Below are 72089 nucleotides of genomic sequence, written 5' to 3'. Positions count from 1 at the left end.
GGTCCTCTCCAGCACGCCATCTCTCAGTTACTGGAGTCCCACTTCCAGGCTCATTCCCTGGTCTCATCCCCCTCCCCCTTCACATAAAGTTTAAAGCTCTATTTAAGAGCCTAGCTAGATTTTTAATAAGGACTTTAGTCCCCCTTAGGAGACAAGTGTGTCCCATCCCTAGTAAGAAAGCCTGGGGGTGGGTGGGTCACCCCATGATCAAAGAACCCAAAGCCTTTCTCCTCACAATAGAATCATAGAATCACTAGAAAATGAATGCTGTCATTGAACAAGCATGGCAAGACCAGCACCACTCATGGAGACTCTCGATGTTGCCTGTGTACTGTGAGACGGAGCAGGCTACAAAAGCTACCCATGTAAGTGCTGCCTGATTCCAGTCAAAGACCTGTTAGCTGGGCAGCTGTATCAGTCCACACCTGCCTTATCAAAAGCTTACTAGCTTTCCTGAGAATTGTGCAAGCATCTTCAGAGCCTAGGGTCTCTGACATGATATCGAGTTTTATTTTATAGAAGTGTCTCTCGTCCTTCAACTTGGCCACTAGACAACCCTGATTCAGAAAGTATATGCAGAGGTGTTTTACTTGATATGGGCTTAGCAGCTTAGGACTCATTGCTGCCTTCTTTTATACTGAGAATTGCACTATCATACCACAACTGCAGGAGACAGTGAGACACTTCCAGTATTGCCAATATCAAATACAAAAAAAACGCCCTAAAACAACAGGTGGTAGACTCCGCTAATTTTCCTGAAAAACATAGGATGGATGCCTCTTGAGGTTTTAAAATTTGTTGTGGTATCTTTGAGGAGCTGAAGTAGACGCCATATATTTCAGCTTCTTTCTGGTTAGAGGCTTACTTTTACTCATCTGAAAACTGAGATTCCTAAGTGGTTGCTTGATTCTGGAAGCTGCAGACTTCGTAAGAAGGTGAAAAGTTTGATACTACAAATTACAGGAATTGGTGATCTGCACTTATGTTTACACTCGTTTTGGTACTTTTCCATAAAATATTTCTGCTGCATTGCTGGGCTATGAAAGATTGAAAGTAAAACTTCTTGAGCAGCTGAGAATAAGAAATAAAATAGCTGCCTGTGAAATGAAGCAATGTTACACCACGTCTGTACATGCACATACCACACTTCCCCCAGAAATCCTGATTCTTTGTGCTCCATTTAGACATGCAGTTATGTTTATAGTCAATTCTGTCCTGAAAATTACCAGCTATGTTATGCTAGATTTAACTGGCCCAGGAGATATTAAAGGAATACCATAACAAAATTGCCAGATTGAGCAACTCCAGTGTTGAATAGGAAAATTAAGCCATTATGTCAGTGGAAGCACATTTTGAAACTCAGTTGTTAGCTTTAAATGCAGTGCTTAAATTAAGTTTAGTTGATCGTTTTAAAAACTGTCGGGATTCCCACAGGGGACTGGGATTTGGGTCTTCCTGTTTGAATGGTCGTAAGTATTTCTGTTTTCCTTCTCTTTCACCCGCCTCTGAACTTCGGGTATAGTTTAAATGAGCTTTGCTGGAAAAAAATCTCCTATTCTGAACCCTTTCTTGTGTGTGAATTCACTTAATCTACAAGCTGAACAACAGTAGTTACGGTAGAGAAATTTACTCTGTTTTGATCTATAAAATTTATCTTGACTGAGGACAAAAAACTGTTAACAGTGTCATTAAAAAGTAAGTGCAGAATGTTAATTTTGTAAGATTTGTTTCCATCTCAACCATACAATGAAATGGAGGTTGCAAGTTGTGTACTTTAAGTTCTGCAGACCAGATTTTGTTCGGACAAGCGCATGAAACTTGAGATGTTCTCTTGAAATATATCCAAACCTCTCAATTCCTCAAAATTTTTCTCACAGTATCGCTATCACAGGCTTTGCTTGCTAGATTTTGGTAATTTTTTTTCTGCTTAAGTTGGAAGTTCAGTCTTTTACACTGTATTTTCTCACATCTTATAATTCTAGAGAAGAAAGAAAGGAACCCAAGAAAACTTACTAGAATTGCAAGGATTTGGATTCTCAATATTTTTCCACCCAAATATTTTTCCACCCAAATATTTTCCTTAACATCTCCTTCCTTCTGTCCATGACATTCTAGCTCTGCCTTCATCCTCTGATGTTTTGCTGCTAGATGTAAGTTAAAAACCTAGTTGATCTGACCTAGTTTGATGATTATTACAGCTGCTTCTTCACCATTGTCTTCACTCCTGTACCATGTTTCTCTAAGGAAAATGTTACTCTGAGTTGCTACTAAGCATGATGAGGTCCTACACACCAGGACAAGATGTCATCCAGAGGGACCTGGACAGACTGGAGAAGTGGGCCTCTGAGGACTTCACGATGTTCAACAAGGCCAAGTGTAAGGTCCTGCACTTGGGTTGGAGCAATCCATGTTTTCAGTACATGATGGGGGGTGACGTGATTGGGAGCAGCCCTGCAGAGAACTTGGGGGTGCTGGTCAATAAGAAGCTCAACATGAGCTGGCAATGTGTGCTCACAGCCCAGAAGGCCAACCGTATCCTGGGCTGCATCAAAAGAAGCATGGCCAGCAGGTTGAGGGAAGTGATTCTGCCTCTCTATTCCACTCTTGTGAGACCTCATCTGGAGTACTGTGTCCAGTTCTGGAATCCTCAGTGTAAGAAGGATATGAAGCTGTTGTAATGAGTCTAGAGGAGAGCTACAAAGATGATTGGAGGGCTGAAGCAACTTCCCTATGAGGACAGGCTGAGAGAGTTGGGCTTGTTAAGCCTGGCGAAGAGAAGGCTCAGAGAAGATCTTATAACGACCTTCTAGTACCTGAAGGGGGCCTACAGGAAAGCTGGAGAGGGGCTATTCATAAAGGGGCTTGTGGGGATAGGATGAAGGGGAATGGGTATAAATTGGAGAGGGGCAGATTTAGACTGGACATTAGGAAGAATTTCTTCACTATGACAGTGGTGAGACACTGGAACAGGTTGCCCAGGGAAGTTGTGAATGCCCCATCCCTGGAGGTGTTCAAGGCCAGGTTGGATGGGGTCTTGGACAGCCTGATCTAGTGGGATGTCCCTGATCATGGCAGAGGGGTTGGAACTAGATGATCTTTAAGGTCCCTTCCAATCTTAACTATTTTATGACTCTATGAACCCAGGCTGCTCGGTCCGGGCAGCTCGGTCCCACACAGACACAATGAATATTTCCTGCATATGAAATCATGTTTCATACCTTCTGGAATTAAAAGTAAATAATAAAGACTTGAAATAACAGAGCAAAATGGTGAACTAGACAATTTTTTTATATCTTCTTTTCCTAGTTTGACTGTATTTTCTGATAATGGACATTCCATCCATATCAGCCTCTATCAAGTTCTTTGTCAGCAAAATGTAATACCATAGACTCAAACATGCAGGCTGTGTCATGTCAGAGGGAGATGACCCATTTTTCTTTAAACAGAAAGTATTCTAGGCCTGAGCAAAAGTATAAGGGTTTTTTTATGAAAAAAAGAAAAGAAAAAGGAAAAAGTTGAAAGGTTGAAAGCACCCTGCTTTTAACCCTCCTCTTCCTCCACTATGCACAAATCCTCTGAGATTTCTATCATCCTTAGCTTTACTGTTTGTATAACATGAGTCAGTTAGTCTGCTGAAGTCTGTCTCCATTGACAATGAATGGATGGGAATATGGGAGCTGTCAAGCTTGCTATGATTCCCCAAATCCTCAGCTGATGAAAGGAGTCATCAGCCTGGTTAAGTTCCTTTCACCTTCCTGCAACAACGTCTACAAAGAAGCTGTGATTGGATGTGGTATTATAGCTATAGCAATAAGATCTCAACTTGGCCTCCTGTTCTCCAGACTAAACAATCCCTATTCCCTCAGCCACTCCTCTTAAGACTTGTTCTCCAGCCCCTTCACCAGTTTCTTTGCCTTTTCTAGGCAGTGCCTCAATGTCCTTCTTCATCTGACCCAAAACCAAACGCAATACTCCAGGTGTGGCCTCACCAGTGCTGAGTACAGGGGCACAGTCACATCCTTAGTCCTGTTGGTCACACCATTTCTTATACAAGCCATCATGCTTTTGGCCTTGCCAAATCAGCACACTGCTCTTGTTCAGTAAGCTTTTGACCCTAGGACCTTTTCCACCAAGCATCTTTCCAGCCCCTCTTCCCCAAGCCTGTAGTGTGCATGGGTTGTGACTGAGTGAAACTATTCCTAAGATGTATTTTCATAGCATATTTTAAAATACTTACAATCTTAGGCATTATTTGTTGTAATAGGTGAGGCTATTAAGGAGCTATGATTCCTCCTGATGAAAATTTTCTCATAGCCTTTTGATTTAGCTCTAAAACAAAGATTGTTTGAACTAATTTAATTGAAGAAACCAAAGCGTACAAACTTGTGTCAGTAACTGTATTTTTGGTCAGCAGTATTGACTAGGAAAACCTACCGGAACAGAACACCTTCTTTCCAGTTGTAATGACTGTTTCAGCAGTCAGCCACGGAATTAGTTACTGGATGTGTTTAATTACACATTTCTTAATGTCACTGCAGACAGCACATTTACCTAACTGCAAGATCTGAGTTCTGTAATCTGGAAGCAAATAGGGCATTTAGAGTAATTCAGAAAGTAACAGAGATATCAGGGAAAACCCCTCTGATTTTGGTTTCTAGGCAAGATGTGAGTTCCCATTTCTTTGTGGATTTGAGTAATACTTCTGTGCACACAAAAAACAATTGTACCTGCACTTCAGCTGATACTATCCTACACTGGCTGTGGACATGGAGAAGTAAAAGAAGCTCTTTGAATGCTTACTGTCATTGCATTTAAAGACATAACACTTTCAGCTTGTGTCAATGTAAGTGATGGTCTACCTGCACACTTTGCCAATGAGTAGTTACTGAAATCGTTGGAGAACACATGCAAATCTATCTGGAAATTACTATCACTACTGCCTCATGCTTATATGCTTGTACCCATAGCTCGTTTACAGGATGCACTCTGGTTTTATGGTTTCAGCATACATTACTTTCATTTCAGGGCAGAGTCCAGCTGTAGTGCTTGCTGAAATAAATGTGCAGGTTTGGCATAAGGACACTTATTTGGCTGTTCTTTCTGGTTTATCACTGAGGATAGTAAACTATTTTTAAAATTATCTGCTAAGTTTATTAAGAAACTGCCTTGTCCTGAGCTCCTATGGAGTACTGATGCTTACTTTGCCTGGTGGTATGCTACGATTAAATGATAGCTTAAGACAGTACTGCTTGCAATTCAAGGAAAATTCCACTCTTATTGCACAGTCTAGGTTCTGGCTTTTGCTTGTCCCATGTGTTTGCCATGCCTTCTTTTGTTATGTCACAGTCCAATTTTCTGTTCACTCTATTAGTCTTAACCAGTTTTCAACTTCCAACATAAGAGAAGCTGCTTGTGGAGAAAAGTGATATCCATCACGTGAAACAGGAACTGAATCTGAGCCTTTGACTGAAAATTTGTCTGTGCATTTATTTCTCTATAGTGAAGTTTACAGATTGTATGCAGCTGACTAAATCAAACTATCCAGAATAAACGATAATAAGGTCAGTTTTCAGCAAGATAGTTTCCAGAAGTGATGTGTTTAGAAATGCTAATTCTGTTTCTATGCATAGTAACACCAAATAGTTTTGAAATGAGATGTTTAAAAAAAAAAAAGAGATGCAACCTTCTCCTTGGAAATGTACGTCAGTGGCTGAAGTGATTAGCTAAATCAGAAGAAAGATGTTCTTTAACGTGATGGAAAACAAACTGAGGACACAGTAATGTAGGTACTGAGGCATTGCATATCACATGGTCTATCCTGTAATTTTGTTCTTGTGGTTTGGTCATGGGATGTAAACTGTTCTATAATTTGTACCTTGTTCTTCACATCTTGTGCTGTGAAAAACCTGTACATGTAAGTAAGCTGTTTCTCAAAGACACTCTTTTAGGAATTGAAGTGCATGTGTCAGGGCTGATGTCTGCTTCAAGTGTAATAAATAATGGTCTGTTGTTGGCCATAATAAAAATATAGAGAAATTATATATGTGTATTATATATATATATTAAAAGTATTGTGCACTTGAATCTTAAAGTAGTGAACAAGCTTAAGCAACAATTCTTAGCCAGCTTGCAGCTAGAAAGTGTGTGACTGTTTGTACTTAACTAGGCAGATAACAGGCAGGAAATTGGATAAAAAAAAAAAAGTAGAAAAGCAGTTGGAAGTCCCTGCTATTTAGAAGACCTTGAAGCAGAGTCCAAGGAGTAGGAGTAGCCAGGAAAGGTGAGAACATGGCTTGGTGTCAAAATTGCTGTTAGCGTGGAACAGATAACAAGTTGGCTCTCAGTCCGCTCATGTGCTGGCCACGTGAGGGGTGGGTGATGCTGCTAATCCTTTTTGAAATCCCTCAGAGGAGCATAAAAAGAGCTGGGCTGGACAGGTCAGGTCAAGAAGGAATACGTGCATGTCTTGTTAACATATCAACTCTGACCATCTGAGAACCACGCTCCATCTCCTTCTCAGTGATTGACATCAATTCATGAGTCAGTAGGTTCATAGGTTATAATGTAGGTGTATTAGGTATAATAGTGTGTTTGAACAATAAAGAATATTTGATTTAACCGTCATTGAGTGGTCCTGTCTTTGCACACTGGTATCTATAAACAAACCTAATACAATGTCTCAGTTTAACCTCCAAACTTGAGAACAAAACCTGGGACTTCAGCTGCTTAAAAATTACCATGAATTAATTTGATATACCTTTTTAAAAATAAGTCCAAATCCACTACTTACACTGATGTTGGAGCAGAAGGGGCAGCTATGAGTCCCATACTCACAAACTTGAAGTTGCTGCTTGTAGTAGTTGGCTTCCTCATGGACAAAGCAGTACTAAAAGGTGCTTTTGTTCTGATTTTGCACCCCTACTAGTTTTGATGACCATCCAGCTTTGTTGCCCTTCTCTGGATGTGTTCCAGGACCTCAATGTCTTTGTTGTAGTGAGGGTCCCAAAAATGAACACAGTATTCGAGGTGTGGCCTCACCAGTGCTGAGTACAGAGGCACAACCACACCTCTAGTCCTGCTGGCCACACTGTTTCTGATACAATATATTATGTTACGTTATGTTACGTTACGTTATGTTGTGTCGTGTTGTATCATATCATATCATATCATATCATATCATATCATATCATATCATATCATATCATATCATATGAATTGCTTCTGCTACGAGGACAGGCTTAGAGAGCTGGGATTGTTCAAGCTGGTGAAGAGAAGGCTCCAGGGAAACCTTATAGCAGCCTTCCAGTACCTAAAGGGGGCATATGAGAAAGCTGGGGAAGGACTTTTTACAAGGGCATGGAGTGATAGGACAAGGGGGAATGACTTTATACTGGAAGTGGGAATATTTAGATTACACATAAAGGAGAAATTCTTCATGATGAGGATGGTGAGGCACTAGCACATGTTGCCCAGGGAAGTTGTGTATGCCCTCTCCTTGGAAGTGTTGAAGGCCAGGTTGGATGGGCCTTTGAGCAGCCTGGTCTAGTGGGACCCTCATATTAGGGGTCTTGGAACTAGATGATCTTTAAGGTCCCTTCCAACCCAACCCATTCTAAGATTTTATGATGTATTAGACTGAGAGATGTTCAAGTCTGAAGTGTGGAGGATCATATTGATTTCCAGTTTGATTAGAAGCCACTCAGGTAGGTTGGAAAATAGAAGTTTGTTTTGTGTTTTGGGTTTTCTAGGTATAAAAAAGGTTAAGTGGGCTTAAGGTAAGATCATCTTGCAAAAATCCCCAAATACCTCTGCATGGAGGTAAGAAAACTGTCTGTGAAAGTATTACTACAAAGTTGACCTTCATGTACTCTTAAGGTACATTGAGATCATAGCTGAAATTTATGTTGCCATGTCCCCATTTGAAGGATAACTTTTTAATTTAATGCCTGAGTTCAACCAAATTAGTTTTACCTCAGTAGAACAGGGCAGAAAAGAAACAGCACCCACTTTCTTTGTTTATACACCACACTTAGCAGTGTTCTTTTTCAAGAGCTTTAGTTGCCTGAGTGTAATCAAAAAAAAAAAAAAAAAAGAAATGTCAGAATGGGAATAGTTTCCATAGAGTAGTATCATCTGAGTGTTCTGCTGGAATAAGTATTTGATTTGACTAAATTATGACCCAGTAAAAACTGTTCTTTGTGCATGTGCAGCAAATTCATAACAAAGGCATTGCACACTTGTTGATAATAAAGGCCATTCAGTGATTTTGGCCAGCTTAGTGTTATATCCTACTGAAAAATCTCAAATAGTGCATTTTTTTATGCCCTACAAGCAATGTAGTGTTTATTTTAGAGGCAAAATTTTGTTATATCCTGCTTCTCATCCTTGAAGCACTAATGTTCTTGTAATATGCTTGCATTTGAAGACATAAAGTCTCTCAAATAGATGGTGAACCAAGCAAGCTATGCGTTGCATTTTGACAGTATTCAGTATTTCAAAGCAGAAATACCATTGATGAAATCAAGGTGAACATGAATTGTGAGGATGAATAGATTTATAAGGTAGAAGAAATGGATTTTATTGAGACTACAGAAGATCAAATTAGTAGTTTTTGGAACAAATAAAATGATGCAGTATGCTTAGCACCGGTTTTCAAGTTACGTATGTTTATTTTATGTGCTTGAACCCTTAACAAATTCCTGAAGGGGACTCTAGCTGAGAACTTATGTGATGAAGAAATCTAGAAAAGGGAAGAAGAAAAAGAGTAAGAAGTGCTGTCTATGGGAATTGATACTTATGCCTTAATCTTCCATGATAAACTATCCCCTAGCTGCCTTTTTCTTATCATCCATAGGGAAATGAATATACATTTCATCCAAGAGAGTGCCAACTTTTGTCATAAACCAGAAAGAAGAACATTGATAATACTAGTGACAGAAATCTTTCAGGCAAAGAAAGGTATATGTTCAAGAGCACCTAATGCAGCGTGCAAGCACATTCTGTCATGCACACTAAACATGGGTGACAAAACAAAAGACTGACCTCTCCCAAAATTTGTGGGTTAAGTATGATATCCTTAATCGTTTGAGTGATTTTAGTGGAAATACTCTTGATGCACAATGGAGTAAGATGAAAGAAGAACCAATCCAATGGCTTAGCACCTTTCTTGCGCATTTTGCCCTGTGTGTATACAGCTTCAGTAGATTTGTGGGCCGTATCCTGGATTCTATGGTAACTCTTTGTGCAAGTCTCGGCTGGTAGAGGCCTCTGAAATCCCTATGCGACAGTAAAAGGAGAGGTACTGGCAGAGGAGAGCAGGAGCCTTGACTCTAGAAGGAAGCCCTCTGTAAAAATCCCAGCAGCACAACAGGAGTAACATATTCAGTGTCTGCTGTGGAGAGGACAAAGTAGGATGTGCACGTCTGAAAGAAGGGCTCGGGTGCAAACTGCGAGGCAGTATACAGAAGCTAAACATGGAGTGCAGGACTGGATGACCCTTGAACAGGAAGCTTTGTGATATGGTTAAATGAAGCAGAAAAAGGACTGAGGTAGAACAGTCTTCAATCTAATAAGCAGTTGCCGCTGAGGAAGTTGTAATATGGCGTGTTTATGTCTAATACTACACCTGCTGAAACCAGGTTTCATCCTTCTGACGGACGCACCCTGCATACTCAGAAAACTGGGGTCTGCTGGATTCATGTTTTTGTCTACCAGAGTAGTAGTGCTGCATATTTGTGGCACTTGAAATAAGATACTGTTGCTGTTACTCAACACAGACACCACCAGGCTTAGTAAACGGAAGCAGCTGCCAACTGCAGTGAACAGACATTAAAAAGTTTATAACTGCAGTATCTATAAGGAAGGATATACCTACTGCTTTTACAGAGGCGTATGCAAAGTAATTTCATCATGTGCTTCAAAGAAAACCACTGAAATGGACCAACTTTTGTCTAACAGTTTACATCTCTATAGTAAGAAGCAACTTCTGAGTACTCCCACCATGAACTCAAGACCTGCATCTGTGATCAGGCTTTTGGCCTTCATCCTTGCCTGACCTATGTTGTCAAAGATTTGTTCAAGGTCATATGTTGCCATGTGTGAAAGTAGTATTCGTATTTAACTAATGTCAACCTCTGTGGATCAGGAAAACTTTATAAAACATTACTTTTGTGGTTTTTTTTTTTTTCTTTTTCAGTTAAGGGAATTTGGCTGAACCTTCAAGAATGCATATTTAACAAATAATTACAGAAAACACAGAAAATATATTTGTGCAGATGAACTACTTCTAGCTTTCCTTGGGGCTAAGATATCTTAAATTTTATAGGCAAGGATAGTATACTACTAGTGAGGATGTAAGATTTATGAAGGACTTCTTTGTAGCAGAAGTACATCTTAACTACACATGAAGAGTTTGAGCTGTTGCACTTACTGTGCATTGGCTGAGGGTGCACTTACTGCCAATGAAATACAGAGTTGGGATTCACTAAGCACTTTCACTCTTTGAAACTGGAGCCTGGGGCAATGTACTGTTGACTTAAGATAGCAATTATGTGGGCTGTAAAAGACTCATCTGATCTCTCTGTATCTGGACTCGGCAGAATAGTGGACACTAACTTTTTTTCTTCCATGGGGTTTTGGAGTTGTGTACAATCAAATGAAATCTTCGTACATAAATAATGTATCCAATCTTTTCTATTCAATGACATTGGTAGTTCTTCTGCCTATGAACATTAAAGGTATCCCATAGACTGACTGAAGCCAGGAAAACAATGCTAAGGTTGTTACCTAGTCCTTAACTTGTCCTATGATGTTTTTATTTGTCCTCTATAACAGTTTCATACGAGAGATGGAGCTCTAGTCTTAATGTTAGATGTCCTAGTCTTCCCCAGTGCAGACAATTCTTGACACTTCAAAAAATGTTGGGTTCTGTACCTCCTGCCCTTACATTAAAGGTTATTTTTGACTAAATGGTCTTGTTAATCTTACAGAACATAAATGAGTCTGAAAATTATCCAATAATAATAATAATAGTAGTAATATTAATAATAATAACAATGGTAATTATAGCTTGACCGTTTGCTTTAGAATTTTCTTTTTAAGGACAATTTTAGCAAAGGATGGTTTTAGCAAACTATTGAAAACAAAGAGTCAAAATGGCCACCGCCATGCTAATTAAAATGGAACTCACTTTTATAAACCGTGTCTCCTCCTGCAAAATGGGAAGAACTAATGCAGGGCTTCTTTCCCTACAGCACCCTTTAATGTTCAGGGAATTACATTTTTAAAGCCACTTTGTTTATTATATTCTGCTTGCCAAACTTGAGTCCCACAGAACTGCTAAACGTGAACTTCAAATTTAGTAAGCTGAGACGCTTTCCAAATGTTGTCGTACTCCCGGAGGGGAGCATAGACTGTGAATTGTTCTGTGTGGGAGATGTGAGCAATCTTCTACTACACTTTTTCAGAAGAAGGATTCTAAGGAATATATGATGAAACTGGAGTATTACGCCACTGACTTTTGGGAAGAAAACACTTTGCCATTTCACTTGTCAAATGTTTTAAAGGAAGAATAAGATCACTGCAGTATTTTCTTCTCCCCCCTTCTTTCATTCTTACCCACATATGAGAGGAATAGGTGTATAGCACAGTAATAATTCAAGAAAGTGTATCAAACAAATCAGAAATGTATAAACTTGCCTGTGGAACATTTCCTTCTTTCTTAATACTATATAATATTACAAAGTGAAGGTAAGGTTATTCAATTTTTCTCTCTCTGTCTTTCTCTGCTCTAATTTAGTGTCCGTGTTTGTATCTGATTAATGAACACTGCTCCTGCTGTAGGTTAATTTAATAGAGCACATTTTGTTATATTATCTGATATATTTTTAAAGATTTATTATTTTAGCTCTGCTTCTGATGACTAAGGAAAATCATTACTCATGACACAGAAAGCACAGAGCCAGAGAGAAGAGTAGTAACAAAGTCAGAAACCTTAACACAAACTTTCTTCTTCTGTCTGCATAGCAGTAAAAAAATCCATGCTTACCACAAATTCAGGCAAAACTTTTCCAAATTAAATGCCCCATGCCAAGCCTGGGCAAGAGAGAGCATTAGGTTTGATACCTGTAAAGCTTTAGGCTTTGGTCAACTCCAGATTATGGTTTGAAGGTTCTGTTGTGGTTATGGCTCTGAAAAACTCAGAAACTTTAGTTCTCTTATGTATTGGCCTGAATTCGAGTGTTCCCTTACTCTTCCTTCTTCGGGCTGATCATCCACTCAAAACAACTGAGCAATGTTTTCACCTCCGATTTCTAGTAAATAGTGCAAATGAGGATTTCCTGGTCAAGATATGAAGACTGTCTTTCTGAGAATCCAGATTTCAAACACATATTCAGTTCACAGAGGGAACTATTCTTCATTCCACAGTGCCTAAGGAAACTGGAAAAAAAAAAAATGAAAGCTACCCAGCAGAAAAAGACCTGGGGGTGTTGGTTGATGGCCAGCTGAATAGGGGCCAACTGTGTGCACAAGTGGCCAAGAAGGCCAACAACATCCTGGCTTGCACTGGAAATAGTGTGGCCAGCAGGTCTAGGGAAGTGATCATGTCCCTGTACTCGGTGCTTGTGAGGCCACATCTTGAACACTGTGTTTGGTTTTGTTTTGGGTCCCTCACGTGTGCACAGTGCTGGCTTATATTCAGCCAGCTGTCAACCAACACTCCCAGATCCTTCTCAGTTAGGCAACTTTCTAGCCACTCTTCCCCAAGACTGAAAGATCGCATGGGGGTTTGTGTTCCAAGTGCAGGACTCAGCACTCAGCCTTGTTTAACCTCAAATCACTGGCTGCAGTGCACCACTTGGGCCTGTTCAGAGCCTCCTTTGCACTCAAGCAGATTGACCCTTCTGCCCAGTTTAGTGTCACCTGCAAACTTACTAAGGGTACATTCAATCCCTGGAGAACAGCACTTGTGGCCAGCCTCTAACTGGATTAAACTTCATTTCCCACCATTCTTTGGGCCTGGCCATCCAGCCAGTTTTTAACCCAGCAGAGGGTGTGCTTGGCCTGGCCAGTGGAAGCCAGTTTCTCAAACATAATACTATGTCAAAGGCTTTACTGAAGTCCAGGTACACTATATCCACAGTATTTCCTTCGTCCACTATGCAGATCACATTGTCATTGAAGGAGATCAGGTTAGTTTGGCAGGACCCGCCTTTCATAAACCCATGCTGACTGGGCCTGATCACCTGGTTGTCCTGTGTGTGCTGTGAGATAGCACTCAAGATGTTCTGCTCCATGACCTTCCCTGGCACGAAGGTCAGACTGACAGGCCTGGAGTTCCCTAGATCCTCCCTCCAGCTCTTCTTGTAGATGGGTGTAACATTTGCCAGCCTCCAGTCAAGTGTAACTTCCAGTCAGCTGGGACTGCTGGTAGATGATGGAAAGCTCTGCAAGCTCCCTTGCTACCCTTGGGCTGATCCCATTCGGCCCCATAGACTTGTATGTCTAGATTGCTGAGCAGGTCTCTAATAATTTCCTCTTGCCTAATGCTTCATGCAGTAAGGGGCATAAAGGGGAATAATTCATCTCTTTGCAATGTTTTGTACTGTTTCATTGCTGAAAAGATATACTGAAAATTGACCATTCAGTTATACTAATACCACTGGGATGTTTACCTTTGTAAAAACTTAAATCTTGCATATGTCAGCTTTTGTCAAATAATTGCTGAATCGGGTGCCAGTCAGAAATCATTGTAGGAAAAAATATTTAATTAGGTACATTAAGTTAATACTTTAGAAATACATTTCGACATCTAGTGTTTGTATTCTAGCCCCAGAGAAAATGGTTGCACAGTATCTTTTCATGATTTCTTTTGGAGATTCACTTTGAAAATGACAGATTTGGGGTGCCTTAACAAGTGGGGCTTTTTTTGTGACAGAGGATGAACAATAAAGAACAATAATGTCTTTGTATCTCATGAAAAAAGTAGGGTTTTTTTTTGGAGGATAGATCATAGTTTGGCTTATCCTCTCTGCTCTTTGCTGAGATGGAAAATGATTGTTCACAGTAAAATCCAGGTAGCACTATGCTCTCTAGTTTTATAGTCCTTTGAGAGTCAGGTGCAAAGTAAAACATTTCTGTTGACTTCATAGAGAAATACAACAGTGGCAGCACAAGCTACACCTTATGTTGCCTCTAATCCTTTCCCCTATGGCTGTTCTCAGGAGGGAGGATGAACGGGTTGCTCACTTTACACCATCTTGCCAACCTACCATTTTCTTTTATTACTTTTGACCTGCTCCCATGGAATATTCACACTGACTTTCATGAATCAGGTTCAAAAGCAAAATTTCCAAACTCTGCAATCCATTTCCTCTCCATTGGTGAGACTAGCAAACACAAGAAATTCTAAAATGTTAGGTGATGTTTAACACAACTTTCAAGAGCAAAATTACCTAATATCCACCTGTACGGTCTGTTAAAAGAGTTGGGAAGCTTTTTAGGGATTGCCTACAATACTTCTTACTGCCTTTCTTGACAAATGTCAAATAAGCTTCATGGGTTTCCCAGTCTTCAACTCGTGTTGATCTTTGTTTCTTTGTCCATTGTTTTCTCAATGATATGGACAGGGTCCAACTAGCTTAAGACCTGTTCTAATAAAGTTAGAGGCACTGTTGTGGGGAGAAGAAGCATTTGTTTCCTTGGGCAAAACAACAACTCAGCTCTATCTTACTAAAGAGTCATGTAGTCCTACTAGTGATAAAGATGATGATGACAATTGTAACAATAATAACACAAACTGCTATATTGTCTGGGAGGCCTGGATAAGTTCAAGACCCAATTTCATTAATCATCCAAAGAGTGAAATGTTTTTCCTAATGACTATACAGTCTAACTAGGAAAGACAGAGTCAGGGTGGGAGATGAAATCTGTTATCCTCCCTTGGTACAAATGGACAACTGCAAAGAGATCAAGAAAAGCATCCAAGACCACACAGGAGTTTTGTAGCATTGGACTGAAAAATTAATTTGAGCTTCCTTAATTCTGAATCATTCCTTAACTGCAAGTATGTTCTATGTCCTCCTGCAAAAAGTAACTGAGAAATGTAATACAGATATTTCTTAACAGAGGATTGTTGTAGGGCAGACAATAAGAAACTCTTCTATGGAGAGAATTTTGTCTCTCTAATTGGGCCAGCCTGTCCTTGTACGCTAAAAAGTGCAAAATAAAATAAAAATGAAAGCTTGAACACTGTATTCTTCTCTGTTTATTCAACTAATTTGGCATGAGAAAGAAATTCCTTCCTTTTCCTTATCAAATTGGATAAATGCTGTATGTACTTTGCATACTGAAGAAGGATTTTACTTTTGAAAAACTACCTATGTCCATATTTTTTGCGTGTATAGTTACTAGTCACTCATTAATACATTCCTCTTAGGTATATTGTTTTGTGGGGTTTTTTTAAGAAATTGCTTAGGAATTTGAATATACAAAGCAGTGTTCTATTTTCTTGTTTAATTTTGTTTATTTTTTTGTTTTGGTGTGTCTTTAAATGCTTCTCTTGTGTTTTTACTGAACAAGCAGCTAAGGACAAACATGCAGTACTGTCTGCCTATGATTAACAGAAAACAAAGCTTACAAGCAATACAGACTTTTCACTGACCTCCAGTGACTTCAGGTGAAGAATTATAGTCCTTGTTTGAGTACATTGTTAGTGTTTATTTAGGTGTAGCGACTTATTTAGGTTTCAATGACTTCTGATTTTAGCATACCTAGATCTAAATCATATTTCTTCCTAGCATTATGTACAAGGAGAAGGAGTAGAGAGAAAACTACTGTTTTCTGTTTATTACTCAATTTATCTTACTGCTGATCTTGAATATTGAAAATATTTCTCCAAATTCAGGAAATTACTTCCAAAGTTCACTGTAAATCAGTTTCCTTATGGTCTGATTCATCCCAGGAAAGATCAGATAGCCTGATGGGAGTCTGTAGAAGCTTGGTCCCAAGAGTCCAGTTAGAATTCTGATGTATGGATGAACTCGACCTTGAGTGAACCCTGTCTTGATTAAATCTCATATTAGTTATTTGATATTATATATATGTTCTCAACTAAATCTACAGTCAAAACATTGAGAAGAGACAAAGAGAGGTACTATCATACAGCAGGGGAGAGCAATAATTAGGGTAAGAAATCTAAGATGTTCCACTTTTGAGGAAATTTCAAAAGGTAGATGTACTCTGTGAAAGTTATTACACATGTACAAAACGCCAGTGAACTGTAACCTTCTGTCATTCCCGTGGATGAATAAATTTATCTGGTTTGGCCTATTAGTTAGAGCTAGTTTTCCAGTTAAATTAAGATTGTGAATATATGTCTTCTAGGGAGAAGTAAATATTCTGCATAGTCATCTGTCCTCAGCCCAAGCACATGACCTATTGCAAGTATTCAAGAACTGCTAGTTAAGTCTAATGGTGTGTGTTGGGCTGGAGATTGGCCTGGATGGACGCAATGATCCTTCCTGACCTTACAGCCTATGGACTTGTCACTGAACAAGGATGTGGCTGTTAAACAGATTTATTTCCTGGATCCACATTAATCTATGTAGAATTATAATGGAATGTAATTGAAAACAAGTGATGCTGGATGAAAAAAATATAACATTTTCTACTTTTCTGGATGGTCTGCTGTCAGTGTAATAGGAATCATCATTTTCCTTTATCTCATAATAGGCAAGTCATATGAATTAACATATATACAACAGAGACAGATGCTGACTCTGTAAGACTCCGTTTTCAGATAGGCAGTGGCATCTGCAGTGGTCAGCAAACATGCTTATATTTCTGCAGTAACATACATGTTAAAGAGAAACTAGGGTTAGGTTTTTTCCCTAATTCTTTCAGCAGGACCAAATCTCTAGCATTAGAAAGCTGTATCTCACATCTGCAGAAACAGGAAGAGGCTGTTCTCTGTTCAAAGCTCTCCTTTGAAGAACATACAGTTTTGAGTCCCTGAGGAGTGTAGTGGCACATTGGAGGATGTAGCTCCTCTCCAGACATGAACACACAACTTTCTATTCCTTTGACTATTGAAACATCAGGACTTTTCCTTGAAAGAAGACAAATCTCTGATTTATCTATAGAAAGATGATTTCCAGTGACAGCTGAAATATTGTGTGAAACTAGAGGAAGCAGAAGAAAGCAAGCCTAAGAAGTTTAAGAAAAAGCTTACTTAAGACATAATTATAAATAACATGCTATGGATTCATTTTAGATTGTCTGAGTTCAGCTTTTGTAGTACCTTTAATTCATGCCTTTCCTTCAAATTTCTGGAAATCTCATCTCTCATTAACATTTTAGCTATACCACATGGAAGAAAAGTGTCTTCCTCAACTTACTGGGTTTTTTTTTTTTTTTTTTTTTTTATTACAGGACAGGATTTATTTTCGGCTTCACTAACAACAGATTTCCTACTTTTAAGTTTTGAAATATCTTTCCTATATCAATATCCCATAGGAAATTAGAATTCCAATCTGTAAGGCACTATGTAAACACTTAAGCATGAATCATTGTCCTGAAGTCTAAATAAACAAAAGGCTAAATTTATGGTTTAAATTAGAAAGTAAATAACTAATGTCTGGCCAAGAATTGTTCCTACGTTGCAGATGGGAAATGCAGTCTCTGCAAGATCAAATGATTTGATGCGATCAGGGTCTTGCAGGCAACCTGTATCATCTATTGGTATTAAATTGCTGCCTCCTGACTGCCATGGTTAACAGCAGAACCACCTTTCTTTTCATTATACTTTCTATCTTCTTTATTCTTTCATGTTTTGGTCCAGTAAGTGGATGTTACAGGATGGCAGAATGCCTGGTTTATCAAGCACTTTTCATTAAGAACATGTGTCAGAGTTTGACTATTTCCTGTACTTTCCCCTTCCACAGAACCTCATCTATACACCTCCCACACAGCTGATCTGGAAGACACAATTTAGCACAAAACGGCTCCCTTGTTTCTTCTCCCCACCATTTTGCTAGACATACATGTTTTCCATGTTTTCCTTTCTGTGGTGGTAGCACAAACATTCAGGCTTTGCCCATTGCTAGGCAGAATTTAGGAGCGTGAAGGAAGAGTTCTTCTGAGTAACAGCAGTTTCTTAGGTCTTTCTTTATAAAGCACAGGGAACAGATCAAGTCCACGTAATTGGTACACTGAGTAATTATATATATATAATATATATAATTTTTCCACAAGAAGCAGAAGAAAGTGCATAAACCCTGTTGGAGAGCGAAAAAAGCTAGGCTGTGTTTGATGTGTCATCCTAGTCTACCAAACTCTGGGGTGTTCAACGCATTGTCAAATGAATCATGCCTGCAAGTTCATAGAAACAGATTACTTATAAGCACAATTGCTCAGCCCTGTTCCTCCTGAGCTGCAAGCTGAAAAGGTATTACAGGGAGATGTATCAAAGGTTTAGAGAGCAGAGCCCTGTCACCAATGAAAATATTATATTTTAGCTTTATAAGGAAGTTACAGTGATCAGAAATAGGAATGCTATGCTAAACAATGTTATCATCAGAACACCAAAGGAATGTTTTCACTCCTATAATGTTACAGAAGGGTGTGACCTCAGCCTGTGCACAGTAACGCACAGTACAGAGTTGCACTAGCTAAACCTTTTTGACCTTCTGTCTGCAGTAAAATGGTGTTTTCACTGCAGCTAAGAAAGATGGAAATTCTCATTTGCCTAGTCTCTAACAGAGTTTATGCTGCTAATCTATACAGGCTGTTTATACTCTTATGCTATGTAGTTTACACTAAAAGTGTTCAAATAAACACAACAATCAACAGGGAAGAGGATAACTTTAAAATGCACACCTGCTCCCTATCACTGTGCACATACTGTCCCATACACCACATGATCAAAGTACAGCCCATGTGAATGCATAAAGGATGCAATAGGCACACCCCCCCACACTCCCCCCCCCCCCGAACTTGCTTGGATTCAGGTTTCCAGGGAGCACTGGTATCAGTCTGCACAGTTTGATGTTATCCTGCCAATGTAGCTGAACCTATCTAGGCTCAAGGATTTATTAGTTGTGAACATTCATTTTTGTTTTTACTGGGTTAGTGACAGTAAATAAGTTACCAAAACCACAAGCTGAGTGTCGTTTGATAGGAAAAGGCTGGGATCACAAGTAAGCCTTCTGTTTGTAACAAAAGAAAAAGTGCTGAGGTAAGCGGTGTCAAACCCAGCTGCATCAACATGATGGTGGGAAGACAAATGAGTGCTTTCACTGCTGGATACAGGGGATAGAGAGCCCACAGCTCTGAAAAACCTCTTCATATTCCAGAAACAGCTGTCATAACTAAAACTGCAAGGGACTGCTTTTTAAACCGTGAGCTCTGATAAGGAGAATTCTCTCACCAGTCCTTTCTCTAGCTGATAAACACACTTCTAGCAACATAGCCTATCTGAAAGGTTACTGAAGGTTTAAATATCTTCAAAGGCTTCCAGACCTTTTTATAACTTCTCCCAAATGCTTATGCAGAGTCCCTGGCTGGCATTTCTGAACTATCTGTCACTATAGCATCTGGCTACTGAGCCATATGAGCTCGACGATTACTGTGTAATGTAAAACTCCTTAGATTTTTCCTATGGGAGGCTGAACTTTACGAAGTTAGACCTAACATTTACCCTGTTATTGCAACAGTGAATCATTAAAACAGACAGAATAGAAGGGACATGGGGTCATTTTAGAATAAATATAAGGGTGATGACAGTTTTTAAATGTTCTATTGGCCTCTCCTGGTGTGTGTTCTGCGAAGAGGAGATCACGCAAGGGTGATGAAATGTATGTGCTCATGGTTTCACCTACTGCATGGGGGAACAACATGCAAGGGTCTAAATTCTGTGTACATGTACATTTGCTAGTGGAAAGGAGAACAGAGAATTATGAGGTGGGGGAGGGAGGTTTTTGTGCTAGTGGTGCAGTGAACTCCAGACAGGGACTGCTTTCTCTCCACAGGGCCCGCCAGCTCCTTGTGGCTGTTGCCTGGGCAATGGCTGGGGAATTATGAGGAATGCTTGGAAACGATATCCTTCTTTTGGGCTCATGGATAGAGCAGAAGGGGGTGGATGGCTTTTCTCTGTCTGTTTCTTTTTTTATATTCAGCAGATTAGACAGTCAGGTTGCTGTGGCGACGACACGAAGGAGGTCTCCTGCACACCTGCAGCACAAACAAGGAGTCCTTCCAACGCAGACTTACAGAATTCCAAAGGCACCTTTCTTTTTTTGCTTTCCTATGTCAAGTGCCAAAGAAGAAGGAAAAGTGGAAAAAAGGAGTAGATGACAAGAGAAGGAGGAGGGACAAGTGAAGAAGAGTAAATTGAATCAGTATTCAATCATCTTAGCTGGGCGGCAATGCTTGCTTGTCTCAAAACAGGATATGCATAAACAAGATGCGTATGCTGAGTATCTTTAACCTACTGAGTATCTTGCATTTCATAATGTCTCTGGGGAAAACTATGATAGAGGAACTATGGAAATGGCAGAATACAGGCATAGGATGTGGTGATGTGGATGGAGTGTGTAAAGCTGGAAACTGAAGTTACTCCTCTGTATCTGGCTAGGGGAGGTGTATTTGTGCATACACATACAGATAGACGATTTCATTTCTGAGAGGAATGCTGCCTTTAGAAAAAGAGAGTAGTGGTGTGAAAATTGACATTATATGCCTGCTCCTTTGCTAGAAGAAAGTATCCAGAAGGAGGCAGATGTAGGAGGGGGGAGTAAAGACGTAAAAAAAAAAAAAGAAATCTTTATAACCAAGAGGTCCTACAAACAATTGTGTTGCTCTGGGATGCCGTGGCATTTCTCCCGCTTCTCCTAATGAAGTTCAGCTCTGTGAAGAATTTGCATCCATGCCTCACCTTTCCTGGATATTCTCTCTGTCTTCTTTAAGGCTGTCTTGCTTCTCTCCCCCTTTTCCTCTTTATCCTACCTGTCACTTTACAATCCCTTTTAGTAATTTTTCACATCATCTTTTCCCAACATATAATACGATTGTTAGCATGCCTTCAGCTCTGTCCAAAACACTTACAAACATCAGATTAAATAAAATAAAAAATATGTGTATAGGAACAGGTAGTGAGTGCACTGATAAGTCCTTGTTTCTGCATATGTCAAACTATATGTGTTCAGAGATGCACTTCTCTGGTCCGCCTATATTTCTCTGTAGTGGAGGGATGAAGTCTCCCACTGACCAGGATGTTTGATAACAGAAAAAAAAAAATAAAAAGTTTAGAGTTTCAGAGTGATAAAGCTCACAGACACCTGGAACCTGCACTATAAATGATCAGAGAGGAGTAAGAAGTAAGGATGAGAAGGGGCAGAGATGTAAATCACTGTCTGGTTCTTGGAAGCAGCAGGTGTCAGGGGAATTTCCCAGCCTCCCAGAGAAAAAAGGCATTTTGCTGTTCTCACTACTACGCCCCTCCCTGTTCAGTTGTTTTTCCTATGCATAGAGTTTTCTGTCACTGGAGCAGGGTGTAAGAGAGAGTTTTCCGCAAGTAACAGTGGTGATGATCCTACAATTAAGAGCACATCTTTGTAAAGATGAACCAGGTTCATCTTTGCAAAGAGTTGAACAGTAGATTTGCAAGATGAGGCTAAAAAGCCAAGCTTCTCCTGCTCAGATATCAGTGGTTTTGATGAAGTTCATCCACCTTTATGGGGATTAACAGCTTGTTCACGTCCTATATACTAGATTTCCCTTTCTTTGCCCTTGTTTTACCCTAAGGTTGAGCCTAACCTTCTATCAGGATAATATACATTACTGTGTTTAGGGCCATGTTTATAGTTAAAGCACTTTGTAGATAATTTAAAACTGTTATTAATGTAAAATACAGTCTGTTGCTCTTCAGTTTATTCAGAGCTTAGAGTGTGTATTAGTAACATCTTCAGAAGAATGAGTTTAAAAGAGACTGTGTATATGCTGTCCCAGATAATGACTGCATAATATCTTACTTCTTCATTCAGAAACCTAGACTGACCTGGGCAGCCTCATGCAGACACATGTTTTTACTAGTGGATGGTTGCTAACATCCTCTATTGTTCTCTATTGAAGTGATATCACATGCTGAATTCTATTCTACACAGACAATCCAAACAAAACAATGAAGTAGTGAGTATATGATCCTAAATGTGATGGCAAATGTGAGCTAACAGTTCAAAAGAGGAGACGTGGCTTGTTCAGAGCTGGTTAAAGGCAGAGGAGGTCTTTCCATGTGTGTCAGTGGATTTGTGATCAGGCTTTATTTCTTGGAGGAATAAAGTTGAGTGTTGTAGTCCTCTTCCTCTAGAGCCAAAACTTCACCTGTAAGGAGTGTATGCAAGAGAAAAATGGATATGCAGACTGTGACTACACATAAAAAAGGAAAGAAATATAATTGATATACCAAAGTGAAGGAAATAAAGAATTCCTGGAGGAATTATCCCTTCCTATGTGCTGGTTTGTGTCTCCATGTCTATTTCCCTCACTTACAGGTTTCTGTGACCCATATTTTTGTGCCAAATCCACGCCAACTAAAGCACTGAGGTAAAAGTGACAGTCCCCTTGCTTGGAAGGGAGGGGCAGTCTCTTTTCATGTTAAGGGAGTCACTCCAAACTTATGGTAAAGTAAGTATGTGAAAATTATTCCATGTTTTTTTTGTCAGTAATACCTTTTGTTGGGGCTTCTTTCAAAATACTGTATTTATGGATGTAGTCCAGCATTTCAGCATTATTTTGTCTGTTAATCTGCAGTAAAGATTGAGGCAAGCCAGTTCAATGGTAGTAGAATCAGACTTTGCCTATATTTCTACCTTGTTTAGAACCTTCGTTTTTCTACACATCGTAGAAGTCAAGCTTTCATATAGATCTGTTTGTACTGGTGTGTGTATATGAATAGAGATAGAAATATATAATTTTATTTTTTTTTAAAAAGAAGATAGTAAGGTCTTTTCTCCTTCACTGGAGAGTGCTGCATCAGAAAATATCAACCACAAAAAAGACACTCTAGAATCCAAATTCTTTGAAGTACTCTGATGAAAAAGAACTTAGAAAAAACAGGAGGCTTTTTTAACTACATGTAATAAACACTGAAAAGACACCTCAGTTGCAGAAAGAGAAAGCTTTTGATTAAAGGAACATTTGGTCAGTGAGCATTTGTTTTAGTTACATGAAAAAAATGATGGATTGTTTGTTTACAGTCAAACTGAGCTGAACTTTTAACTGTGCTTGATAGAAATTTGAAAGAAAAACATATGGAATGGTTTGTGCCAACAATTCAGAAATCTGCATAGAACACCTCCTAAAGGAAGACTATCCATGGACACCCATAAAAAAAGGTGATATATTTCTCTTTGAATATAGTGCACAAAAATGTATGCTGCTAGCATTTCACAGCCTCATCTAACTTCCTGGAAGTGAAAAAAGTAAAAAGTAAAACAAAATTACTTGAAAGTCTAACCATGTGGAAAGTGACATTTCACAAAGGACATAGGACACTAGTATATGCTGTTTAGTTTGAAAGCTCTTAAAATGCCAGATACAGGCTCCATATGTTTTTCAAATGTTACAGTTGTTGATCTGGAAAACTAATAACGTCTAGCCTAAGAAGGTATGTGAGCAGGAGATCTAGGAAGGACCTACTGAAAGCTCTTTGCCCTGCTTTTCACGTCTCTAGGCTTACTCCAAGGAAGAATGAGAGGGTGGAAGTGGCTCAGTCTCTCCTTAAATGGCCCCATCTTTCTGGAAGGACAGGAGTGCGGCTGGTGGATGTGCTATGCCACACTGGTGGAAGTTTGAAGGAGACCTGCTGTTCTAGTCTGCTCTGTATTCAGAAGCACAACTGCCGAAGTAGATCTGAGTGGAAGAGAAAAATGGACATACTGTAAAAATCAGGACAAGATTAAGTCTAGAGCCACAGGCAGCCTGAACTGTAATGAATTTCATGCATTCACTGTAGCAAAGGAGCATGGGTTCTCATTACCCTATGCAAAGCCATAACATTCGAAGTACAGGCTTCTTCGTGGTCACAGAGATGAAAAACTACGCTTTACAGCTGGCTGGCATCCTTCCCCTTCCTCCTGCCAAACAGGGGAAATATGCTCAAGCGTCTTTCCTTAGACTGACTTGTTTGGGAGTGGTAGAGTACTTCGGTGCTCTACAAGATGGACTATGCAACTGTTGGACAGTTATCAATAAAGGATGAATGCATACACTATCTAAATACTAAGAATGTGTTTGGAATTAAATCAACATGTTCTTGCTTGCAAATCTGGAATGTGATTAATCAACATGCTCTGAACAACTTTGCAAATACTAATGATAACTATTGCCAAAGTATCTGAGCAATTTAGTACTCATGTAACGTACCCATCTTGGTCCCTGGAAAGGCATCTCACTATTGTTTATTCTTATGAGCCTTCTTAAAAGCATTGGTTTGAAAATAAAAGTTGCAGAAAGCATCATGTTCCACATTTGAGCCAGCTCTGAAGTGTAACCACCTCTGGGCTGAAATATGCCAGCTGTTTAGCAGTGCCCACTAACTCTGCCTTCCATTTAGGGGGAAGTGAATAACACAAAAAATACATTCAAACTGTAATAGGATCTTGGATGAAATATTGCTATTCGTGTGGTAATTCAGTCAAGAAATAACAAAGAAGACCCGATTCTATTGATTTTCACTGAAATGTAAGTATTACTTCAGGGTTAAGTAATTTCACTAAGAATCTAAAAACTGATAAATGTTCTGTCTTGGTTATGTCTTTCCTTCTCTGTTTATATTTTGTTTTCCAAAACAGTCTTTTATTTTACAAAATATGGTAGTGTTACCTCTTAATTTCACGCTGCTTTACTGTGAAGATCATTTGAGCTTTTGCTGTCCCTTCCCAATATTCTTGGTTTCTACTTGCATGAAGTTATCTGATTTTGAGCAAACAGTGACAAACTAAGATTAATTTGATTCCTTTAAATTGCACTCTTCTTGCACACTACCTTGCAGATATAAAGGCATTATAAACTAATGCTAACTGCCATTACAGATTCCCTATATTCCAAAGCATTTTGGAAGATCAGTTTTGCTCTGGAAGCTCCTCTGGCTCAATCTCCTCTTTCTTTTTTCTCCAGCCAAATGTAACACTTGAGGATTAAAGACTCAACACATCTTCCAAAGATTTCATTGCGTTCAAATCCACATTGTTGAATTTGTTGTGTAGTTTTTGTATGTTAACTGAAGTGAATAAATGGGAAGTCCTGGATAACTGACTCAACCAATGCCATAATACCCAGACTAATGAAGGAGATAAGATTGATTCTTGGAGAATCTTTCAAAAGTTTTGTCAATAATTGTACAAATATAAGAATATGAAAGGCAACTGAGGGGACTGGGGTGGTTTAGCCTAGAGAAAAGGACACTGAGGGGAGACCTTATCACTGTCTACAACTACACCAAAGGAGGTTGTAGCAAGGTGTAAGTCTTTGCTTCTCCCAAAGAATTAGTAATAGGATGAGAGCAAATGGACTCAAGCTGCACGAGGGGAGGTTCAGACTACATACCTGGAGAAATTTCTTCACTGAAAGGGTTAGTAGGCACTGGAATAAGATGCCCAGGGAGGTGGTGGTTAAGTGACCATCCCTGGAGGTATCTAAAAGATGGGTAGATAAGGTGCTCAGTGATATGGTTTAGTAGTGGACAGGTACAGTTGGACTTGAAGAGCTCAAAGGTCTTTCCCAACCAAATGATTCTATGACTCCATTATTCTATGATAAAGAGTATGCATGTGTCTGATTTTTGTTTTCCTGTTAAATAATTCCACATATGCCATACATAAAGTATGAGACCAAAATCAAGGATGATGGACAACATTCCATTGACATGTCATTTTTCTATAGATTGAGTCTGTGTGATCTCTCTTATGTATTAATAAATTTGGTTTTCTTAAGGTTTTTCCTTTCTTTATCCTGTCATAGGCACTGGAGTCTAACTGCCTTTTCCCTCCTTTTTAGCTTTTCATGAAGTTTATCTGACATTAACAAAAATTAAGTACTCTGTGTACTGAAGATATTTTCACCTTCAGCTGTGCTCTGCTTTTTTTACACTAGGTTACACACTAGATAGGAAAGACATATTTTGAGGCATACAGATACAATAGCTATTTTACACTGGATATGATTGCACATGTAGTCGAAGGGGCAAATTTAAATGTATGATGCTTTATTAAAAAAAAAACCAAACAAAACAAAATTACTGTAGGCTGTTATTGTGACAGTGTAAATAGTTCAGGCCTGCAAGCATGTCCTGCACTATTATTGAAAGGGATGTTACTATTGGAATGGTTACTAATGGACCATGGCTACATGTGAGATCAGAAGCAGTTAGGAATGTAAACTCTGATAAAGATATGGGCATAAGAGATAAAGATGGTACGAATCTGGAGAATGTGGTCCACAAATTCTGTAAACCACAAAATTTCTTTTCCAGTCATCAGTTTACGAGAGTTCAGAGCCCTGTAATTTCCACATGACATTTGAAGCTGTTCTGGCATAGTATAAAGACAATATTTCATAATAAAACCAATAATTTTTTCAGGTTTTCTGTGGTGTCTCCGTGTTTGCAAAGACTTTCATGCTTTGAGAAACTGTGCTGGGAGTTTCTCTAGGACACACAGCATGTGACCAAGCACTCCTGGCACCAAGTTAAACTTGAGCCAAGCCCATATTTTATTATGAAACTATTCCTCCTTTTCAGAGATGGCAACAAAATGATGTGCTTAATTTGTCTTACAAAATCTACTTTCCAAAACCAGAAGTCTGTCATACTTATTACAGTACACTTTCAGGACAGCTACAGCTCTGAAATACATCTAAGACAAAATGGTACTAGAGCACTCCTGCTCCACCTCATTTATTTAAAGGATCATATGATGCTTGCCAACATTTGCAGTTAGGTATATTTTCCATCTCCTTTTTCTCATAATCTTAGGGTTAATGGACCATTGATTTAGGTTCAAATTCAAAGCTGCAATCTGAAATGTTCTTAATGATCTCATCCTCTTTTCTCTTGTGACCCAAGCACTTTTAGCAAAAATTCAGATTATTAGAGGTTGTTCCATGGTATAGAGCCAGGTATCTTTCATATTTACAAAGATAGAAATTTTATTCCCTCTTAATATGAAGTCAAGCAGAAGACGGTTCACTCACAACTTCAAGTCTTTCTCATCTTGTATTAAAAGCTGTTTAAGCTTGTCCTTATTTCTGTTCTCTGTGGGTCTGTTTCATTTGCGTCTTCTTTTCCAAGCCTTCTACACTCTTTGTTCTTTCTGCTTGGGTCAATTAAGCCTTCAGAGAATGAAGTCCAACCAAATAACCTAGGACTATTATTTTGGGCAGCAGCAAGCATTGATGCAAGGTTTCTTTCAGCTGTAAATGCACTTACCAGAGCTCACTAGCTTCTTCGACTGCAGTCTGGTGTTCATAGACCTTCATACTGATAACGTGACCCAAGCCCTGTCATTAACTTCTAGTTTAATGACTGATGTTTACATAAAATAGAATAAAAATCTTATAAAATGTTGCAGTGGGCATATGAACATCAGCATCCAGGGTAAAACATAGTGTGTTAAGTTTTTTTAGCATATCTGGTTTCTAGGCATTAGTCTTAGAATCACAGTTCCTTCAAACATAAATGTGGATAAGTAGCTACTAGGATGCGGTTGGTTTACTTTTCCACTACTACTGTGTCTGTTCTTCTCCTTCATTGCATCGATTGCATCTTAGCTTTTTCATAACTTCATAAAGAAATATTAATACAGTTAAGTGTCTGTAATAAACTGATGCTCACACTCGCTCTACTTATCTGAGCTGTTTACTCTCCCACCCTCAACAGTGCTTTTATCTCTCATGGCATTATTGTAACTTTTCTGCAATACTGCTCTTCTTTAGTCCAAAAGTGAGCTACACAGCTTTTGCTATCTCCTTGGCAGAAGGACTTGGTTCAAACTTAGTGAAAGTCAATAGAAATCTTTTCAGTAAACAGGAATAGGCTCAGGCATTATTGAAAGAGAACATGAGAACAATAAGTCCATGATGCCTCTGGTTCCTGCTCCATGCCAAAATGCTGCAGAAGCAAAACTTTATGTTTTAACCTGTCTGTATTAAGGGTTCTGGGGTAATTCTTGCTCACTCAGAACTAGCTGTGGAAAGAGTTTGGAATATAAGCAAAATTTTAACTAGTTCAGACTGTGAAAATAAAGTTTCTCATCTCCCCAGATGGCCTAGAAAGAACCTTCAGACAGCACGCGTTAAAGATGAGCTTTAAATTTCCAGGGAATAGATCCTGTGGAATTCTTGTACATCAGTGTCACCTTCTTGAAATGATGCAGTAAATTAACAAATGGCTCATTGGGCCAATTTTTTTACCCTACCATACACAGAATTGGATGTTGTTAAATAGCCCTAAATTTACACTGGGGCACTAGAAATCAAATTGAACTGTGATCTCTAAGTCAGCATGGGAACAGCCCACTCGTCTTCAATAGTAAAACTGCTTGCTACTTTCTTTGTTTTCTTCCAAGTTTCTTTTTCTAGGGTAGCATTCTGGACTTAGAAATACAAAAAAGGGAAAATAGAGAGGCAAAAAAAATACCTCCAAGACCTCAGAAGCTTAACTATCCTACCATCTGTTTAAAAGGACAAAACATGAAAACAGAACAAAACTTGTGGTGCAACAGCTATGCCTGCAAAGAAGAAACAGACCTATAGTAGAATTTCTATGCAACACCCTTTGGATCAAAATATTACGACAACAAGAAGTAGAAGTGACCACATTTAACGGATACTGAAAGACCTAGGCCATTACACAGATTCCTTACTGTTGTTTGGAAGTGAAACCTGAGAGCAGAGAAGAGAGAGGGAAAGAAACCCTGTGTTAAGCTGGCAGGCACCAGTGAATAAATGGCTGGCATTTGCAAAGCTGCTTTGCAGGGGAGCTTTTAACAGTTTGCCACTGCCAGCTGATGTCTCTTCAAGCATCACTGCCAAGAAGCCAAAACTGGAAGCAGGTGCAGAGGAACTGAATGTGGAAAGGGAGAAAAAAAAGAGAAAGAACAGAACTTCTGTTGTTAAAATTCTGTTCCTTTCATTAAAACTAAACAAAGCTTTACTTTAAACTTGAATAATAATTTTGAGTGTGATAGACTTCTGCCTATCCAGTTTGACAATCCTCTTACATTTATGCACTGAACTAAAAGATTCCCTCCCCCAGCCCGCCCCTCACCCCCTAAAGCCTTGAATTGTCTGAGAGAATGCTGTATACTGATTACAGCAGCTTTCCTTTGGAGACGAGAGCATCTGCTTCTTAATGCCCCTTGTTCCACCCTCCAAGCAAACTGCTTTTTACACACTCCCACCCCAGCTACCCCAGGGCCTGGGAACAGAGCTGTTCCTCCAGCTCAAGCTTCTGTCTTCCCTCTGCCATGTCACCAGTTCAGGACCTTAGTACACTGCTCTGTGATAAGCTGTGTTGCAGGAAACACTAGGTGCTAAGAATTTACATTCTTAAATACTCTAATGCAATGTGCCAATCATGATTTTGTGAAATGGCTTTTGTTCCTTTTCTTAAGATCAGTTGTAAAAAGCAGGAAAATACAGGTAGAGGCTGGATTGTAGGGTAATGGTAAGTTCTTCAAGAAACTTTATGAGAGGTCTTGATTAATTTAGGAGTACCTCAAAGAGGAAATAAATTCCCTAATTGTAAGGAAAACAAGGCCAAAGGAAAAAAAGAAAACTTCTTTTTATGGTGGCAAAAAACCAAACCCTTGAGCTTCACATGGCAGAAGGTGGGAAATTTTCTTCAATTCTTCACTAAAAACTTTGATTTTTGATTATTTAGTAGTTACTGTTCCCACAGCTTAGATAAAAGATGTACCACCTGCTAGTCAGAGCTCTGAATTTGGGCTTCCTTATTGTTCCCTATCTTTTAAGAAATTCCTACTATTCTTAGTTAGATTTGCCTTTTTTCTTTTCTTTTCCCAGAAAGAAAAGACAATCAGTGAAGACACCCTGAACAGAGTAAAATAAAAATAAATCAACATACATATGTACTTCTGCATGTTTTCTGTTTGAAAATCATTCCTTTACCATGTTCTAACTCATTGACAGTGTATTTTCTTTTGTTTAACACTTTCTCGATATCCAACTACTTCTTACTTGCACTCTTTTCAAACTGTCCGGGAACTTAAGCACTGAGATATACACATGTATATATTTCCGTCTGTCATACATCTTTTCTTCATAATGGCACTTTGTCTGGAAGGTGCTAAGCGAAAGCTTAAAAGTTATATTCTTCCTTTAGGTCAACAGGGAACATTCAGCCTGCCTCAGTATAAAAAGAATACATAATGCTTCATGGTGCATAAGAGAATTTAAAAATAAAAAATTAACTCAACCTACGTGCTGCTCAGTACATGTGAGCAGTCCTTCAGTTAACAAAATTGGTGTAGATATTCTGGGATTTTCAAATAATCTACCCCAGACTTTCAGGCTGTTTCCTCCAAGTTTTAGAATCTTTGAAGACAAAGTCTTTGTTCTGATGAACGTTGTGATTCTCCAGAGAATGAACCCACTAGCTATAGTTTCTTTGAATGGCACCAAAATGTTTGGATAAGCATAGAATTGAAGTAAGTCGGTGAGCCTGTCAAAATGGGAAAATAAATGTAAGTGAATAAATATTGTTCACTAAGAGACATCATTGCGTATGAGGGTGCCTCTTTGTATTAGACCATCAAGGTTTTCTTAACACACAGGACTTTCTTGAGCCCTGTTGCCTTGTTCTGAATATACATGGGTAGAACCACAGAATCATAGAGTCATTAATGCTGGAAAACAACTCTAATTTCATTAAGTGCAACTGTCAGGCCAGCACCATCAGCTGACCTTGGTCCATTGACCCAGTCTGTCCAGATCACTCTGCAGAGCAATCCTGCCCTCAAGCAGATCAACACTCTCAACCAACTGGGTGTCATCTGCAAACCTACAGAAGGAGCAGTCATTCCTGACTGTCAACCAGATTTAACTCTGTTCACCACAACTCTCAGGGTTTGGGCATTAGGCCAGTTTTTTACCCACTGACGAGTACACTTCTCTAAGCCATCAGCCACCACCTTCTTCAGGAGAATGCTGTGGGAGACAATGTCATAGGCTTTGCTAAATTTCCGTTAAATAACATCTAACTGCCTTTTCTTTATCCACTATGTGGGTTACCTGGTCATTGAAGGAGATCAAGTTGGGCAAGCAGGATCTGCCTTTATGAACCCATGATGGCTGTGCCCAATCTCCTGGTTGTTCTGCACATGCCCAGTGAGTGCACTCAAGATAAAGTGCTCTATAATCTTTCCTGGTACTGAGGTCAGGCTGACAGGTCTGACCTGAGCCCCCTTACGACCCTTCTTGTAGATGTGCATCACATTGGCAAGACTCCAGTCATCTGTCAACCAGGACTGCTGATAAATGATGGAGAGCAGTTTGGCAAGCTCCTCTCTCACCTTCCTCAAGACTCTCAGATGGATTCCATGTGGTCCCAGAGACTTGTAAGTGTCCAAGTGGCATAGCAGGTCATTAAGTGCTTTCTCCTGGATTATGAGGGGTTTATTGCACTCTCTGTCCCTGTTGTGCAGCTCAGGAAGTGAATACCTAGGGGATAACTGGTCTGACAATTGGTGACTGAGGCAAAGAAGGCATTGAGTACCTTAGCCTTTTCCTTATCCTTGGTGACAAAGCTCCCCACCCCATATCCAATAAAGGATTGAAAATCTCCTTGGCTCTCTTGTTGTTGTTAATGTATTTGTTTGGACAGGTCAACAGGTCTCATTAGGAACCAAACTGAAGTGGGTTCCCCATGAAAGTCCCACATCTCTTCATGTGGAACACAGACCAGGCTGACACATAAGTCCAAAATTCTTTGAGCACACTTCCAGGAGGTGCCTGGATGAAGTTGTCCATAGCTTGTGAGAATCAAAAACACCAAAAGCAGAGGTGTGCATTCATGCTCTGTTCTAATGTACAGTGGTAAGGATGTGCTACAGGCTGCTAGTTTCAATGTAGTTAATGAACTTACAGGAATCAAACTGCAGTCATCTCTTACTGCTTTTTGTTTCCATCCTTGAACTGACATCCCCTTTAATTCTTTATAGAACCATTTAAATTGATTGGATGACAAGATATATTTCAAAGTATTAACACAGCAAAATAGAACACTGTACCTTTAAGCCATTGATCCCTGATAAACATTGCCATTACTCCTCTGTTTTTATTTCTTCAACACTCAAGAAAGCATTTGAAACTCCAGAGAATTTCTAGTTTTTGTGCATGATTAAACTTTGAAACCACAAGGGTTTTAATGCAAACATATACATATTCATGTGTATGGATAGGTATGTACACATGCAAAGACATGTCTGCAGTAACAAAAAGCACAATAGCTCATTTATAAAGCCATGACACTGCTAAAGGGGTACATTTTCTATAAACTGAACTGGCTTATATTTTTATATGTATATAAAAACACAGCCAAGGCCTATTAAATGAAAATATAGATGAAATGAACTTATGTCATCAGTCTTGGAATTTTGTTCATTTTGAACACTAGGCAAAAATTATAATCCACTCTTTGAAATATTATATCAATGTAGAAGGAGCAATGATCTCTCCATTACAAACTTATAGCCTCAAACATTCACATCCTACTGTAAATATACCACATACTCTATCATGTTGCTTGCAGAAAATGAAGGGTTTTTAACTTTTAATTTCCTAACCCTTTAACTGAATATTCATGTTTGGCAAAGTCGAGGCTCTAGTAGATCCTTTCCACTTTACAGTACAGCAAATAATACTCTCTCTGATCTAAAATAAACTATTTTATATTTCCATATTCACCATGATCGGTAGATGCAAATAACAAAACTCAATGTTCCTTGAGGATCTTTGAATGTACGTATGCCTGTGGCTGCTTAGTCTCTGAAGCACACTGTTGCTGTTTAGTGTGGTGCTGAACATAGTGATCTTTACATTTATAATGTGCTGCTTGGAAGGGTTCTAAGTTTTGCGTGTCTGAAACCATAGTAATAACAAAGAAAATATAAAGCTGAAGGTCAGACTAGCTTGAACCTACCAATAAAATAAATAAAAGACCAAATACCTCAGCATAAGGAAAAATCACTCTCACCACAAACATATATGCTTGCTCCTGGATCTATCGTACTGGTAGAAACACTCAGTGCCTTCCAGGGTGGGATCCTCAATTATCATGGGGTCCATTTCTACAATAAAACACAATATTAGGTCATTATTATTTTCTAGTGTGTTTTGAATATATGAAATCAAAGTCTTTAAGATTTTCTTGGTTTGTATTCTGACAAGTTGCAACAGAACTGTTTCTTCGTAGCATAAAAACAACTCATATTTCCCTTAATGAACACTTGTTTGATTTCCCTCTTCAACACTTTTTTTATAGCAACTATCTTTTTTATTGTGATTTCTTTGGTGTGGATAAAAGTCTTGCTGTCTAAGCAGTTTGCAAGGTATTTATTAATTGTTGAGAATCGCATGAGAGAAAATATTCATAATGTCGGTCCTCTTTAGTATACTTCTGCAGTATAGTGTGTTTCCTTACACTTGTAATCCATCAAAAACATCATACTGATTCTGCACATTTTGGGTAGCATTACCTCTCTGATTTCTTAGTTGTATATTCTCTTACTGTTTTGTTATTTTTACGATATTAATATTTGTTTCTTAGAGCTCATGACATTTCATCAGCACCTGGTAATTGTCATATTTCGTACAGTTATGGGAAGGAGAATGAAAAAGTGTATCCCACTCAAACAAATAGGAAGTCTGGCAGCAAAAAGAAGGAACACAAATAGGACATAAAAACTGCAAACCCAGAATCTCTCTGATCCAACATATGGGAGTTGTGATTTCAGCTGGGGAGAAGCCAAAATGAAGTATACAATACTACTCCAAATGATTACATTAATGAAAGGGGCAACTGAAATTAAAAGTTTTCAAAATTCTTTACTGTGTATAAATAAAACATGAAAGGTAATAAGCATTAATATTGTGTACATTTGCCTTTGCATTTGGAGGTGATTCTGTTCTCAACTATGGATGGATTTTGACTTTTTTTTTCCTCTAGGTATTGCAGCCATGAAGAATGAAATGTGGATGCCTAAAGGAAAAAGTTTGTCCTTGTTCAAATACACATATCTCTGCTATAAACTCTTGAAGAAGAGCTCAAGCAGGCCACAATTATGTACAAGTTGTCCACTGGGCCTCTATCCTAAAGTAAATTCTATCATTTGGAACACATTTTTTTGCCCCCGATATTGGGCTCTATTCACGCTCTATTCCTCCTTCACCTCTTCCATCTTTCTTTACTGCACATGTGCACCCAAATTTCCTCATTTCTTGGTAACAGACAGTGTGTTTCAGCTTGTTGTACAGTTTCTTTTTTCCAGAACTTTGGGCTGAATGTAAGTGAAGCATTTAACAGAAAGGAAAAACTTCTTTACAGCTATCAATGCATTTCTTTCTGCCTGTTTTCTGAGTCCAGCAAAGAAAAATTTTCTGCATACAAATGATCCAGAATATCAGTAGCAACTGTAACATAACTTGAAAGTTATTAACAGGTGGTATACTATATCAGAGAACAGATTGCAGAATAAAAATGGCCTCTGCAGAGAGCTTCTGAAAATGAAGTACTTTTCAACTTCCTCTTCCTGCTAAAAGACACTTAAAACTATTTGTAGGTATTATATACAACCTCTTTATAGACAGAAGTCTTTTTTTTCTTCCCTGTACTTGAAAAAAAAAATTGATATACTTTATGTACTTACTTATGAATGCTAAGGCTGTAGATCCATGATTTTCGTAGATTTCCATAACAAAAGATGTCTCTGCCCAAATATCTAGCACACTAATTTTTGTGACATTGAAATGAGTGCTCACCAAGTCTATCTTGAAATGGAGGCTAACTGGGGTCTCATCCTCACCAGAAACAAAGTTCAGCCAAAGGCAAACATGAAGAAGTTACACTCCTTTATTACTTGTCAACAGTAATTACTTGTCAACAGTAATTACTTTCTAATAAAACTGATCGAGTATCTGTGATGATGAATTATTTCACAGAGAGAAGATTACTTTTTCCTACAGTAGAAGCAAGCAAATGACAAGTTTGCTTCCTAGCATAACTGAGGGTCTGTTTCTGAGCATTACAGGGGTTCTTGAATCCTTTTCTGGTCTCTGTGACTTCTCAGAGCACCATCTCATGTGGACTGTGGCATTTATAATTAAGTCAATTGGAAGTGAGGGCTCTCAGCAGTTGAAAATCTGCTTCATAGTTCTCATGACCTGTGGGTTAAACAACTGTCATTAGTAGAATTAAAACTGGCATAGAATAAAATATGGATACACTTACGGTGAAATTTTTAAAGTGGCAGAAGGTTTTAAACACTGGCTTCCATAATTGACTGGGTGAATCCCTTTTGTCATTCACTAGAAAGCTCCTGCTTAATTCTTTTACTCAGTGATGGTAATCTGAACATTTATTTCTCAGGTCTTTCAACTTATTTTGAAATTTCAGAGGGGCACTGGTCCACAGAGAGAACACACATGATTGCAAACTTCATTATTTTTATGTCTTTTTGGTTATCTGAGGAGAACAAGAAAGTATCTAAATCGACTATTTTTTTCTATTTTGGGGGGAAGAGTTGCCTAGCTCAATGGAAACAAAAACATTTATTTTCTGTATTTGATGGAATGTTGATCTCTTCCCTAGTCCTGCTGGCCACACCACTTCTAATACAAGCCACAATGCTTTTGGCCTTCTTGCCACCTGCTCACACTGCGGGCTTACATTCAGCCAGCTGTCGAACAACACCCCCAATTTGGTTTCCACTAGAATTATTTTTTTGAGGTTGATTTTCTTTCAGAATAAATCCCCCTAAAATGGCCAATTCATATTTGAATAAGCAAATGTATTAAAATCAATTAATGCATCTTAAAAGAGTTATCAAGCACTGGAACGGGCTGTCCAGGGAGGTGGTTGAGTCACCATCCCTGAAGGTATTTAAAAAGCAGGTAGATGAAGTGCTTAGGGATATGATTTAGTAGTGGACAGGTCCGGTTGGGCTTGATGTTCTCAAAGGTCTTTTCCAACCTAGTGGTTCTATGATTATATGATTCTACGACACATGGAAAAAACACTGAAACACGCTGAGATACTTTTTTGCTTTGTCTATATAGACAGATTCATATTAATACTCAATGCAAATATTCTACATTTTCATTCTTTTGCAAAGTGTTCTAGGAATTTTCAGTTTCTTTCTTTTACAGATCCTGTAAATTCTGAAAGCTTCAGAAAGAACAGTTCTGTAAATGTCCTCTATCTACGGTTCATAGAACTGGTTCATTCTGTAGAACTGCTGTGCCAAGGCAGTGAAGTGCAAAATTTAAGATCGGACATGGATGCTGTGCAAAGGTCATCATGCAATAGTATCCAGACCTTTGTGTGAAGGGGAAGAAAAGGTATACAATCTCCATGACCTCAATGACAGCCCACAAAGTTACTGGGTAGAGAGAAATAGACAGAAGTTTGTACCAGCATGATTTTAAAAATACCTTTCTTTCTTTGAACTTAGAAACTGAAGCCCTTGGAGACTGTCCGTCTCTCATATATTCAAAGACTGAGTATAGCAGGAGTGCTACAATGCCAGAACAGTGTCATGTCTTTTATGGAGCTTAGTTTTTATGGACCACTTACAATGGAATGGCACTTCACTCCCTAAGGCCTTTCAACTCTGTCTTTCTTAATGAGAAGACTGTTAAGAAGACTGACATTTGAAGTCGTGATTTTTTGTGATTTTGTGACAATACAATTATCCTTTGGGAAGATGACAAAACCCATTAAATTATTTTATGAATGATATTGAGGGGACAATCATCTAATTTTAGTTGCTCTTCCAACTGAACGAGCAAGAAGACAAAGAAACTGTTCTAAGTCAGGAAGCAATAAGACTAGTGTGGCATTGTAAGGGAAGAAGGACTGCGAGCTGAGGGTGACAGCACACCAGCACAAGGATCCTAGCCAGCAGTCAGTGATAGCATTGCATTTCTACAGCCAAGGTGGCCTGAGGATGGCAGGGTAGAGGGAAACAGAAAGGAGTCTCTGACTGTTTGGGTCTCACAGTTTACCTTAAGATCACAGAATCAGAATAGTTAGGGTTGGAAGAGACCTTAACGATCGTCTAGTTCCAGCCCCCATGCCATGGGCAGGGACATCCCACTAAATCAGCCTGCACAAGTCCCCATCCAAGTCCCCATCCAGCCTGGCCTTGAACACCTCCAGGGATGGGACATCCACAACTTCCCTTTGCAATCTGTTCCAGTGTTTTGACACTCTCACGGTGAAGGAATTTTTCCTAACGTCCATTCTAAATCTGACCATCTCCAGTTTATACCCATTACCCCTGGTCCTGAGTAGCCCCTCTCCAGCTTCCCTGTAGGCCTCTTTCAGGTACTAGAAAGTCACTATAAGATCTCCTCTGAGCCTTCTCCAGGCTGAAGAAGCCCGACTATCTCAGCCTGTCCTAGTATAGAAGGTGCTCCAGCCCTCCAATCATCTTTGTAGCCTTCCTCTGGACCTGTAAAGATGAGCATTTTTGCAGCTGCCATCCATAACCATGAACATGGCTGAAGTGGGTTGGGGCCAAGCAGACATCTGGGCATTCCAGAGAAACTCAGAGGCCACAAAACTGTGGGCAAAGCGGTCTGGACAGTGCACTTGGCCCAAGAGGATGATGACAAGGAGTACTGTGTGACAGGGTGCTGGTGCAGATGCGTCTTGACTGCATTCCCTTGCTCAGTAGTCCAGATGTGGATTTTATTTAAGCCTGTGACCTTTCTCGCCACAGTAAAAGCATCATCCTTTCCCCATTTTATGTCCTTAGTCTCGGGTGTGGGGTGAGGTTGAGTGTTGGTCACCTCCATGGGCTTCTCATCTGTGGGCTGTAAGTAAAGCAGAGCAGAGTGTGGCTGAGATTTCCTGAGGGCTCTGGTTGTCTCTCTTGTGTGCTGGCAGGCACCTCTTCAAAGTAAGAACCAAGTTCTAGAGATGTCTTAGGATTTACAGAGCTCCACTCTGGGTACCTCATCACTGAGGGCCTCAGTCAGCACTAATGTGTAGTGGGCTACAAGGATGTAGCCATTCCCACAGCCAGGTCCACGAATCAGATGGCTGACTGGCTGCTTTTCTGGATCTCCATCAAGGGAGTCTCAGCTACAGCTGTGGGATTGCTGTTTCCAAAATGCCGCTCCAGAGGAGCAGGAGGCTGGAGCCTGGAGCAGGGGGCATTGCCCTCTGCTTGGGTGAACACCCAGATTTGACATATTGAGAGGCCAGGAAATTACTGAAGACGAATTAATACGTGTTGTTCAGGCCAGACATTGTACAACACTGAAAATTATACTCTCCTTTCTAAAATCACCCCGTGTGTTTCACCTGATCCTCATTAAAGTGTTTGGGGAACTGGAGGGCAGGGAGTAGTAGATTAAGGAAACCCACAGGGTTCTGACCCACTGCTGCATCCTGGTTTCATTTTGGGTAAAGTCCCTGGCAGATGGGCTCCACAGGACACAACCATGAGGTACCTGGCTGTGGGGGCAGCCCTTGGCACAGACATTGGTCCTGTCTCCACCTGCATCTCAGGTCCCATCAGGGTCTGGCCCTGGATCATCAGCAAGAGGTGAAGAGGGCCCTGACTGGACACCAGTATCTCTTCGCCCAGAATGCTGGTCATACTGTATGAATGAAATCCAGCAGACATTGAGGAAAAGACACACAGAGGTAGACTTCTGTTGTGTAGATGGGTTATTCCAGCAAGTTTTCCATGTTTCTGCATTGTCCTCAGGCAATGAGAGATTTTTTCTTTAGATATTATTACAGCATGTGTACTAGTTGTGAAATCAACTTTTTCTTACAAAAATCCCCAAAATATCCCCAAGGCCACTGAAGTATTTTTAAATCAATCCAAGACAGTGCTGCTAGATTTCAGTTAATAGAAAAAAGGTGAAATACAGAGAACAGAGCCACTATTCTTATTTACATAAAGACTATCCAGCTGTTGATAGTGAGAAGTTCAGATGCAATGAAAAGTTAGATAGACCCAGGAAACTCCACCATCACTATTGGAAGTAAACTTCTGCTTATTTGCATGGATGGATTATCCTAGCCTCCAGCTCTCATAATGTCTCTAGTCTTATTAAAACAGTAGGTACACGTTCTGCCTGAAAGTACATTTGTCATCCTAGGAGTAGAGTGGGTTCCCATTTGGGAAAGTGGCATCAATGGGGAGTCCATGCACTGAAAGCCCATGTTGACACCTAACCCCTTACTAGCACCATTGCGAGGCATCAAACACAGAGCATTTCCTGGCCCCTACAACAGGCAAATTCTGTGACTTCTTTAGTGAAACTATATTAGATCACTGATGTTCTATATGCAAATATAATTTATGTCTGAATGATTTCTCATCTTTTAATTAGGGTTTTAAAGGTGTTTGTATCACACTAGCTGTATACTTCTCTGCATTGCTGTCTTAGACAGGCCAAAGAACTTGAAGGGAAAAATGGCAATAATTTTTACTATAGCTCTGTTACCTACACCCTCAGCCTTGGCATCTCAGTATCCTGTCTGCATTATGTTAAAAGCAAGTCATTGACTTGAGTATAAAAGCTTTAGATTTATGTGTTCTCCAATTTCTTAGATTTCATACAACGGACCACTTAAAAACTTGAAAGAAGCAGTTTTTATATAGCAACTGTCAACATAAGGGGACGGTTCTCTGATTTATATCTAGAAATAAATGCTAAAGTTTCAGGGTTGCCAAACTGCTCCCTTGAAAAATACCGTAACTACAGGAGAGAAATAAATGGAAGAAGTCCTCATTGTTAACAGTCATTCCCTAAGGGAACAGTTCTGTGCTGTTTACTGTTAACCCCTTCCATAGGCTACTCTGCTTATAGGAAAGTTTGTTCCTAAGAACATATTGACCATGAATTACTCATTCTGTCAACTTTTAGCAGATTCCAGTTGTTAAATACCTTGTTTACTCTGTGATAGCTTCTGTAATTGTGTAGCAGTCCTTATGCCTTGATGAGACTGTGAAGCTATTGCTTTTGAAGTTAGCTAATAACTCATGAAAAATATGACTTTCATCCAAATTGAAATTATTCCTAAAAGCTAAATGATATAGTGAATGCAATTCTGGCTCACAGAACTGGAATGGGTAAAGAGTTACCTTCTACTCACTTTCCCACCAGAGGCAAGATAGACAGACAGAGTGCTTGACAAGGAGCACCTAGTTATTAAAAAAAGCAGTCTGCTAGGGAAAATTCCTTCTAGATAGCTGGATGAGAGAAAACTGATAGATGAGTTCCGGAAAAAGCTGTGATAGAAAAAAAAAGGGGGCCCACAGCAGAGCAGCAGCCAGGATATAGAGCTACAGTAGCAAGAGCTGCAATGCAACTGGCAAATGAATGCATGTCTCAAGCTCTCATCATACTGGGGCACTTCAACCACCCTGACGTATGCTGGACAAGTAGCATGGCAAGGTTTAGGCAATTCAGGAGACTCCTAGAGTCCATTGAGGATAATTTCTTAATCCAGGTAAGACACCTCTACCCTAGGGGATGCAATACTGAACCTGACAGTCACCAATGCAAGTGAGTTCATCAGTGACGTCAAGATCAAAGACATCCTGGGCTGCAGTGATCACGCACTGGTGGAGTTCAAAGTACTGAAGGATTTGGGACAGGTGATGAGCATGGTTAGGACCCTAAAATTCAGGAAAGCAAACCTCTAGCTCTTCAAAGAGTCAGTCAGTAGGACCCCTTGGGATATAGTCCACAGGGACAAGTGAGCAAAACAGAGCTGGCAAATATTTAAGATTGCTTTCCACAAAGACCAAGAGTGCTCAGTCCCCAGATGCACAGAATTGAGCGGGGAAGGGAAGAGACCAGTGTGACTGAGTTGAGACCCGCTGGTCAAACTGAAGAGCAAGAGCAAAGTGCACAGGCAGTGCAAGCAGGGACAGGGAACCTGAGAAGAGTACAGAGATGCTGCCTAGTTGTGTAGGGACAGGTTTAGGAGGACCAAGGTGCAGCTGGTGCTGAACGTGGCAAGGGAAATGAAGACTAACCAGAAGGACTTCTGCAGGTACATCAATCAGAGAAGAGAGGTTAATGAAAATGGGAAAATCATGGAACAGATCCTCCTAGAAGCTATGCTAAAGCACATGGAGGACAGGAAGTTGATTAGAGGCAGCCAACATGGCTTCACCAAGGGCAAGTCCTACCACACCTACTTAGTGTCTTTCTGTGATCACAGAAAGGGTAATCACATCAGTGGATGCAATTTATCTGGACTTTAATAAAGCCTTTGACATGGCCCCCCTCTAAATTGGAGCAATATACATTTGATGGGTGAACTGTTTGGTGGATAAGGAATTGTTTGGATGGTCACATTAAAAGAGTAGTGGTCAACAGCTCAATGTCCAGATGGAGATCTGTGACAAGTGGTGTCCCTCAGGGATCCCTACTGGGACCAGTACTGTTTAATATCTTCATCAGTGATATAGACAGTGAGATCGAGTACACCCTCAGCAAGTTTCCAGATGCCACCAAGCTGAGTGGTGCAGTTGTCACACCAGAAGGACAGGATGTTATCCAGAGGGACCTGGACAGACTGGAGAGGTGGGCCTGTGTGAACCTCATGAGGTACAATAAGGCCAGGTACAAGGACCTACACTTGAGTCAGGGCAATCTGCAGTTTCAATACAGGATGGGAGACGAACTGATGAAGAACAGCCCTGCAGAGAAAGAGCTGGGAGCAGGGGGTGATTGATGAGAAGCTTGACATGAGCTGACAATGTGCACTCGCAGCCCAGAAGACCAGCCATATCCTGGGCTGCATCAAAAGAAGAGTGGCCAGCAGGGCGAGGGAGGTGATTCTCCCACTCTATTCCTCTCTTGTGAGACCCACTTGGAGTATAGTGTCCAGTTCTGGAATCCTCAACATAAGAAGTATATGGAACTGTTGGAAGAGGTCCAGAGGAGGGCTACAAAGAAGATCAGAGAGCTGGAGCACCTCTGCTATGAGGACAGGCTGAGAGAGTTGGGGTTGCTCCAGGGACACGTTATAGTAGCCTTCCTGTACCTGAAAGGGGCCTACAAGAAGTCTAGTCAGGTGCTCTTCATAAAGGCATGTAGTGATAGGATGAGGGGGAATGGCTATAAATTGGAGGTGGGAAGATTCAGATTGGGCATTAAGGAGAAATCCTTCACAATGATGGTGATGAGGGACTGGCACAGATTGCCCAGGGAAATTGTGGATGCCCCATCCATGGAGGTGTTCCAGACTGGGTTGGATGGGTGCTTGAGCAGCCTCATCTAGTGGGAGGTGTCACTGCCCATCAAAAGGGGTCAGAACTAGATGATCTTCCAGGTCCTTTCCAACTCAAACTATCCTATGATTCTGTGTATGAAAAGTCATTTCCAGCCAAAATAGAAAGGAAGATTTGTTCCAAAACCATGACTACAATAGAAAAAAAAAACCCATAAATTCCAGTTTGGAAGAGGACTTTTTCATTATACGAGAGTGAAATTTTGTCCTTGTGGAAAAGAATGAAGAAAACTACTAATTTCATGATGGAATAACATTTTGCAATGACCTAGCCAATGGTGCACTTTGTGAAGCTACTACACAGCTCTTTCTGCCCCAATAGGCTTAATAGGTAAGCTTTTAGCTAACAACTACTTCAAAAATAAAAATACCTGCCTTTCTGAGTTGATATCACCCTTGTTCAGCCTCATTAGTATGTTGTCCTGCTGCCTCCCATTCCAGTGGCTGCAGCTCTGTAGAAAGAGCAGGGCTACACACTCCTCAATTGAACATGTTCTGCCTTTTTCTGCCTGTTTTGTCTTTCCTTTCCTGTTTCCTTTCACTCACACTTACTGATTGTAGGTCTATAGTGACTTTCTCTGTCTCTAGGTATCCATATTTCTTTTTCTTCTTGCCAGACTTGGTAAGAATTTAAAGATGCAGTTAGGGTTGCAAATCTCTCGGTCATTGATGACAAACACAGTGTTCTTCCTTTGAAACAGATTCTGCCCTGAAGCAGATGCTTGTTTCCCACATGTTTGCTCAAAACAGCAAAATAACTTTTGGTGCTTTTCCCCCTGACTTTACCTTCCCTTTACCTGTGCTCAAACAATATGGTGTCCTCAATAAACAGTATGTTTATTTACCTGTGAAAATGGAGTTCGTCTTTGGGGAAGTGAGAACTGGATGCAAGCAGAGTTTCATGGAATGTCACAAATATTTTGCTTTTTTGAAAAATAATGAAATGCAGGGCAGGAAATGTAAAAAAAAGAAAAAAAAAAAGAAGTCATGCAAAGATGTGTCCTCCCGGGGACAAAAAGATGGCGTGGTCTCTGAGGTACACCACGGAAGTTAAAGGATGAGATGTAGAACTGTCAGGAGCTCACAGAAAAAGGCTCAGAGGACCTTCTGCTTCTGTGATTTTTCTATTTTTGGAGTATTCTTAGGTAACACCTATATGGCTGTTCCCCAAGATGCATACTGTTTCTCTACTCTTAGGCAAGCAGGATAGCTGATGCACCCATACAGACAAGAACAAAGAGAGTCACAAAACCAGTAGTTGTAGTTACAGTTACCGTTTTGGCTATTTGGTTGCCTGCTACATCTAATATATCTAATTTTGCATATCAATTTCCTTCCATTTTAAAAATAATAAGTTCGAAATTGGAACAAATCTTTACAGGGTTGCAGTAAGCATGACCTATGTATCAGTTTAAGACTAGTGACCAGAGTTCGTTGATGCACAGAGACTGATCTGTTTTGTTTCACATTCTTTACATGCAGACTGTGCAGTCAAAAACACCGTGAATGCTGAAGTTATAGCAGCAGACTTTTTGATGAAGCCTGTGAACCAGGGACATCCTACAGGTACCAGACTAACCCCATGCTACCTCTTGCCAAATTAGTAACTGTTAGTTGTGGATTATAGCAGTTTTAATCCCAATTCTTGCACTATTAGAGCAAATGAAAACCAAACGCTAACTCCTTCCTTAGTTTAATATCCAAACGCACCTCTTATCTGTCCATCTGTTCTCAAATCTAATGGTGATTCTATATATAAGAAACCCATACTGGAATGACACTTGTTTCTGACCTGGCATCCTCTGTCCAATCCGGTTCTTCCTGTGACTTATCAGCCTATTGGCAGCTCGATGTCCCAGCCTGGATCTTGCTCTTATATCCAGACTACTGGCTGAAACTCCATGCCCAGCTGAAACCTAACTTTGGGCCAAAATCATATGCTCTGACTAGAGACCCCTTCTACTGTTAAACATTAACCTGTGAACTGTAGACTAGGGTGTAGGGTTTGGTTTGTCTTAAAAACAGCGAACCCCACAAAACTACAGATCTGCTTTTACATACCCATCTGGTTCTATTATCATCTGTAGCATGATTTATAGAAAAGGTATATGGACCTTACAAAAATCTGACAGATATAACCTTTTCTTGGAGGTATACTTCTGAAAACTTCTCAGCTAAGGGAAGAACTCTGTAGGAAACTGGCTTAGTAATATAGAGCAGACTGTAACAGCTATTTCGTTTTCCACCAGATTCTGACTGAACTGACATGGAATATTATATTAGACTAATTATTTTACTGCTAATAAAGGACACATCATGCCTATTGTGAATTAATGCTTTACATGCTTCACGTTTGGTCTCATGCAATATATCAACACAACACTCATAGTTTCATCTTGTGACCCTACAGTAGTGTGGCTGATATGATGTGTGCTCTTTTATATTTGGGTTCAAACCTGTAGCGTCCCCAAAGAGATCTGATCTCCTTATAAAAGTGCATCTAGATATGCATGTATGGATATTTAGAATTCCTGTTTGTGTCTATTTTTTGTTGTTTCAGTGAATAAATTGGTGTCAGAACAGCTGAGTGGAAACCAAATCACCTTGCAGCTGTTGGTGTTAAGGTAATGCACAGTGTTTCTTGGAACAGCAATTCAAGTCAACTTGTCTGACACAACTTGCTACAGAGTCTTGCATTCAAAGAGTTTCACACTTAGCTAGTTATTTAAGCATATCTGTAAAATTAGTTTCACATTTTGCTTTCTAAAGTATTATCAGTTACTACTTGCAAGCCACCACTGGGAAAAAAATTCAGCAATTATGGCTACCATTGCTAATTATTCTTTTACTAGGCTCCTAAGTTTTCTTCTCCTTATTTGGTCAACGTTTATAAAACTGAAGGATTTTTTGCAGATTTTTGGGAAAAACAGCATATATATAACATGGTATTAAATACCTTTTCTTTGCAATCCATTGTAAAGTAGAGATAAGGTGATTAAAGATGATTTCACAACTGTTTGCATTGGAATTTTTACAAATGTGACCTGAAAGTGTGACTCGTGCCTTCAGTAGACTGTAACCTGTTACTCCTTGCAATTCCAGGAGCCACTGTTGTGGAATCATATGCAAAATCTAAAAGCCGTAGGACATTTTCCAAAGCACAAGCTGTAGTCCTTAGCCTATGTATGTGTGTGTGTACACATCTATACATACATACACATATAGGTGTGTAGACCCAGATATATAGATACAGGGATGTGTATCTCTATGTATAGCCTCCAAAGTCTGCTTGACTCTTTACAGGAACAGTTTTTCAGGTTGTATACGTGGTCTTGAATGTGAAACAAAAAGTCCTGAGGGAAGGCAAGCCCATGGAAGAAAGCAGCAGCCTTTGTCTCAAGGCCAAGAACTTACAGGATTACCTTTGTATGAAGGTCAACATTTCTTCTCAGCTGAAGTGTCTGCAAAGATTTTGCTTCAATATAAACCTTTAGAACTATGGTAGTGACTACAGTAATGCAAAGAGTGATTTTGCCAGGGCTTGGAAACTATTGTCTACAAAGTTTTTCAAAGTTATTACAGAGCTTACAAGACTGGATGATGTCTACAATGCTTAGTAAAATATCCCACCTATATAAAACTGTTAGAATGTGGCCTAAATATTTCCAACTTGTAGTTATAGTTCATACTAATGTAATAGAATTGCCTTTCTTGCTAATTTGTATGAAGAATTTCTTGGTGAAATGGTAGAATAAAGTTTGTACATATTAGAGTTCTGTCAGTTATTTCAACATCCCAAAACACTGGTATGTTAAGCATTAACTGGTAATTTTTCCATGTTAATATATGAATATTTTTAGATTTATAAAATGACACAATATTTTGATAGTTCTTTCAACAATATCTTAGAAAGATGATCATTAAAAAGGAATAAGCCAAATCACTCTTTCCCAGTAACTAAATTTATCTGCTGATTTCCTCACTGTTTTCCAGACTTTGTATCCCAGTAGAAATGGTTTGGAAATTATCCTATACTTCTGGTCCAGATATGCAGCAAGGCAGTTTAGGAGGCATACATGATTTGAATCCCTACATTTCCCTTCATCATCCAACTCTTGTTTTTCATTGGATGTATTTAAATTACCCCTTCCTGTTATCTGAAGGATAAACAACATCCTGTGTTTGCAGTTTCATTGAGAGTGCTGCATTTTTGTGGAATAGTCTTTTGTTTTGTTGAATTGGTTCTTCCTATAAAAACTGGTTTTGTCAATAATTAAAAACCATATTCCTGCCTGAGCAACATTTGCATTTGAAGAAATGGCAATTCCTATTTTTAAATTCTAATTAACCAGACACAAGTGTTAGTACTAGTAGCACTTAATTATAGCCAGAATATCTCTGCCTAAATTCTACTTACTCTATCATTAGTGGTTTTGATTTACTATGCCCTAAACCATGTTACCAGGAGTTTTACATAAGAAACTTTATGAAACTCCTCCTGCACGAGGAAGGTTTGTAATATAATTTTGATCTCCACATATAGAAAGTAGCTTCTATTTTAGAAAAAGCAATAACTGATGATTCAATAGAAAACCTCCCAGTGCCTGTGTAGATAAGGCAATGAAGGGGCCAGGAAAAATGGGAAAACCAAGCCAAGCAAGGTTAAATCCTGAAAATGAAATTGCCAGTAAACTTTCTGCATTATGTTAAGGTAGAAAGGACTTGGAAAAATGCTGATCATCAAGAATACTTTATCAGATGAAAGAAAAATAATTGGTCATATGCCAAATGGATTAAGGCCTGTTCCTGAAGCAAAATGATGTGGAGGAAAGATGCCCAGAGTTACTGGAGCACCAGTCAAGCTCAAAGTAGACTGCAGACTGTATCATACTGGCTTTTAATGCCATGACTTAGGTGAGTCCTGAATGGAATGTAGCAGTGTCATACTTTGTTCTCAGCATGATCATGGTTCTGTCCTCACAGAGCTTCTGTGATATGATGCTGAATCCTGATCAGGTCTTCTTCGCTGCCATGTCAGATAGTATATGCACCAAAGAACTCATGTTCTGCTTTGTCAGGCTATATTCATTTCTAAAATAGACTTTTGGTTGATTAAGCAAAATTACTTACTCTACAAAACTGTTGAAATACTGACTTGCTATGTAGCTGCCAGAGTCATCTGCTATTGCTGTTCATCAGCAAATTAAAATCTGGTTGTATGTTTGGGATGTCTCTTCACCCTAGGAATGACAGAGAATATCTCTTGACATGACAGATAATGCAGCTTCCGAATTTCCCTCCAATTGTGTTCTATACACTTTTATGGGCAGATCTTTCCACTCAGTTTTCCTTTTAGAAACATTTAAAATTGATGATAAAATAAAATTGTTTCCTTCTCAAATAGAACAAAAGAATTTACTAAAATGATAAAGCAATTTAATTTCTAAAGCCAAATACTGCTTAATCCCCCCATACCACTCCCTGCTTTCTAGCAATTAACTTACACATCCTTGCAATTCTGTATCTTCAGCTCTCTTTGCCTCACACCATAGTATATTTAAAATTGTAAAATCATGTATAAAATTGTCAAAAACTTTCTTAATGGGATTAATTTCCATTACAAAGGTGCTGGGATGAGTAGTATTACTAACAGAATCACATGAGCATTGCATTTTTTTCCAGGCCAGGGTGGGTTGCTTGTTACTAACTTCATCCGTGAGAAACAGAATTAAAATATAAGTGGGAGCTTGTCCTTTCTAGGGTCACATAGCAGCATTAATGTTGATATTTTATGGTGGAGTGAAGTGAAACCACTTTATCTTGCCTGATGGAACACAGTATAGAAGCAAATGTGTTAGACAGGAATGCTTGTTCAGAGGCAGATCGATTGCCAGCCAGCTAGGTTCTATTTGACAAAAGAAAAGAATGGAAGCTGCTTATTTTCTGTGGAAAAATAATATAACCCCTTCTGTTCGTATTTCCCAACACCTCCTCCTGTTAGGGAGGAGAGACCTTTGAGAGTTGCTCTGCCCTGGGAGAAGAAGGCTCTGATCCAGTCTCTCATGGTTTTGTGGGCAGTGTACCCAGACCACTAGGTAACTGTTGCCTGTCTGCTGCACAAGCAGACAACAAGTTCTCCTTCAAAAGAGGGAAAATACATACCTTTGGCTAGAGTATTTCTAGGATTGATCCAGACCCCAAGGAGAGGTCATGAATCTTTGAAGCAGAGGTTGGAAGAAGAATGATAGTTCCTATCATTTACACATGGCAAAGGACATTCCATGTTCTCCTTTCTTCAGGTCTTACCTATCAAGTCTCAGTTTTCCAGGATGTCCTTCTTACAGGATCTTAAGATGTTCTTTGTGAGACTGCTGATGTTAGGTTTTTCTTTTTTTTTAATAGTCAAGGGACAGACATCTGTTATTGGACATATTTTGTGGTTCTACTAAGCAGCTGCTTCTGCGATGGTTTATCGGTTCATTGGCTCTCGAGAAGCTAGGTTTGGAAATCCAAACAAAGGAAAGCAAAAGAAGTGTATTTTTTGATCTGGAGGAGGAGAGGTGGGGACAGGTCAGCACAATGGGCTTGTTTATCAAAGCAAATCCAGTTAAAAGGAAAGAGAAAGAGAGAGGAGAAAAAGGACTGGAAAATGTGGTCTGCTAATTGGAAGGAGTTAAAGCTGAATGAACAGCAAAACAGGAAGAGAGGAGAGGTTTTGAAAGAAACAACTGAAGACAGCAGAAAAAGTGCTAGGAGAGATGTACTGTGGGCGAGGAATTGGCCAGAGTATAAAAAAAGTCATGATCCAAGAGAGCAACAAAGGCAATGTCAGATTTGTGAGAAGGAAAGAGAGGAAGAGCCTTAAAATGGAGGACTATGAAAGCAGGACATTTGTGATGGTGGCAGGAAGTAGGAGTTGGGATAAATGCTAGAAATGAGACATGAAAAGTGAAAGGAAGAAAAACCCGTATGTTGCCACTGGCTTTCATTTCCGTATGAATTATAGTGGCATAGTACTAATTTGGAGCCCTTCCCATTTAGAGGGGAGTATGTCAATGAAGGATAAATTAAACATCTGATAACTGAAAAACTCACAAGTGGTGAATTGAAAAATTAAACACATCTTGTGAAACCTCTATGGGGTTTCACTTACACCACACCACACCAATTACACAGATCTTTCTATTCATGAAACACACTTGTGTAAGCATTACCATTCACAAATGATTCATTCTTGGAGGATGACAAAGAATTCATTGTACAGGGCTTTATAGAACAATTATAACAGGTGAAAACCTTCTGCATTCCTTTTTCATTATGTCTTAGGCAATTCTGAGAACAAGAAAGGTACTGAGTTGCTTACGTACCTATCCACTGGCATGGAATTTTGAGGCTGACAAGCTAGTTAGACCTTAGGTAAGATGAGGGGGAATAATGTCCTCATTGTTAAGCCAGAAAGAAAATCTGGCAGCTGCTATATATGTAGGTAAATACATGGAAAATGGAGATGATTATTTGCAGTATGACAACTTGCTAGTTTATATATCCTACTATTTCTGGTCACACCAAACTGCACAGGGCATGAAGAAGTGCAGATTTCAATTTAGGTAATGTATATGCATTTGGAGTAGAGCAAAGGACCATGACCATGACAATCTATCTCCTGCAGATTAATGTCTGGTGCAGGCAGGTATATCATAAACTATGGCTTAATATGAAGAACCTTTCAGTATTTCCCTCATTTTCACTAATGCATTGTATGCGCTTGTAAGAGATTCACAGTAGGTGTAGGGCTACTGCTTTTAAACATTGCCTCTGACCCAGATAATGTCAAAATGTCTGAATACAGGCTATGCTCTTTTTAAAAAGACCATCTCTAATGTAATGCAAATGCACATTGTGGGGAAATTCCAGCTGAGAAAATGAGGCCTTATATTTCTAAAACCATATACATGTCAATAGCCCATTATTCTGCAGTTTTAAAGGTAATTGCAGCCCAGCTTGGAACGAATTCCTGAAATAATAAAATACACTGGGTAGCAGTTACTGAGTCTTCCACTTATTTTATGCTCCCCCCCTGCCCTGCAAAGAAATAAAAAGGAAGGGAAAAAAAAGGAAAAGTGAAGTGAAAAAAGTGGAGGAGGGAATGGAGTAAGGGAGGAAGGCAGAAGATAAAAGTGAAAGTTGCATCTTTTTCTTTAATGTGTTGTTGGAACACTACAAAAATATTCTAGGCTTCTAAAAGGCATTACAACATCAATATATCTGAAGCTTTTGTATAAATGTGTCTCAGTCCAATTTTGTACGACAAATTATTTCCAGTCAATTAAAAATATTTATAATTGTTTTCTTTGTTTGGAACTTTCTTTTATTTCCAAACTTTTTTTTATGATAGTGTTTCCTATAAAGCTTGAATAGTCATCATTTTGAAAGAATTCTGTCTTAGTCATGTGAACTGCTGCTTTCAACCATCTTTTTCTGATAAATTTAATATGTGCACAGTACAGCTTTTATCTCCAGTATTGGTACATTTTAAGTCATCATTATTTCATTGTGATGTTTCTCCCCGCCGCCCAGTCTGTCTTGGAAGAACTCCAAGAAATACTTGCTATGATTAAAAACAATACAGATGAATATTGTGGCAATGCTGAGCCGAGGTATTTCTTTCCTTTCCTTGCTCTCTTTACTTCCCTCACAGCTTTCCTCTTAGAGTTGAACTCTATACTTCTCAGTAAATGAAACAAAAACCATTCAATTGGCTAGTCATATTTCTAAGGAGGAGAACATACACATGGAGTTCCTGAAAAAAACAACTGCTTAAGAAGCTCAAGGATTATTATGCAGTGAATTAAAAAATAGTTCTCTGAATACTAAATTTAAGACACAAATATGTGTGTACTGTAAATGGCTTGTGAAGACTCAGAAATGCAAATTTAATTTGTCCATAGACGTGTTTTTCTCAAAACAGGCAATTGCAGTAAGAACCAACTTTCCTTCTCAGTTTCACACAAAGCAAGTTGATACCATTCAGCACGCTTTATTTCCCTCTCATTCTTTTTCTTCTTCCATTTAAGGGAATCTAGGGTGTTTCTGTCTGACTTATAGAGGTGCCGTTAATTATTTAAACCTTTCATCTTTATTTAATTTATATCATAGTGTTAGCATAAATTCCACTTGTTATCTGTTTCTCATCAAGCTGCATTTCTGTCATTGTTTGTAAGCCTGAGGATAGACAAAACTGTAAAATTAGCTGTGTTTCAGTCTTTGAAAGAAAAAAAAATACAGGTAAAACCAGCCTTCTCTGGACTTAGTGCCTCTGGTAGTTGACTAGTCCCTGCAGTAGGGAAAATTAAATTTCGTGGTTGAGACCCAGCATGCTTGGATGATTTAATAATGTTGTGGCCACTATCCAAAGGCTGACAACCAAGAACCGAGGTACTTTCTGTTCTTTACTCCCTCATACAACACCTGAAAATCCCGGGGCGAATCAAACATCAAATTAAAGCTCAAAAAAACCCCCACCTCACCTGCAAAGCATGTATAAGGAACTAATTTAATGTTTTCAAGCTGAAGTCATTGGGATAGAAGCCCAAAAAAGAGTGACAAAGGTATCTCGGTAAGTTCTTAAAGCACCTTTTTCAATTTGTTGTAGCTCCAACTGTGCTTGCTGATTTAATGTATTTCTGTTTCCAGTGCTTGTATCAGTCAGTCAAAGCCAAGGAGCTACTAAAAGAAATCAAGTCACACAAAGCATTTTGAAAAGCCAAATCAGTGATTACGACTAAAGATACAAATGAAGACTTGTGGCTTCCCAAAAGTTTTTGTGTGAGAAATTTAACTTCCAACAGCTAAGCCTAGTCTAGAGCCCAGTGTGCACTCTGTGCTGCATCTTGATTCTTAACTGACCAGGGAAGTGGTTTGTATGACATATACATTGTCTATACATTGGGACTATCTCTAAGGTTGATTCCCTGGTGACCATGTCTGTCAGGGTAAGATAATTTTATTACTTGGCATATGAAAAGTCAGATGAATGACCTTAGATATGTTATCCTGAAAGTAAAAATCAAGAAGGTTCAGAGAAATGTTAGGTTGGATTTGGATTGTGCTATGTAGAGAAAATTATTCCGAACAAAGATTAATTGGAAAGCGCATTTTTGTGGCCCCTATAAGGTTTTTTTTCTATATTGTTTCTAATACAAAATACAGAAAATTTGCAGAAGAGGAAACCAGCCCTTTTATACTTCAGTGCTGTCAACATGGTGGATGTTTTCCTTCCTAAGGTAATACCTTTAGATTGACAGTTTTGGCAAGTTCTGATTGGAATTTCGCCCCCCTTTTAATGCCACATTCACTGGGGAGAAAGTTGACGTTTTCTTTTGCATTAAATGTATTCTCAGAACAATCTTGAATAAACAGCTGTCAGGTTTGCTCTGATCTTCTGGTTTAGACTGAGTCCGCTGTTACAAAGAGCAATTTCTTTTTTTATCATTCACTATAATATAGTATCAGAAAGCTGTAGTACAACTGTTGACTTAAGAACTATAATCTCTTGAACTTTCTTGTTAGTGTTTTCTTGAAGAAGGATGGAATGGAGGAAATAAATGAGTCCATGTATTTTAGTGGTAGGTCTTTCAGTTAGATCTCCAATTATAGCCTTTGAAATTGTTTCTCTGACTTTGAATTCTGTTTACCAGGAAAGCTTAAAAAAGCTTACCTGCGTGTTCTCACTTTTCTGTTTGTTTGTCTGTCTGTGCCATCACCTCTATCAGTTTTGCAAAGAGTGGTCAGCTTCAGAAAATGTGAGAAAGGAAGAGAAGGGTCAACGATATTATATCTTCATTGACTTTTCAGAAACAGGCAACTGAGTGGGGAAGACAGAATTAAAATATTAAATCTGAAGGATAAGCAATTGCAACTCAGTCTGCTTTCCGTACTGAGAACCTTCCCCATCAACAAGTATGACTGGCCAAGTGAAGTCAGAGGCTACCATAAATCTGCTACGGCTTTTGTTAAGTCTAGCTAACTAACTTGAAAACAGACGAAGAACAGAGCAGAGCAAAGTATGGGGTATTGAGAGATTTGTATTTGTGACTTTAAGACATAGATGCATGAAAGTGAGCTGGGGTTTTGTGAATGTGTTCTTTGAAGGCTGCACAATTGGACAGCCCTGCATTAGGAAACCTGCATCACTGAGACCTGAACTCAGATTTTACCTTCTAAAGCCTTTCTGCTTCATATCTTTAAGCAGCTAAATACAGAGGATGGTTCTCATCAAGTCCTAAGATATAAAATTTAAATTTTTTAAAATCCCAGTCTGAAGATGAACTTTGTAGTGTAATAATATTTCTTATTTACTTGGACATGTCTTTATCTCACTTCTTCCTTTTGGCCAGCCCTTTGTGCAGCAAATAGCCTCACAATTGCTATTCCAAAGACTGATATAATGTCATTCTTATTTTACAGGTGATGCCTCAAGAACAGATCAGTGAAAGTGATGTTCTCAAGGTTTTGCAGGACACTCATGACTCAAATTTGAACGCCTGCCCTGAATGCAAGTCAACAACTTAATCTGATGTGCCAGTTTTTCCGGACCAGCCAAGCTGTCCCTTATGATGACTTCTGTACCTCAGGAGTCTGGTGGTAGAGTGATTAGAAACAAAAGACTCCCACAGGAAAACAGAAGACATCAGGTCCCAGGGAAGTCAATGTGTAAAGCACTGTTTCCTCCCACATGCATCTGGATCAAAATAGACAATTTACAAACCACACATTTATTTTTTTTTTTCACTTTTAAGTAGTGGGGTTTTTTGTTTTTTTTTTTTTTTTTTGTTTTAATCCCCTTGTTGGTTTCACTGCTAGTTCCTATAAGAGAGCAGCAAGATTTCAATACTCTGTTCTGACATGTTTTGCTCAGTTCAGGCAATCATCTTGTATTTTTACCCAGCCTTCATTTCCTCATTTAATTTTTATCCTAATAGCAGTCCTGATTTTTCTGCCACTGAATGGATGATGTTGCATATACTGTCAAGGGCATTTGCTACCGCAGTCACTCCTCGAACTCCCAGACTTGTTGGTAATACTGTTTTCACAGGGGCTATTTGTATTCAATCTAGAACGAAGTCCAATATGTGCCCATAACATAAAATGTACTTGTTATGAATGAATTATATGCAAAGCCCCTTAAGAATTCACCCAACATAATTAGATACACTCTGGTTCATCTAAATGTTATCCAAAGGCTAAATATCTGGAGCTTTAATTGAAAAAGCTCATTAACTTTAAATACAGATGAAGTTGTTGAAGAAATCTCAGTGGAAATAGTAGATTCTCCATGAAAACCAAAAGTAAAAGCATTTGAGTCTGAAGCTATTAATCATAAAGTTGACTCGCATATTTGTGCCACTTTTGAAGTAAGTCTGACTGCTTAATTAAAAAAAAAAAAGGAAACTTGTGCATGCATGCTAACTAGAATTTGTTATTTTGCTGCACATTCAGTGAATCTCAAGTACTTTAAGGAGCCCAAAATGAAAAGAACTGTAGAAACACAGCAGCCAGGTCTACAGCCAACTTAAGCAAACCGATGATTAAGTGTGATACTTGTCCACAAAGTATTTAACCAATAACCTTATTGAATGATACATTAGCAAGTAAGCTGACATCAGAACAGCATTCAAAATGTTTATATATGAATTTCTTTATCTCAACCAAAAGAATCTACTACCTAGAGGTAAACAACCCTTAATAAAATAAGTAGTCTAGTGTGAAATGACATAGCTAGAGAAAACTTGTACAAGATGGCTTACATAGATAGTAAGCCTCTAGCTGGAACAGAAGTGAGGAAAGAATGCCAGTCAAAGGTGAGGTAGTTGACCGACTTGCATAATCTTCACATGTGATACAGAATGACCCGAATTAGCTGACACTATCATTCAACTTTCAGAAATATTACTGGGTAAAAAACCAGCCTGATTGATGCTAAAGGATTTGATATTGATATGACTGACATGGAACAGTGTGTGTTGCTTGTGAAGCAGGAAGGAAATACAGCTTTCAGAAGTCTTATGATATCCTTATCTTTCTCTTATGTACTGCAGCAGAAATAAAAATTGACCATTGCTGTTGCAGATGTGACTGTGAAACAGCTCATGAATTGGTATGGAAGCATACACCAGAAAATGTAAGGAATAAATGTTAGGCAATGTTTGTAAAGTGCAAATGTGCCTTACTGTGTCTGACAAATCTGGGTAGAAGTTTCACAGGGGTTTTAGAAGGCATTCTTGATATCTTAAAATTATTCCTCTGCCATTTTTTATTTGCCAAACCTCTGAACTATTACAGCCCTCAAAATTCATTTAAGAATTACTCTAGCTCAAGCTGAATGATCAAGAGTCGTTACTTTCAAATTATATCTCTGGGAAAACAGTTAATAGAGGACCAGGCTCAAAAACACAATTGTCCTTTCTAAAAGGAACAGCCTTTGTCATTAAAATAAAAAAAATAATATCCCAGTCCAATCTACCTTCTCACTTCCTTTCTCAAAGAATCACCTATTAGAAATAAATTTCTGAGACTGATAGATATAGTAGGTCATTGCAATACACTTTACAAAAATTAATTAAAAAGATGAAAGTAAAGATAACTGTTTTCAGGAGCTTCAGATTTAAAACCATAAAATATAGTGAAATCATAAGAATTAATAGTACTAGAACAGTCTTTCATTTGCTGATTTATACATATGAAAACCTCAGAAGAAAAATGAATAACCATATTTTGACTTTTTCTGAAGTTCGTCTTCAGACTTCCTGAATGAAAAGGGAGAGCATGATTTGAAGAAGTATAAAAGGCTTAATATAAATGAATAAAAAAATAGACAAATACAAAATATTATTTAAACAAATATAATACTACATAAATGTGCTATTTGTTCTTCAGATAATAAAGGCATTGTCATGATTTTCAGTGACTGAGGGCTTTAATTCTTTGTCCCGAAGCTGGTACTCCTGCTATTTTCCTTCATGTGGTTAATTGTCACCTATTCAAGTTATCAAAAAAGTATTGTACCTTTGTAAGTATAGTAATACATGGCTTCTAAACAATGTTTGGATTCTTCCTGGTAGTCACATCATGTGAAAGTTAACATGTTTTAAGACTGCTAAAAAGTCTACTAAATAGATTTGATGGGTGTTCATTTAGTACATATTTAGCAGACTCTTAGTAATCAGTAGATATTTTAAGAACAGGTGGCTGATGTTATGTTTAAGTCTCACACATAGAATCTGAGGTCAACATTTATAATTGTGGATGCTTACAGTCAACTTCTAAGAACTGTTCTGAGTGCATGGAGAATTCATATATTTCATCACAAATTTTAGATCCCTATAGCATCTTAAATCAGATTACTTACTTTACTGCCCCAAAACTAAATTAGTGTCTAATAAGAAACCTCAAAATTAGAAAAAGTAAAACAGAAAAGAGCTGTAATTTCTGTAATGTTGAAGGCAAACCAAGAAAATTTGTAAATGTTAAGACTAAAGCGTGGTTCAAACAGGTCACTTCCACCCTCCTTCCTAGCAGATCTTTAGTTAGCATTCATAAAATCAGTCCTATTCTTTAAAATATTTGAAGAAAACGCAGTTTTCAGTTGTTTTCGGAGAAGTTCCTTGTTATATATAATCTTCATACACTCAATTACATGGTTGGAATATGACAAGAAAAATGAACATAAAGCCTCTTTGGGATTTAATACATCTGGCTTATTTCTTTCTCTTGTGGGGAAGAAAATTAAGTATTTTTCAATCTGACATTCTTCTATAAAGGCAAATACAAAAATCTTTCCTCCTTAAAGACATGCAGGAAAAAACAGTTCAGGTATCAAATGTTTGCTGACTGTTTTATTGACTTTCTTCTCACTCTAAAGTGACTGTTTGTCTCTCTTCTCTTGGAGAGATTGTCGGGGGCTTTTCTTTGCCACCGTTTCTGCTTGTAAGATCCTCAAGTCGGCAAACAGAAACCGCATCTATTACTACCTGATCCAACTAAATACTGGGTTCTGATTAAATACTTGCAGAAGTGCTGGTCATGGGAGCTGGTTGACTAAGACATTTAATGAGTTTATTTAGAAAATTTTCAATTAAGGAGCTCACTTCTACCATCACGCTCAATCTGCAATCCCAAATATAATGACTCCTTTGATTCAGGAGTGGTTTTATCCACATGTAGTCAAAGTGAGACAGTAGTTGCCCCAAGAATGGAAAGTTACTCATAAGTAGAGTTCCCTGAAGGTATTACTTTCAGGTAAACATCCAGCCGTCTTTCCCCTTGAAGAATGGTTTATTTCTTTTTCAGTTAAGGCTCAGGTTGCAAAGGAACTGGGTGTGATATTAATGTGCCTCAAGGTAAATATAATAATACACACCTAACAGTTTTGCTGAAAGGTAAATCCTTACCTAATCAAGCCAGAAATCACACCCTCTGTACCGTATGCCAGAGGTTCTAGGACCCAGAAAATGTCCAGAAAAATTGTTGAGTTTGGAAGAATTTCCCTTTAGACAAAGAAAAATAAGCTTTCTAGACACTCAGTAAATAATATTGAAAAGCTCACTATCTTATTTGGACAAATATTAAAATAAAAGATACTTGAAGCATTGCTTGAGAAGTATTATTCTATACCATCCTCAAAGTACCAGGATTCTGATTTGTTTTGTTTTGGTTTGCTTTTTTAAATAGTTTATGAGGTTGAATGCACATGCTTTGAGCAAAAAATTACTTCCTGAGCCCCGAAACTGCCTTTGGAGGCAGGACTGGGATAATTCAAAGACAAGAGGAATGCATTTTTCCTAATAATAACATAAGCTTTGAGAAAATGCAAAGCATAATGAGTGCTGACTGTCTAAAATATGATTGATACTCAGAATTTTGTGTGAGCTTTATACTAGCAAGGCTATCACTAGCCACAGTTAGCACAGCTATAGTCCTGGTTGATCTGGTATGTCATAGTGGCATTGCTGAAATTTGTACTGTATTCCAAGCAGCAAAGCTTGCTACAAGGAGTAATGAATGATATGATGGAAAAGAAGGCAACTAGAGACAGAAATAAAAATGAAAGCAGGTTGCTGGAACTAATGAGTAATCAAGCAGTATTAGATTTTTCATGTGAGCTCATTCTACAATAAGTGTTGAACAGTGAGGAAATCTGTTTCAGATTAGATGTCCTTGCCAGCTGGTCTGGACTCCCTTCCTTGTCAAAGAAATAGGATATGAGTTTTGCACAGCATCTTTTGGAGTATTGTTGCTACAGAGCCATTGAATTTCAATACCACGTTTTTAAGTATTGCTGTCTGAAGGCATTGATGTATAACAAGAAAAAGAAGAGTCTCTAGAACTGGATTAAAGTAGCACATGTGTTTTAACTACACAGAGCTCCTCTTTGTTCACTATGAGCACAGTTGTGAGTACAAGAGACTTAAAAGAGTAACAAGAACATCCTAAACAGTCTTCATTAAATCCTTTGAAAACAGTTTTGTGTAAAAAGCAATATGGTGAAAATTGTCCTACCACTTCTAAATTAGATCTATTCCAGTCTGTAATCAGCCACATCCACACTTTTCTCACTGATCATAAGGTAAGATTTTACTGTTTAATGTGTATGCTATTCATAGCTAATGACAAATGACATTTTAATCCACTCCCTCTATATAAAAGAGAAATTGAATTATAATTTGCTCTTTTTCTAACTAATTCATTTCTTCTTCTGTATCAAACAAAGACCTTCAATTATAAACCATTATTTAACAGTTGTGTTGATAATGCATAAATCACTTATTGTCTCCTACCTGGATCAGTTGCTGTGAAATAAAGAGGAAAAAGGATCTATTTATATTCAAAAAACAAAGCATATGTAACTCAGTGGAACTACGAAAAAGTTCTGTTGCATATACACCATTTTTACAGTCATTGTGACCATAAACATGATTTCAGATATAATTTATGAAGCATAGTGGTAAAATCCACCATGTAATAAATGAAAGAGAAAAGGACAGATTACAGCCTTCTTGTCAAAGTCTCTGAGCCAAATTCTTCTCTGATACACATGTGCCATGGGATCTGCTTCAGCATCTGTGAATGTAGGAGATGGCCTTCGTATGCAGAAGATGATAGTCCACATCAGGTGACGAAGAAATGACTGAGTGGGTTTATATCTTTCTGCTCTGAATATTACCTCTTCAAGACAATCCCTGTTTTCTCATTTGTCTTCAGCAGACGGGACACTGAAGCTAACAAGTATCAGAAGGAAGAAGTAGAAGGAAAGGACTTAGTATTTATTCAAGTAGTGTTAATCGAACATGTCAAACAGGTGGCTTTTGAAGCAGACAGGAAACGATGGGGGATAATTACCTACATTTTGCTTGACATTATACTGTTGGGAAAGGAAGCTGAGAGTATTTGGTGTCAGGCTACTGCAGTTAATGCAATTCTGATCATGAATGGCTCTCAACTCCATGCATTCTCATGGGTGCAGACAGTATAAAAGGTGCCTCTAGCAAAGATCCTTACTTCATATTGGTCTACAGCAGTGTAAAAAAAATATTGACTGGTCCTCTAGATGGTGTATTTTGCTGTTTTAGACCAAATGGGAAAAACTGCTGGAGTTCTTAGATATTGACTTCCTCAGGTTCTTTAACTTTTGATAGGGTCATGTCTTTTTCATAGGAAAAAAATATCTGGTAGGAGATAAAGAAAGCAAACAGGCTTGGCATGATTAGTAGCTATGACTTTCAGTATGAAAACAGAACTGAAAAGTGATATCCCTGGGACAGTACTGGTCTGGTCTCTTAGGATAGTCGGCCCTGGAACCAAAGATGTCTTTTTAAAAGCATTCATCTTTTAGAAATAAATGAGGGTTCTTAGCTACAGGTTCCACAGTCCTGACCTTGCTTGAGGCTCTGTGGTCAGTAGAAAATTCATCCACTCCCACGGGCAAGGGCATTGACCCAAGTAATCTGCTGTGTATATTCCACTGATGGAAATCAGATATCCCAGTCCTAGCACCTATACCTAAAGAAGTGCATATATCTTTCTCATACTTGATCTCAGCTGCTCTAGGCCCATATTTTTTTTATTAGGCTCCTCAGTCCAAAGTACAAACAGTTCAGCAGCACATGGTATCCACTTTTCTGTAGTACCTTATGTTACTTCTGTAACTCTATTTTCTTACTACACAATTTTTGTGATGGTCCTCTAAATCCTCCTCTAATTAAACTGCAATAAATATAGCCATTGTGCATCTCAAGCGTAACATGACATTTTAAAACAGAAATACCATGGAAGATATTTCTGGCATATATAAACAAGCCAGAATTTTTCATTCTCTCCACCAGTTCATCATACAGCCATGAATCAACAGCCTGAATGTGGCTAAAATCCAACCAAAAAAAAAAACCAAAATCAAAAAGCTTTCTTAAGTATTAAAAAATGGTATTTGGTCTAACCAAACTGTTGAACTGAGACTCAGAAGACATGATAAAAACACTGGGTGCTGGCTAATCTGAAGTATGCTAGTTTAAATATCTTTGTCTTTAAATCTGGATAATATTTCCTAACCTCAAGTGCATGTGATGGGAATAAAACTCATTAATGACTACTACATATTCAAACACTGGGAGTCTTACAGTCCAGTGACAAGAAATGAACTGAGATAAAATGCAAGCTGCACAAGTATATAAAACAGACTGTAAATATTTCTAAATTTCTATTTGCGTAACCTGCTAAATTCCCTTAATTCTGTGTCTATACCTGTTTTCATAGCTCTGCCACTGATCCAGTAGAAAGTCTTGGTTATGTCAGAACAGAACTTTGAACTGCTTCCTTGTTAATGTCACCATCTTCGTTTTTTAGAAAAATTTCTTTTTACTTGCAACAGTATGCAGTCTGCAAAATAAATTCAAAATTCTTGATTTTATTCAGTGCACATGTAAAGGCATGGTAGATGTAATAGTATAAATTAGGAACATTGTAAAGACTACAAACAGCTATATGAAACATTTGTAATCCTTAGTCTCAGATCTTGCACTTGTTGACATTGCTGAGAAAAATATCAAACCACTCCAACAAAGCCTGGGAAATGACTAGAAATGTTCAGTGTTAGCATTCACAGCTACTTTATCTACCTGAAGATACTAATGCAATTTTCTATTGATTCCTAGATTAGAGTTCTCATTCTTCAGGATATTACTGAAAGCTATATCCTGATTTCAAAATGTGCATATAACTTCCCAACTCTGATGATGCACTGGTATAAGCGTGTTTCAGTAACACTGTGAACACTTGTCTATTTCTTATCTATTTGGGAAAAAAAAAAGACATGAAGATTTGAAAGTGTATATTTAGTTTGTAGAAGAACATACTCTTTAATCAAACATGTTTATAACCACCAGATGTGATAAACGTATATTTTAGGTAATTGCTCTGATTTAGAAAAGAAAACCTCACAAATCTTGCATGTTATGTCTCCTTATCCTCTGCAACAGCATTGTGATTGTATATTGGAAAGACCTGCAAGATTATTCTAATGGTCTGATTCCTAACAGTATAAACCAGAAGTTACTCTGATACACTACCAAATTAATAGTTTTAAAAAACCCTTTTTTTATTTATTTTGTTTTTACTATTGATTAAATGAAATTTTGATGAAAAAAAGCTTCCTACTAATTTTTAAATTTTTCTTAATTTTTAGGTAATTGTTTCTGCTGGAAAATGTTGATTTCTAATCGGAAGTGTCTAGGGGCTTATTAGTATTTTTCAGGGCATGAGAAAATGAGCAGAAGAGGAGGAAAAGAGAAAGGGAACATATTCAGTTATGCTACTTAAACAGAGACTGAGGATTGAGATCTTCTTCTAACTGGAAAGTACCATTGTACATAATGATGGTGTGCTAATGGGAGGTATGTTATTTTCAAAAATGGGCCCTGAAAAAAACTTTGGTCATCATTCTCAGTTCTAGAGGCTCAGATATTCATGTGTTAGTAAACAGGTTCACATCTGAATGCTGAGAAGACAGATGCAATAGCTCCTAAGTGGAGTATATTTTCCATATCAGTGTTTGTACTGTGATGGTACTGCTTCTGTTTCTTCACCTCCAATTACTCCAGGACTGGAAGCAGTCAGTACCTATGACTTTGACAGCTGCAGGATCCAGATGCATGGCCCTTAGAATAAATCTCTCCAGCAGAGGCAGCTGGCTACCACTTTCCCTTTTCTGTTTTTCTCAGCAGATGTGATTTTACTGTGCATAACACCAACATTAATCATTTTTGCACCATTTTCTTGTAACAATGGGGAACTGGCTTACTGTGGCATGTTTTTGATGTGGGAGAGGAAAAAAAAATATACACTGAGGTCTTTTTTCTCTTGCCTTTGTTGCTTTCCCTTCTTTGACCTGAGTGGATTTAACCTTGATTTAGGCAGACTGAGGAAAATAAGGTTCAAAATGCCTGGTAATCCCACACCAGCTACAGGCTAAATTCATCCTTCCACTATTTTTAAATAGTGCAGAATGCTCCAGTCAATTTTCAGAAAAGCTAACCGAGAAACTAACTAGGACTGAGGAGGAGACCCTTATAATTTCTAGAACAGTTTGCTAGCAGACTTTAAACCAGGATTCAGCTAATTGATGAAACTCTGGGAAGGAAACATTTGACTCATTCATCCTGGACAGTCTGGATGGGGGAGAAATGGAACAGCCTGTGTAAAAGCAAAGGCATAGATAATATAGAGTGATTTTAAGTTAGGCTACAGATACAATTTTTGGCACAAGATTGTTAGGAAAAAAAGACTTTTAAACAGTTTTCTGTCCAGAACAATGTCTGAGTGAGAAGTAACGTGAAGAGCAGAGCCCAAAAGAATAGTGTGTCCTAATTATTACTCAGTGGCACTAGGCACTGACCCATCCAGTAAATCTAACCATGAATAATCTAGAGATGACTGCACACATGTTTATTATGTAGTCCTTTGTTCGGGGTTATTCCCTTTCTTGGATTGTGATCAGTTCAACTACGTGCAAAACAAGAATGAATTGAACCTACTTCTCCCAAGTTTTATAATTAAAATCAAGCTTTACCTAGAATTTATTAGGGAAAGATAAGATCTCACCAGTCATTTTCTGTTAATTACAAGGGGATACTGTGAATTTCTGAGCTCTTCTGTAACTGTTCTTATGACATACACAGGATTGGACAGGATTGCTGTCTACAGTCGATGTTGTAGCATGGATTAGTCTTTTCTGTCCTGAGTGCTTCATCTGAAAAGGGGACTGAAGGGTGGAAAATAAATACATAAATTTTGTTAGTAAATATATGATTGTAGCCCCAACTGGAATACTTGCCATCCATTATTTTGGTAGCTAGTTTTGCCTCTGAGAGAAGTAATTTCTCCATTTATCTTTTTGGTTACTTTAAAGGACGAATAGTCTCCTTTCCCCTCTTCATATGACAAGTGTCTCACATGAGTGACTGACAGTGATTCAAATCTGAAGTCCCAAATGCAGGGGGATATAAGCTCAGTGCATGCCTTCTTGTGTATAACAAGCCAAATCCATCTTTTCTTTTGGCTTACAGAAATAAGTCTTGAAGTACAAACTCTATGTTCTTCTTCATATCCTGTAACACGATGTGCTAGTAAAAGGAGAGAGCAGACATGACTAACTTTGATACACAAACATGAAATATGGCTCTGATGTCTCACAGGGTTTACTGGTAAATAGTTTTCACTCTGCGTGGTAAATTTGGCAGCTGCTGCCTTCATTTCCTGTTTTACTTTATTTATGCTATGTCTTTTTGCAGGAGCCAAGCCCATGGATTCCCAACTCTGCAAAGCTTTGGGTCTGTTTCTTGATAAAGATTCTAAGGGCTTCCAGCTATTACTGTGTTTTGCAGGAGAGTCCATTTACAACCTCTGACAACCAAAAGCTCTAGAAAAGCTGTTTAAATAAGTTTTTAGCATGTAGCTTTCCTTAATCGCTTGACTGACATTCCAGCAAGAAGATCTGAGAAGTAAAACCAAATATACTATCAAAACTCTATTTGCCCCTGCCCCAGTTCTTGCTGTAAATTTAATTTGTGAGTGTTCTTACTTTGCCATTCTTGACTATCAGATAAGAAGTATATCTCTCTTTTCTAAAATTCTGGGCAATGTGGTGGAGGCCTGTTGGCTTTTCACTTGTGACATCGAGGTGTGTGGAAGAACCTAACTAGGCTTTTCTAGTGGCACATATGAATGTATATTGAATGGCCACATATGAATATATATATATAATATGTAATATAAAAAGTAATCAGGAACATTAAGAAGTCTAAAGTAGTCAGATTATTGTTAAACTTACAGGATATTATCCAAGCTAACCTAAGACAGTGAATTCTGCTTTGTACCATCAATAAGACTGAGACTTCTACTGGTGCTTACGTTATGTTCCTTATTTCTTGTTTTCGTAGGGACAATACATCTATTGCGTGGTAGCAGAGACGGATAGTATGTGTTTTCAGTTCTGCACTGCTAAGGAAAGACAGTTCTCTTTACATACAAAATAACCTTTTCACTCTACTCACCAGCTCCAAACCTAGCTCTCATGCCCTGGCAGACTTGAAGATTTTTAGAGTAGCAGGGAACAGAATTGCAGTTTGATGCCTTCATCAGTTTGTTCCCAAAGGCCCACAAAGAGCAAGTTACGCTTTTCTTTCTTTACAGAGTTATATGAGATTAATTTTCCATGTCTTTTTGTTAATTTCTGCCTGCAAAGCTTCTACATCTGGAACAAAAGAGAGCCCACTATTTTCACTGTTTTACCCTGAACAGGATTATAATCTAAGTACACATGGGGAGAGTCCTGTTAGTAATAAGAGAAGGAACTAGTCAGGGTCACCTAGGGCTATGAGAGACAGTCCAGATGAGATTCAAACACAGAACTGTAGTGTTGATTTTGAGAAAACTGGGTGATCAGACTTCTGAAATACAGTCTAGTCTGGCCTTGGCTTAAAAATACTGAAAAGCTTAGGTCAGAGCTGCAGGATTCAGTGTTTCTAAGCATATGCAATAAAGGATTACCGCTCATTTACCTTTTCTCCCTGCTTAATGAAGTTTGTTGAGTTATATTGCACGAGGACACTCAAACCTTCCTAAAGGCTACCTGTATTTTTGATATCCTTTATACTAATACAAGATAATGTATATTTTTTAAAGCATATTGTTATAATTGGCTAGCAAAATGGTTTCAATCTACAAAAAAAAAAAAGGCAGGAAAAGGAGGAAAACACTCTAGAACACTGCAGACTCCACGAACATTCCCAAAGGACAATGTTTTCAACAAGAGGAAGATTAACATGGGAGAATGAAAGGCACACACTACAGCCACAGCCTTTTTAAGCTCTGTTATCTGTTGTTCTAGGATCTAAATTCCTTTGGAATCTCATTTTATTTATAAGCATGAGAATGACTGACAGCTTTAAATGAGGGGTATGTGTATGTCAGATTCTTGGCAAATAGTTGAAACTGCAGCTCTTGGGTGGTGTCAGGGAAGGAGGGAGGAACACAGTCCTGAAAAGACCTCAGTACCACAAATATTCCAATCACAGCCCATTTCCCTAAGTATTTTTGTTATGTCTCCATAATGTGTTTTTTTAGAATACACATTTTTCAAAGGCAGCACACGTGCAGTGTTAGATAGACTGGCTAGATCTATGTGCTTTGCTCAGAAGAGTTTGTATGCTCTGTTGTCTCTGCCACAGATTGTGGTAATTCTTTTTTCATATTACAAGCCTTTTTCTGTATTTTTTAGTAAGAGAACAGCTTTCTTGCCTTTTCATTTTGTGTGATCATATTACAGTTAACCCAATTCTACAAACAAAAGTAGTCAAACAGAAATGATGCAGTGGGCTTACACAAATACTTGGGGATTACACTATCACTTGTTACTGACAAAATATTCATTACAAGAGGACTCTAGTTCTGTTCTACTGCAAGAATAAACTCTGCTTGTTCTCCAAATGCAGTTTGCCTTAGGACATAACACATACAAACAGCAAGCACCAAAAACAGGCACAGAGAAAGAACCCAATCTCAGCACAGATAAGTATAAAATAATAATAATATTTTAAAAAGAGTAAATAACATCTTGCAGACATCTAACATAAAGTGGTTTACCCTGTCATGAACTTTGGTCTAATGATGAGATTATATTTGGCACTGTGCTCAGCAACAATGGCTGCACTGTAGCATGTGTGGTTTATACATTTGCCTAGTGCTTTACTTGGGACAAAGAATTTAAAACAGAGGCAATGTAGAAAAAATAAATAAGCAGGTTTAAACTTACTGAAATACAAATATACATACACATTGCTGCAGATGTTATTCATTGGCAAGTGCTGCCACATAATTATGCTGTGAGCTTCATAATATTTTAATGAGCTTTTACCCTAAGTAACGATGAAAATTGAGCAATGAGAAGCTCTCAAAGAGCAAAAGAAATTGGGAAGAGGGGAAGGTTGTGAGGTTATTTTCTTTTGGGGAGAATTGACTTTGAGGAAAAACAAATAACACACATTGGAAAAAGTCAGGATTGAAATAATGTCCTGGTTTAGTAAAGCCATATGAACTCTAATACATGGAGAGACTGCAAAATAAAATGCTTGGGTTTATTTACATTTTCATTCCTTCCTTCCTTCACTATTTTATATAGTACATTTGTACTGAAGGAAAGGAAGAACAAATACTAGTGTAATTCAAGTTGGGTTTGCTTCTTAAATGCTGGGGAACTGTTAAGTGGCACTGTGACAATAGTACTGTTAATATACTCTGCCAATTAAAGTCTTAAAATAAATAGCATACCACTTACTATTTATTGTAAATGTCATGATGATTTAAGCATTGTTATACATAGATTAAAAATATTCATGGATGCCTGGCAAGGGAGTCATGGAGGGTTTGAGTTATTTTCTCCTAAAAAACCCACAACTACAAAGATAGAAACCCAACTTGACTAGAGAGAATTCTAGTGGGAAGTAGAGAAATCTGAGAACCGTATTAATGCTCATCATTTTAATTACACTGTTCCGTAAAAAAAATTTCTATTCTACCCTAGATCTGGCATGCCACCAGTTACCTGAGCAAATAAAAAAAAAAAAAAAAGTCCATCTCCTCCTTCCTGTAGCAGTGTAATTCACTTGGATTTCATTTCAGTGTGCCCCCTATTATAAACTGTTTTCATAAACCTCTCTGCTACTCCTGCTGAGGCAGTTTTAAATACAGGAAGTCTGCTTTTTGTTAGTCCTCTTCCCAATGGATTAATGGGATTCTTGCCGTTGATTGCACTGGAAGCCCTTTCTCCTGCCAATGTATGGGAGGAGCAGGTAGGCAGCAGCAGGATGGGCAATTTCTGCCTGCAGTCAGGCTTTACTAGTGACCCTCTCACCCTGGTTGTCCTCTGGGTACAGGGGAAGGGCCCAGAGTCATCCTCCTTGGCTGTCTGTGAGAGGAAGCTGGGGAACCATGGCCTTGCTCTGATGCATCTTCTAGAATTGTCCATGAATACTGAACATAGGAATGAAATGCAAGTGGATTACTGCACTGCAAGAGTGTGATCGAAATTATTTTGGTCGAACAGGTTGATTTCTGAGTTTCCCTAGGCATAATCCATGTCTTCCCTTCCAGTTTTCTCTGCTTTGATTCTGCACTGAGTCAGAGGGTGGCAGTCTGCACTGACTGTGCAGAGATCATCTGGCAAATTCTCTCTGTGTCTTATTTCCTGTAAATGCGCCTGAACTTACTGGTTAGCAGGGCTGAACAGTTTTGCTTTTATACGCTTTCAAACCTCACACGGGGACATCTGGAATGGAAAACTGGGGTAATTTTACTCAAAGTCTGTATTTGTATGGTGAAAAGTGCAATATCTGAAATTTCTTCCTTCTATGGAGCATTCACAAATACACGTAGATGCGTAAGACAAAAGGGAGACCTTTCCTGAGTTGGAAGCTCTCTGACATAGCTCGTGTGCCATAAAGAGATCCAGATGTTCCAATGTCTATGGGTAAGACAGGTCTGTGGGCCTGTCTCCATCCCAAGGGAAGCACCTGAAAGGAAGCAAAGGCTAGTGTGCCATCATGGAAGGACACAAGAAGAGGAGAAAAAAAAAGCCCTAGGATGTTTACCATTTCCATACACAGAATTTGTACATTGCATACACAGAATCTGCCAAACTGCTTTTTCATGTGTTCACACATCCACAAATTGGCAGTTCATCGTGGAATCCATCTCTTGGAACATTTAGTCTGCCTGTTAAACTGCTACTTAATTTAAAAATATGTGTTCCCCAAATACTTTGGGAGGAAGCTGAATTGAACTTGCAGTCCTTTTACAATACTCTTTCATGCTGTCTTTTGAACAAATTCAAAATGCTAATCTGTCTAGGAAGAATGATGTGGGCAGTACAAACAGCTTGTCTTTTACTGGGGTGATTATTTTGGTGGTAAATTTGAGGAAGATTGAGTCTTGTTCTACTGGACTTCTACTCTGAAGGCCTTTACCACTAATACAGTAATATTGATGACCTACAGTGACAAATGAGTGACAGAAGAGCAGTGGTTCAGCAGAGGAAAATATAAAAGCTGCAGAGGGTTCAGGGAGGGGAATGGCATGTTTCTCATGAAGATGAAATCCTCATTGATCTTTGTTCAATGCTGAGAGTTGTGGATGTGTAAGAAGATGGATTTATTTGCTGTAGATTTAGTTGTTTACTAAGCAGTGAAAACAAGCTGTTATCATCTAATGCATCTTTTGTATTGACAAACTGCTGGTTACGTTAGGCTGGTTTATCAATGTCTTAGCAATATTCTGTACTCCGTAGTGTTTTCATATTGAGTTAAGCACTTTCACTCTCATTGCCTTATAGGTAGGAAGAAATCATCACAGAAGCTATCAGATGTTTCAAGAAAGATGACCCACATATAGATGTGCTTCTTCCCAGTCCACAAGCAAGAATTACCTTTTCCTCTGCTATTATCTTTCTCCCATTTGAAAAGTTCAGAACATACATTATACATCAAATGGAACTTTTTCCTAAAATACATTGTCTTTTTTAAAAAAAATATATTTACATGAAAATCACGTTACTTCAAAACTTTCTCTTTATTTTTTGGCAACATTGAACACTTCAGACTCTAGTTTTTCCTTTTTATCTTCTGTTATTTGTTTTCATTGAATGAAATATAGTGAATTCCATCAAGGACCTTCAGAATATGAAGCTCCTGTATGTAAGTTTTTCATTTGGTTTTGGATTATTTTTTCCTATTTTGATTCATTTTAAAACTGCCAACTTTGGAAAGCTGCAAGGTGTTTATAGTAACAATAGACACTATATCAAGATGATGACAATGAATTTGGCGCACTGTCCTCCAGACCTTCTCCAAGTCAGAAAATTTTGGGAACTACTGGAAAATGGGGAGTGATTTTTCAGAATGGAAAAGGAGAAAAATTGAAATCAATATGACTGCTTAAGTAGCAACCCTTGGACTGTAGTTGGTGACACAGAGAGCAGATGATAACTGCTTGTTTTAAAGCTTAATACTTTGCAAAAAGTTTTTGTATGTCTTAGTAGATGTGGCTTTAGATTTGTTTACTTCAGGACTGAATTTGCATTCCTGATGGTTTCTATCTATGTCTAGGCTTTTACCTTGAAGGGTAATGCAAGTTTTAAAACTTTTGGTAGAATAGTGGTCTCTGTCTCTCTCTGTGTCTTAGAAACTACGTGTGTCATATGATTCATGGTACAGGCACGCATTTCAGAAAGCTGCATTGCGTGATGGAATGAATTATCCTAACACAGCTGCCAAGAGCACCTACTTATTGAACTCACCTTGGGCTTGCCAATGTTATAAGTCCAAATTTACGGACCGGGTGGTTGGAGCCAGGGGGAGGCAAGGGCAGGAAGAGGGGAGAATTTTTGGCTGTTTTTACAAGGTACAAGAGAACAGCTTTACTGTTAATCAGATTATGCCTTATCAGTAGATTTATTTCCACAGATATTAATATACGTTTCTCAGGCTACTACAAAGGATAGAAAGCTCTGTTGAGCATCTAGGAAATATTCCTTCCTCCTTATTTAAATGTTCTCCTTTGAAGACCTCTGGATCAGTCCCTGCCAAATACCAAGCTTGTTGCTCTTGTAAATGACTGAGTACAAATTTATGGCATCATAAAATTTATCATGTAAATGGTGGACTCATCCCTCTTGTTACTGTTCCTTTCTCTGTAAAATGTAAACTTCCCAGATTATTATCATTATTATGACTACTAATATTACTATTATATTATTTTGATGAAATAATTTTCAAGATAAATATTTAGTTTAAAGGTATAACCCAGTGTGTTTGCCCTTAAAATCAGTGCTAAATGATATTACATTTGTTTCTCAATAGCACATATCAGTATTGTATTATAGAGGGAATCATTGACCTCCAAAACAAAACTACCCTTCCCAGATCTTGCCCAAAATGCTTGAATTTAAACATCACAGACCATTGGGAAAAATACAGTGCTTTTCAATCTCTAGAGCTTACTGTGCCTGTTGTAATGTCTGTTACATAGTGGTAAATTCTCTAGGGCTCTACGGTAGCAGAAAAGCACTAAGAGCAGCAAGCAATGTTTTTCAGAGTAAAGATCATATCTTTTCAACTTTCCACTGCATCCTTTAGAATATCTCTTACATGTTCTGAACCACAGTGTAGTACACACATTAAGTTATAACTCTAGATATAAACAGTAAGATGGAAGCTTGAACTCATGATTGAGGGAGGAGGAAAGATTCCCCTTCCCTCTCACTGCTCGATGCCTTACAGATCAATTTGTCTCTATTAGCTAAAGATGGACATCCTATAATCATACTTCTTTTCATCCTACTCTTAGATGAACATGAATTTATGGTGGTCTTTTCAAAGAAAATAAAAATCCACCTGACTGTTTACTAAAAGTAAGAGAAAATTAAAGACTCTTGCTCTATTCACTCAAAAATCCATTTTTGTTTTGCAAATAAGTGAGGATCTATATCATTTCCCAAGAGCCCATCACCATTCTCCATCAGGTAGCATTTGTTGATTCAGTAGTAATTATCTTCTGGAGACAGCATGTATGAAAAAGACTGCTACTAGAAAATTCAACACCAGAAATAGAAATTCTGTACTGCTGGTTACTCAGTGACAGAAGTACAAAAAATGTTGCATCCATAGCTTACGAAGGAAATGTTGTGCAGAAATCTTTCTTATACTTGCTATACAGAGCGGTACAAAACCAATTCCATCTGTCTAACACTTTGGGTATTTTTTTCAGCTTTGCTATGGTTTATAAAGGGCCAGAATATCCTTTAATATGTATGTCTGTACTGCAGTAGATATTTAAGTGATGAAGGCAATTTTTATTATGTATAACGTTTCAAGATCTCTGTGTTCAGATATTAGAGAAGTTACCTCTGTGACAGCCTGTCATGTCC

The sequence above is a fragment of the Cuculus canorus genome, chromosome Z (assembly GCF_017976375.1).
Source record: "Cuculus canorus isolate bCucCan1 chromosome Z, bCucCan1.pri, whole genome shotgun sequence".
Classification (NCBI taxonomy): domain Eukaryota; kingdom Metazoa; phylum Chordata; class Aves; order Cuculiformes; family Cuculidae; genus Cuculus; species Cuculus canorus.
This window is presented reverse-complemented; position numbering follows the sequence as displayed.